At 42.4% G+C, this 72,089-nt stretch overlaps 1 protein-coding gene across 2 annotated transcripts; it reads left to right on the forward strand.

The window, feature by feature from the left end:
- Positions 1–6,013: 6,013 nt before the first annotated feature.
- Positions 6,014–28,271, forward strand: SPAG8 (Sperm-associated antigen 8; the record flags this gene model as incomplete). 2 transcript variants are annotated; one of them, XM_012945846.3, is made up of 6 exons in its annotated part: positions 6,014–6,073; positions 6,115–6,154; positions 6,196–6,310; positions 16,458–16,520; positions 26,423–26,530; positions 28,053–28,271. In XM_012945846.3, the coding sequence occupies exons 1-6, from the start codon at positions 6,046–6,048 to the stop codon at positions 28,269–28,271; spliced, it is 573 nt and encodes a 190-aa protein (XP_012801300.3). In that variant the 5' UTR covers positions 6,014–6,045. The 2 variants fall into 2 exon arrangements, with proteins under 2 accessions (XP_012801300.3, XP_051075191.1); XM_051209733.1 differs by lacking the exons at positions 16,458–16,520; positions 28,053–28,271 and having other exon boundaries at positions 26,423–26,736.
- Between the last annotated feature and the right edge of the window lie 43,818 nt (positions 28,272–72,089).

Genomic DNA, 72,089 nt, shown 5'->3' on the forward strand with positions numbered 1-72,089 from the left:
TAGATTTTCAAGATTAATACATTTGCCAAATGAGTTTTGGGGATCTTCCATCCCCGACAGAAATGAATGAATCATCGAATAAATTAAGCAGTTAATAGTAAGGCTAGTAGAGTGGAGAAATGCGTAGGCAGTAAACAATGCTCAAGTATACATATTCATACAAGTGTAACAGTAATAAAGGTACAGTGATATAGATAAGCTGCTATTGTACGAATGACTCTGTCCGTTAAATAATTTAACAAAAAAGGCTTGACCAAACCGAATATGAACAAACTCAATTTGGCGTGAGCTACCATACGATCACTGAGTAACAAGGTGGACTATCTTGAATTCCTACTAAGTCAAAACAGTTATCGCATTTGTGGTGCCATCACATGATTAGTATCACTGAATGATTTTAATATCAACCATCAGGATCGGTGAAGCAATAAAAAGAAATGTGACGGCAGTGTAGCTACGTTTGTAAACGTGAGCTGGTATCGATCTATTTTTGCATGTTTGAAGTCGTCAAATGACTTTATCGATTGTTTAACTCTAAGATTTCGTCCAAAACATCTGAATAAATACAAACATGTTTATGTCACCAATATCTACGTGACTCCAGACTGCACATCATCTGCGCTGTTTGTTTTCACTGACGAATTCACTGAATTCGATTTTACTGCCTTTGGAGGTTCACTTTCAACTGTATGTGGTGATTTTAATTCATGTAACTGTAGCTTCCTTACATCACTTGGTCACCAAAACCTAATAAATTTTTCTACTCGTTTGAATGCTCACGTAGACTTTGTTTTCATTAATGATGTGGGTACATATGCGACTCGTAAAAGTGCTCCATTGTCTAGCTCGGACCACTAAATAATTCGTGTTCTGCCTAATGTATAAAGAAATCATGAAAAGAATACACTCTTGCGTCAGACGAAGAAAGTCAAATATAGAAATTACACAGACGAAAATATTCAAAATCTGAAAAACATGTTTCGTGCAACTGACTGGGAATTATTTACAGATAACTCACTGGAAAACACCTCTGATCTTATCACTTGTTACCTTGAATTCTGTTTTGACATTTGTCATCCCATTGAAACCATCTCCTTAAGTTTTGGTCGACTTACATCTCCACAACTAAAATAATAATAATATATTTCTGCATGTGCAGGTACACACCGTTTTTACAGGCATGATCTATAAATTACAACATTTGTTGGTTCGCAAAATGCTTCCCAACTTATTAAGTTTATAGTTGTTATAAAGTGAAATCGTAGAGCGCTTGCTGTAAACTATGACCTTGAGAGGACGTGTACGTCAAGTTTGCTCCAAACGTCAGAAGTTTCATAACTGTGCTCTCAGAGCAAGATTCTGAAAAAGAAAAAAAGAGAAACAGAAGAGCAGCAAGGCACTTGGATATGAACGCCAAAGGTTGCTTAACATTGTGTAGTAGAACGGACAGAGGTAGAATAAATTAGGATAAATTCATATTATGTCTTGTTAGAGTGAAGTGAAGTCAGAGGCTCCATATTAGAGAATGTACTAATAAAGAACAATGAGTTGTGATGTTTAACAAGTTGGAGTAAGCTCACATGAAGGAAGGGAAGTCAAGGTTGGTACAAGGGAAGCGGTTTATTAGAAGAATGTGTATATAGAGGGTGAAGTGCTAAGAATACTAGTGACTATATCTTTTATTGTCTTTTTTGTCCACCCGATGTCAGCCACGCAATCCTAGTGTAAAAGTCCGAGTTAGCATGTTATAGGTTGTCTTAGTAGAATAGCTAATCCAGCATAATATTGGAAACATGAGTCTGAGTGGTGAGCGTAGGAAGACAATCTATATCTCAGATTGACCGTCTTATTCTCAGTTATAAATGACTACGGAGGGTAAAAGAAGGAATGTACAAGGAGAAAACTGTATAAAAGTTCGTATGCTAAATGGTCCAGTAAACGTAGAGATTAGACGTCTCACCTCAGTGTATACTCAGAAACTTATGTCTTGTAAAGTCTCTCTCAGTATGTGGAAACTTTCAAGAACTCACATTAGGAGCGATAACCAGCTGAATGTTTGTGAATTAAACATGTCTTTTGTACTTCTGCCATCTGATATCATGCTCCCAATATCCACATGTTTAAAGAATAGTTGTGTTCCTCGTTTTACTGAAACTGATGTCCGAAAATGTTGATGGTCACTTAATTCATCCCAACGTTTGGGACCTGATGGTATCCCAAAACTCCTTTTTAAAAAATATGCTGACCCTGTATGTTATTCATGCACGACTATTTTTAGCAGATTCCTCTCAACTAATCTCATATAGAAAACGTAGAGAAAGATAAAGATAGTCCCTATACCTAAGAAAGTATCCAGTGACAAGAATATGAAATTTAGACCCATAGCAATAACTTAACCTTTCCCCAAAACAATGAAAAAAACTATTGATACCTCCACTTCAACGTGCAATAAAAGAGCACAATTATCCGTATCAATTTGCCCACAGGTGCAAAAGAAGCACTACAGAGGTCGTTTCTGTTCTGCATTTTAATATAGTGCTCAGCTTAGAAAAGGGCAAGAAGTATGTTCAATGTGCTTTTCTGGACTATACTTCTGCTTTTGATTCTATGCCAAGATAATTTTTACTTAACAAGTTAATCAACGTCAACACTGACAGATGGAAAACTAATTGGCTATGTTACCATCTTTCTGAAAGAGAACATTACCCTGTGTTTGGAAGAAAGTGTTCAACGTCTCTACTGTCTCATGAAAGTGTGTCAGAAGGAGCTGTTCTCTCGCATCTTTTTTTCTACATAATCTGCCATTTTCTACAAAAAACACTTTTGTCAAATATGCGATCAATCTCACTGTATGTATGACGATTTCTGCCTCTTTATATCCCACAGAGATGAATGAGTTTTCGCCTTGTATTGAGTGGTTGTTTGTTGTTAGTTGTCTCATAACTAATCCGTCTTAATGTCAAGCTGTTAACTTTAGCCTGGACAGCATCTAAATACCATTTCGGGGTCACATGATGATTGTGCTATTGTAAACTCTTTGATGAACTCGGTGTCGAAGGTCAATTATATTAATGTTATCTTTTCTTCTGATCTCCCTTGGTCTTCTTATGTTTCGCTGTTATCAAAAAAAGTTGTCCGTTTGAATTACTACATAAAGAGGCTACAGGCCTTTCAGAATACTCGACATTTGCTCTTACAACTTGTAAATTCCCACATATTACCTATTATTCTTTACTGTTCCCCATTATTATTTCCCGGGCTTCTGAGAAAAGACTTCACTGTATTGTGGAGAGTGATGAAGGTGGGTATCATTACCAGTGTTTGATTTGATAATTTCGAATAAATTGAGCATTGGGCATATTGTTACAAATATATTATTTATTTGTTGTGATGAAGGCAGTTAACAAGGTAAGTGGTGAATCTTTTGAGGTCATTATTATCACGGTTATGGATAGACATTTAAAGTCTTGCAAACTTCTGGCAGATGTTTACTAACAATCCCCTCCATTCATATCTTTCTCCTCGTATATCCCCTGGCGGAACGAGGCGTCAAAACACTAAAATCCATGCACACAAGCAAAAGCATAAAAATTCTGTAATACTTTACGTAGCGAATTCACTCTGTGACGAACAGATTGTTATAGTTGACCTAGTCAAAAACCTGCATTCTTAATTATGTTCCCAATTACAAAAGTTATACAGATTCAGACATTTTCCATCTTTTCCATTTCTTTTTTGTTGTTTTTTCGAAAGAAAATTGTTGAAACACCTCGTGTTGAGAATTCTATATTGTACCACAGTAAAATATTTAATCAAGCTGTTAACAATAATGAAAAATAGCAATCACAAATACATAGTTGACCGGTTAACTGTTTACATAAAACTTTATGTTAACTATATCGAGAATGATATTTCTTGTGGTAAATATGCAACATTCTGAGTGAGAATTGACGAAAAATTGTGTCAAAATAACAGCTGCATGCATGTTTATAATTCACAGAATATATATCGTCCCTGATTAGTAACTTTCGATGAAACCAGATGATTATAAAGATGGTCTGAACCAAGAATGCTACAGCGTGCTAAAATGAAGTTAGGTATATAAATGATTGTTTGTGCTATCGTGATGATTAAACTGATTGTTTCATCAAAAATTCAGATAAACCAACTCGTTAGAAAAAATGAGGATAGTCGCCATTGGTTTTGTAACAGGTGTTGGACTAAATGTAGAAAAATGTAGTGGGAAATGTTGGACCCAGAAATAAGACCGCTTCGGTGTATCTGCCCAAGTATTAAGGTTTCGGTCATGCCTTACCGAGCTCGATAATACAAAAAAACGATAAGAGTTAATAACGTCTTTATAATAACGCGAAAAACATTCAGGATGATGTAGAAGATATTCAGGAGTGTGACTATAAGAAGGAATATAAATAAATTAAAAGTGGTGGTGCCTGGATTGTACTCTTTCCAGCTGGTACAAACGCCTGATAAAACTCAACGGTCACATAAGAAAAATATTCCTATCAGTTAAGTAACAAAATCCTATCCAGAGAAGAAGGGTAGGTCAATTCAATTTGCCCAAAACATGATAAATTAACTAGAGAACATTGGTTGTAACACGTAATCCCACGCTCCACTGTGACTGCGCGAAGATATAAATAAAGGCCTATTCAATACTAGTCTGGTTTCTTCTACCAATAGCACGAGGGTTACCTACAGGCACGAAATGGTTATATAAATATACAATCAGTCACCAGTGAATAATATCAAACATCCCTAAAACCATATGGGGGACGTGCTGCAAAGTCAGTCTCACAAAACAGAGGCTAATAGTTTACAAAGTATCAACTAAAATTATGATGGTCCAATATGATGAGTGCATTTAAACAGTCCTTAGGAAAACAGAGCTTAAGCGGTTGCTGAAAGATTCAACAACACCTAGGATATAGTCACGATGTGAAATTCGTAAACAACATGTTAATAACTGCATTCAATCTCAAGAATGGGAATCGACATACAAGATACAGATAGCGAGAAGAAAAAAGTGCACTGTAGGGGCTGGTACTATGTCGATCCCCCATAGGTTATCCTAGCTTCCAGACAGACCAATTTATCCATTCTACTTAAGTCACATTTTGATGTTGTTAATTACTCACTTATTAACCCTGACTGTTTTTATATGAGCATGTGTGTGGGCATTTCCTATCTTAATCATTACATGCTCGTAACTTATTTTCGTGTGACTATAAATATCGATTAACGCCTGATTAAATGGAGTTGGCTTACATGACTTCTTCATCGCTCGTAATTTGGCTCCGCTCTTTTTCCTTCGCTTTCTTCGCTTCTCTGATCATTTGTTTGGACCAACGATTGCATGAAATATATGCATTCGAAATCCGTTCTCTTGTTTGACTTATTTAATTCCGTCACTCACTAACTTAAGTTAGGTCGATAATTATATACGGGGATTGATGACATCTATATTTCTATAGCAATCAGTCATACGATCTAAATGGAGTCAGACTTAGGGCGCCACAACACACTACTGAAATACAAAGGACTAGTTGCAAGAAAACACAGATATGGGAGATTTCCTCCATATATGCATGTGATAATACAAAGACAGATCTTACAAGGACTTTATTTTCTCTCATTAATTATTAGTTACTACGGGACAGCTAATTGCATTCCGTCCCTCCCACTAGTATTGTTTGTATATCACACCAATTCACCAACAACTTTATTCTGCTCGTCTCATGCACCTAGGTACGTACAAAGAGCCATCAGTGATTTACTGCTAGTAGGCTTGAAAGCTTATTAACCGAAGTTTTCTTCTGTCCTGCTACAACCACTTGAATAATTTGAGTTTCTAATCTTTTCTTCGATCGGGACTTACGTATGTTAGTATTTGTAATTCACAGTGTATGTTTGTTCGACGGCTCATTAGGTAGAATTTAATTCATGTTATTTATGATCCTTTGGATCATCATTATATTTTATTTACGGTTGCTATGACATCAGTAGTTACCAGGGGGTGGTTTAAACATGACGCTTAACACACAGGATGAATATAGTGAGGATTTTTTTTACATTTGTGATGTATATTTTATCCAGGGATTAGAAAAGAAGATATTGAATTGTACAAAAAAATAAGGTATTGTGGATTTATTGTTGCTTCAAGAATATGGAACATAGGAGGGAAGTTGAACAAGAATTCATGGCAAAATATGAGCCTGTGGATTATAGATCAGTGACCAAAATTGATTTTCATAAAGACGTAGTCCGGTTACCTCCAAGGCCCGAACCAATGGTAGGTCTGTTCAAACTGAGCCAGAAATCACTTATTTTAAGCATTTATAATCCTTTAATTAAATTATAAACATTTAATTAAGTGTATTTATACCTATGACCTGTAAAACATCTAAGGGATATGTAGAAAGTTTCAAGCCTTATCATTCTACACAATGAGATATCTCATTGTATGTTTAACAAACCTTTCAAATAAAGGGTATTCTCTTGTTAAGTTACATATATGTATTCAGTCTTCAGTAATAAGGATAGTAGGTTGGTGAACCTGTATTAATCCTGACACATTGCTTTCCAGTGAAGGTCCAACTTCTCCTTGAAAGTATTCACTGATGGGGCTGATACCACTTGTTCGGGTAAGGCGTTCCAATCATTGACTACTCGATGAGAAAAACAGGACCCCACTTTAAGTTTATTAGATCGTGGTTTATGAACCTTCTTGCTATGACCTCGGAGATTATTAGTGCTGGAGGGAGCAAAAAGATAAGACATATTAACACCCAAATCATAATTAAAGATACGAAATGCCAGTATAAGGTCACTTCGTGTCCTACGATACGACAAGGAGAAAAGATTTAGGCGTTTTAAACGCTCATCGTAAGGGAGTCTAGAAAGACCCTTCACTAATTTCGTTCCCACACGCTGGACACACACACAAGGGAATTAGTATCCTTTACCAGACACGGGCTAGCGGCTTGGATACAGTACTCTAAATGTGGTCTAACATATATGGGATATAAAATTCGAAACGTTTCCTCGTCAAAAGATTTGAACGCTCGGCGAAGTGACCATAACGCTCGAAAACCTTTGACAGCGGCTGCTTTGCAATGCGTAGTTGTTTTTAAATCATGACTTAATACTACTCCTAAGTCTTTATGCTCTTGAACGCATGGAAGAGGTTTACCCTCAATAGAATAACGGTAACTATTACCGTGACTGATGTGCATTAGTACACTCTTCCTAGCATTGATTTCTAAGCCCCACTCTCGAGCCCATCTAACTAAATCGTCTAAGTTAGCTTGAAGATCCACATGATCAGCCGCACTTTTTATTGTTCTCCAGATTTTTTACATCATCCGCCAACAATAATATCGACGACCTAAGTAACAGCGGTAACTCATTAACGTAGAGAAGGAAGAGCAGAGGGCCTAAGATGGTGCCTTGGGGTACACCACTTTTGACCGGCATCCAATCGGATAGCGTTCCGTTGACCCTCACTCTCTGTCTGCGGTCGCATAAGAAATTTCCTATCCACGCATGTACAGTACCTATTATTCCGAAGCTCGTGAGCTTCTGCATAAGACCTACGTGTGAAACCTTGTCAAACGCTTTGCTAAAATCTATGAATATCACATCGACAGACAGACCGTTATCTAGGGCTGCTGTCCAATCCTCCCTCGCAATAAGCAAGTTAGTCAAGCATGAGCGCTTGTTACGAAATCCGTGTTGCTCAAGAGCTAACAGATTGTGTGAATCTATGTGGCTTAGCAACGTAACCTGAATTATCTTTCAAGTAACTTAACGACTATGCTAGTTAGATTGACAGGCCGGTAGTTAGATACTATCTGTCGCTGATCGCCCTTAAATATGGGACTAACTATAGCGTCCTTCCAATCTCTAGGGAGTTGAGCGAATGAGAGGGACATGTTGAAGAGTGTCGCGAGCGATTTTGAAATAATGTCCGCAAGAGATGACAGCAACCGTGGATGTAACCCGTCAGGGCCCGGTATCTTACCAGGTTTGAGGTTAGTTATCAACGGAAGGACAGTTTCTTCAGTCACCTGTGCAGATTCAATAGTTGGTATCTCGGTGTGAGTTGGACAAGTATTTGTTATAATAAACGTAGAGAAGACTTCGCTAAAATAGTCTGAAAAAGTCTCAGCTTTTGCTCGATCTGATTCAGCTAGTAATTCTGAATTTTCGTGTAACAGTAACGGGGGTATACCATCACTACGTTTCGTCCGCCGTATAACATACGAAAACAATCGTTTCGAACGAGTACGGCTGTCATATACTAACTGTCGTTCGTAAGTGGTACGGGATTTGGCTATGGTTTTCTTACAGATATTACGGTATTTTTGGTACTCACGCTTAGATGGTTCATGACCTGTCAACAAGAATAAGTCCCAGAAATGTTTCCTACGCTTTAACAGCTTCCGGATTTCCTTATTAATCCATGGAGGGCAATTTGATGGCTTACTTGCTGACCATGGGATAAACGGCGACGTTACGGACTCGAATGTAGCCTTAAACTTATTCCATTCATCTTCGATCAATCCATCCGCGTCGGCCGACCAATCAGTCGAGATAGTACAGTTTCTGATCGCCAGAATATTGGCTCGCCAGATATTGGGGCGGGGTGGAGCAGATACGAATTGTATACCATGTCAGTCAGTCAGTCAGCTACAACGTAGGACCAGGCACATATGTGCATCGGTCCAGGTTGCCATACCGCATCGGCACAACAAGATGAACACCGGATTCATAGCAGTGGTTAGGTCAAAGGTAGAAGAAAGAATTGGTTTGTAGAAAGAAAGATATGAAGCGATTTTAATCTCTTAGTTTAAGGGAAGACAGGGAGTGTATACACCGACGCCATTGTGATCGATTCTGAGCCATGTCACCTACAGTCTCCAACCACTGGTTACGACAGTCACGCGGACCCCAACCAGCTAATCTGCATCTACCAACATGGTTCAGACTAGAAGTTAGTGACTTCAAGCACTGGTGCCCCTAACACTCTTCCAACCATCCCGAACGCCGGTTAGCATTCCACGTCGTGGTAATCGGTGTTCGGGCATACGTAACACGTGGCCCAACCATCTCAGTCGATGAAGATTCACAACCTCATCGACTGATTTACCATCCTTCCCTAATACCCTGCGTCGAACCTCACTATTACTTACCCGGTGATCCCAGAAGACGCCAACAATATTTCTAAGGCATCTGTGGTCAAATGCTAGTAGCTTACGAGTGTCTTCTACTCTTAATGGCCATGTTTCGCTGCCGTAAAGTAAAACAGAACGGACTGCTGCGCAGTATACTTGTCCTTTTATTGATAGACGGATATCTCGCCTTCGCCATAGGTGACGTAAGTTGGCAAAAGCCAAACGAGCTTTTCGTATCCGTGCTGAGATTTCGTCAGACACCAACCCATTAGGGCTGATCAGACTTCCAAGATAAGTGAAGTTGTCAACACCTTCGACTACTTCACTCCCTATCCTTAGTTCAGGTGTTGACGCAGACCAGTCCTGAAGCAACAACTTGCATTTAGAGGGAGAGAAGCGCATTCCAAACATTCTGGCATTGTTGCTCAGTGCTACTAAAAGACTCTGCATTCTATCAGCGTCTTCACCAAACAGGACTATATCATCTGCGTATTCTAAGTCGGTAAGCGGACCTCCTGGAAGGAGATCAATACCCGAGAATTCAGTAGACGAGTGTTATTTCCATCAATAGGTCTATGGTGAAGTTAAACAAAAATGGGGAAAGTGGACAGCCTTGACGGACACCACTTGAGGTTGCAAAAGTAGATGACAGTTCGCCATAAGCTCTGACTCGACTAGTAGTGTTCGAGTAAAGAGCCTTTACAAGGTTTATGTACTTCTGTGGTACGCCTTTCAATGACAGACACTGCCACAGAATCTCGCGGTCTACCGAGTCAAATGCTGCTTTTAAGTCGAGAAAAACCACCATTGTCGGACGTCGATAGTATACCATGTGTCCTAAACTTAAAGTGAATTACAACGTGATCACTGTTCACTAGTGGGGTAAGGTGCTGAATATTAAAGACATCCTCACAGTGGTGGGTACGGGCGAGGTCCAGCAGTGACGGATCATGTTGCAAATCAATATGTGTCGGTTTTGTGATACATTGTACAAGTGCACACTGAATAACGGTAGATAAAAGGTCGCTATTGAAACCACTACCTGGAGGTGTAAGCTGTATTCGGCTGATATGCGGTGCGTTGAAGTCCCCAATGATGAGACAACATTCTGCCATACTCCAAGAACAGATGTGTCTTAGGATAAAGTCGTCAGCAAGACAAGACGGACTAGGGTATCTTCCCCCTTATAGTCACTAACCCATTTCTAGATTTAATTCTACAACATGCAACCTCACATGTGCCACTGATATGAGCCTCTGATATGGTTGATTGTATACGAAAGTGATCTCTAACGTATAATATTATACCTCCCCCTTTGAGACTTGAAACTCTATCACTTCTAATACAGATATAGCCTGCAATGAACGGAGAACAGTCTATATCTACTGTGAACCAAGTTTCTGTAACAACGATTATATCGGGACGTAATTCTTCCACCATCAGACTTGGCTCGGACGTTTTATTTCTAAGACTACGAGCGTTCGTGTAGCATACACTCAAGGTGTTTTGGCGATCAATCGTTCTACCCATACAGGCCACGGAAGCATTGGCTTCCAAGACCTGACTACCCGAAAACCCTTAATGGTAAGGTTAGTTTCGCCATTTAATTTGCGAGTCCTCAACTCCGTAAGAGCATTCTTCCACTTGATTCGATCCTCAAGCGGTCAATCTGGTCGAATACGGATATTTGAGGCACGAGTTTTTAGTGCGGTTTTCAATAATATGTCTCTTTCTTCAAAACTCCCGAGAACCAGCTTCAGGATTCTTCTTGGTTGGGTCTCGCCTCCAACTCATTTACCAAGCCGTATTACTTTTGTAATATGTACCCCTGAAACCTCTCCAGGTAGCACATTTCTTACCACAGGCTCCACTAACTGCAGGTCATGTGCATGTCTTCTAGCAGGGTCGTTGTCTTTCGACTCCTCTAGATTCCAAGTAATTAAACTAGGGAGGGGTTTAGCTTCTTTTGAAACTGTGTTCACAGCTTTCGACCGTGACGTTAGATCCTGTATTTTAACTACTGGTATCTTACGATTAGTTTTTGTTGTAACAGAGTCCTAGGAGTGACTCACAACAATGTTAGACGAAGCTTTACTATGGGAATTTGGCGGAGTGGTCTGAGAGTCCACCAAGGACTTATCAAGTAAACGGCCATTAGTTTTAGCTGTCTTTCCTACTCTTCTACGTTTCCGTGTCATCCATTTTCCATCAGTCGTAGCATCCACATTAGAACCACTCGGGACAATAACTGTTTTATCTGGGTCACCGGTTGCTGCTGTAGCAACATGGCCACCAATATCTAATGAGGTATCACTCATTGACTGTTTCGGGGTAGACGGTTTAATAGCGGGTTGCACAGGTAGATGTTTGGCTTGCGCCATGACAGCACTCACGACACTAACGCAATCTTCGTCATCAGTACCAATGTTGCCAGTACAGCCCTCATCAACCTTCTTATTAGCCAACACCAGGAGACTAATTGCTTTCTGGATAAGCAATGTTTTGCTCGAGCAACAAAACATACAAAGCCAATGAGAGTTGGGCTTTGAGCACCTTTTATATGCAGTGGGGCTTAATCGGGTGCACATCATATGGAACCACTTATTACACTCATCACATTGCATCCCTTCCTCCACGGGAAATAAGCAATATGGTTGTCCACATTTGTGAGTAGATCTAGCCATCTTGAAAATCAACTAGAACTGTGACAAAAACAGGATATGTAAAAGGATTCTCAAACCTTAACTAAATAAATCAAGTAAAAGTCGACCAAGTATGCTTCGATGCAATAAATACACAAAAGCAAAATTTAAACACTCAATAAAATATCACTTTAACAGGGGTAGATGCAATTAAAGTGTAAACAGTAGTTTTGATGCGTAATTTACGATCAAAACAGTTAATTAACTCAACGCGAAACAATACCACTGTCCTTTTAAATAGAGCGCAACTGCGATAGACTAAACCAATCAGCAGTTCTTGTACATTGCATTTCAAGCGGCAACTAACTAACCCACACGTCCCACTCTCATGCGATACACTGTCAATAATGGCAAATGGAATAGCATTCCTAATGAATAGAGGTACTCCCCCTCCTTTACGCTTTTGTATTCTGTCGGCCCTTACTAACGTAAAACCCTCGAAATCAAGTTCCATACTATCTATAACCTGTGACACCCAGGTTTCTGTAACTGAGATTATGTCTGGCTTTGCAGAGTCAATCTGTACACCTAGTTCCGATCGCTTATTAAGCAAGCTTCGGACATTAGTGTAACAGATCTGAAGCCTATTTAAGTGGCTTCGTGATTCACTCAGAGTGGCTTCGGCATCATTCTCTGTCGAAACCTTACAACCCGAAAATTTACAATTTTCAGGTCCTTTTCGCCAGCGTCTAACCTAAGTTGTAGTTCCTTTTCGGCTTCCCGTCTTTTTACACGGTCTGCCAATGATAAGTCCTTACAGATAAAAATCCCTGAACCCTTTAATTTATGTCCATTCTGTAAAATTAAGTCGCGTTCATTCGAAGATTTGAATACTACTTTAAGCAGTCTGGATTGATTTGGTTTCAAGTTCGCTAGACTCTCTAGTCTGTACACCTTTAGCAAGGTGACCCCGGTGATATTTTGAGGCATGAGTTGATTAAGCAACTGTTTAATCAGCACAATGTTATGCTCAAAACGAGATTTTGGTTCAGAACTCTCACTCTTCTTGATTCTATGAAAAATAACTGACTTGTCGCTGTGATCAGCTTCGATTTTTTGACTACTTTTACGAGGGCAGGAGTCCCTTTTATATCGTTGTGTTGTTTCTTCCTTACAACCTGTACCCATTGGTCAACGGTGCTAGGAGAAGCAACAACAGTTGTGTCAAACCTACTGTTGGATTCTGGAGGGTTGTCGACGACCTGGGAGGTCAGGTTATGTTTCCCGCTAGAAACCGATCGAGCCTAGCGATTGCGGCTTCTAGGCGTTTTCTGCTAGATGCCATTTGGAAGACGGGGAACAAAAGAACCTACTTTCCTTGAGCTCTTGTTTAAGGCAGGCCCCTTTGGAGACTGTTTTTTCTTCTTTGATCGGTGTTAGTCGCCTATTTTCGAACCCACCTGAGTTTGCTTCATATCGGTTCGCACCATAATCGTTATTAAAGATATGAAATGTCAATATAAGTTCGCTTTAGCTTCCTATGGTACTATAAGGGAGAATGGTTCGGGAGTTTTTAGCGCCCATCGTAAAGAAGTTTCGAGCAATCCTTCACCATCTTTGCACCAACATTATTATTATTATTATTGTTATTATTATTATTATTATTACTATTACTATTATTATTATTATTATTATTATTATTATTATTATTATTATTATTATTATTATTATTATTAGAAGCTTTATTCAACATTATATTTTTGGTACAACATAGAATTCTCAGCATAAACTATTTCAACAAGTTTCCTTTTCTTATACCTTGATCGATTGTGACGATAAATTTTGAATGATGACCAGTTAGATGTTAGAAGTTCGGTAATCCACATTTGATTACTGTTCATTTGTTTCAATGCATATTGCCAGCAACCATGATGTCGCTGATTGTACCATTTTGTATCCCGTATAGCGAAAGGTTGTAAACTTTTCATAAACGCGTCTAAATAGGTTGTGCGCACAATAGACATAGTGATGTGCTAAAACAAACAACAAAACAGATAACTTGATGAAATATCTAGATCGGAGGAACAGGTAGCCCAGATATTCAAGCAGGCTGCCGAACACCCTCGAGTGTGTTAGTATTCTTAACAAGACATGAACCGCCTGCTTGAATACAGTAATCTAGGTCTGGTCTCACGTAATTGAAACACAAAATTTGAAACGTGTCTTCGCCAAAACACTTGGATAACTGATAAAGCGACCATGACGCTCAAATGACATTTTTTCATCAAACTGGTATGGTAGAAATTTTCAATGAACTACCCTATTAGTTCGGCACATATAGTAAAGCAGCGCTGCCTATAGTGAGGTTTGTCTCCTGGATTGAAAATTAAGGGTGCCACAAGTATTTAGAGTTTGACAACGCCTTAACCAGTAACACTTTTCATAATCGAAATTTGTCAACCCAGTCAAATCAGAAGTCCAGAAGCGATGAGGTTCTAAGAAATATTTGATAAGCTGTCCATCTATCGAGAAGTGGTCAATCTAAGCTGGCTAGTGCTTGTAGGAACTATGAAGCACGGTATACCCATTCGTGATCTGGCGCGAGTGCATGACCGAGTGCACACAGGTGAGTCCATTAAAACTAATGCGGTCATTATCAAATGTCGAAGACTTACAGAGTTATTGATTTTACCGCTACAAAATAAAATCCGTCTCTTTATATCATGCAACTCTACCGATGACAGTAACATTTTACAGTCATCTAAGCTTTACTCAGCTTATCACAAACTGACTTTCTTATGTTCATAGACACTAATTGTATTTGGAGTGAGACAATATTTCTGACAAAACTTCTGAATCAGAATGTTTCTGGCGTCACTGGAAACTCTTAAAGGACTGCTCAAGGAAATGTTTCAATTTCCTCTACTTTAGGTAAATTTCACTCGTCAAGACTTCTTTTATGGAAGCATTAAAATAATCTTTCACACAAGGTTATATATTGCCTTTATCACAGTGAGGTTGCATAACATTTCCTTTTCTAAAATGGCAGCGATTGAACTGCGTTTAAAAATTAAGTGAAAGAATGAAGTTTCAAGCTGAAATCTGACATTAGTATGAAATATAGATAATAAATTGATTTGCATTTTATTAAGTGTGAGATATGAGCGTTGCTAGTCATATATAAGTAAACAGCCTGAGTTACGTCCACATCTAAGTTACCTGGACCAAGTCGACTAAATGTTTACATCGAAAGTTGTAAATTCGCATCTTTTCATAGCGTAATTTATCACTTGATTGATTAACTCACGAAACTTAAATTAAGGTGGAACTCTAGTCAAAAAGAATATTTTATACAGAATAAGACAGTCAACAAGTATATCCATAAGTTCAAAAAATGCAAAATAAAATTTGTTTGCTGGTTTGGGGCTTAATTGTTCCATGTGTTGTTATGACAGATGCCATACATTCGTAATATTTCTAACATTTGGGGTATAAAAATGAGTATTCAGAAACAAGAAGTCAAATATACCTATCCTGGATGATTCTTCAAGATACACAGCTTGGTTTCATAAAAAACCTAATGTTACTACGCAATAAATCTAAGTTGAATAAAAAATTTAGTATAAAATTATTCCCAATCTTCATCGATATATCCTCTGTACCGACAGGCTAAAATATTATAGGTGATCAACTTATAAGTCACTCCGAAAGTTTTAATATATTTACTTTTTGGGACTTAATTTAGGTTTACACATCTCTTACGTAACTAGCAAACTTTAATTTCAAGTTATCTCAGAAGATTCTTTGCTAATGAGACCATACAGAGTGTTACGAATCCACGTAACCAGTAACTTTAACTACTGAGTCCTAGACATATGGATAATTCAGAATCCTATTTCTAGGTTTATGGAATTAACTGAATTGGTGTTGTGAGATCTCTTTTGATTTGTAGCCTCAGGATTTTATTTACATATTTTGACACTTTTCTTAAGGGCTATTATCTCAGGGAAGAATACTTCAGATCATGAAATCACTGAAGGTCAGAGTGGTTTTTACTGATTTTCTTTCGGGTGAGGAGTAGAATACATCTGAAACAATTTTAGTTACTTTTTAGCTACTTATCATGTTTCAGTAGTATAAATTATTTTTGATTAGAATGTAGAAGCAACCACGTTTCGTAGCGGTGGTTTCCAATTCGATTTTGTAATTCTTTACAAAATTTGCGAAGTGCCCCTAATCAACCCTTCATTATAAACCTTCCTAGGGATGAATTTTAAGCGCCTACTGTTTCACTTTCGAAACAATTTTTTAGAGTCGATGTTGATGAAACTTCTTGATCTCAAGGATCTACTCGAATAAGTTTGTTTTCTGTTCATCAAAATCATCTTAAAGAGTCAGAATACTCTAAATAAAGATTCAAGTGCAGATTTAGTGGTTCACTCTACTTTTACTATAAATTGTGACAATTTGATGAATGCTTTAAATACTTAGAAAGATTTTATCAGATGAACACTATTAACAATCTAATTTCTCGATATGACTGTGAATAATAATAATAATGTTTATCCCCTTTTATCTCCACATTGTCCACCTTCAATTTCTCTGAATCTCACATTTTTAGCTTCATGAAATGGTTAAAGAACAACCGGTTACATTTTGGACAGAACACAGGGATAAAATGCATGTAAATTTAACTGGTATTTTGTAGCAATTTGTCATAATTTACTCTATGAAATTACTTAATAACTTTATTAAATCCCAATGAATTAGCACCAATAAAAATTTTACTTAGTTTGGTTTAAATGTATCTCCTCTCCTTTCTAACTAATTAACTATTGTATTTATAAAGAATATCAAGAGACCTTTGATGATGATCGTTAAATATTAAGCATATCACATATAACACTCAGCTATTTCATTAAAAACAAATAAGTGAAAGTTAAAGCAGGATATACAGAGAAGGATAAAAATGAAAAGCACTCTTTATGTGCCTGAATGCTATCATTGATGCACCCCAGAGTGTTTTATGGAAATCCTGAATATAGAAGATAACTATGTAATATAGTTGGAGACTTCATAGTCTGATGTCTTATTTTGACTTAGTTGTTATAGGGCTTACTTATGTATACCTGTACGTTATTTTACGACAATGATAAATGTTAAATGATTAAATTTTATACAGAACCGTTAACGGAACGTATGTTTTGCTGTTTCTCTTTATTTCGAATATGATACTTAAGATTATTGTCCATACCACATATAGAGTTCACTCATTCAAATTATGAAGTTAGTTTTAATAAGTCGTTTTGTTATATTATTTCAAATCTATAGTCCTGGTTTCATTCACCTAAATGAACGTGGGAAAACATTTAAATGACTCAATAAAAAGATTTTATTTCATGTATTGCACATATTTTTTATGATCTTTCGTCTTTATTTTTAATCAGTGTTCTTCCCAGTTACATTCTTCCCATCATTGCCAAGTTTAGTTTACAGTTATATGAAATGTAGATGTGTCGGTTCTTAGTTTTGCATACACTATCTTTCATCGACCTTAAATTAAGATCGTTACTTTCACTATAGCGACCAATCAAAATTAATTCACTCAGTTTCGTTTCCTCAAAGCGTATGAGTACAAAAGTTTATAAAAGAAATTACGTTCACAAATCACTTATTGCTTCATATAATAATCAACCTAAGTACTGAATAATTGGTTGCAGTTTATCAATTTAACCAATTTCAGTTTTGAAGCAATATACGGAATTAGAATTTGGATCACTGTAGAAGCATAAAATTTGCTTGTTAAATATATGATATAATGAGACAATATTATTTACTGAATAGCATTTATGACAAAATATTCTATTTATTGTCATTTTCATGAAATCATTCCGGAAAGAAATTTTGTTTTGATTGGCTTAATGTTCAGTAACTCGTAGAGATTTGTCAACAATGGTATTAGTAATATGTACTAAACTACAATTATTTATGAACTGATTTTTTGAATCTGTTGTCTGTTTTACTATGAAATTAATCCAAAACTATCATCAAAGAAATCGAGACATTTGACTAACTCTGTATGATATACAGTGTAAATATCAGAATTTATTGACATTTATTACTTTCTAGAATGAAAGTAACATTAGCAATGTGTGACACGCTGAAATAAACTTAATAATCAATTGCTGCACGTTGGAGACATTTATTTACAATTTTTCGCTTATCAATCTCGAAGTGGACAGGTTGTTTTCTGTGTTTCCAAGTGTACATTGGTGCTTGGAAACAAGTTTAAACTCTAGATTCTGTATAGACAGATTTAATTATGACTTTGAAATAAAAGGAAATTACAGGAACTCATGGGAACTTAATATATCATGTTGGATTTCAGAGATTCCAGACTCCCTAAACATCCCACATTGATAATGTCTGTACACCCTGTAGGTCATTGATAGAAAATTCAGTATAAGTAAAAATGGAACAATATATTTGGTTGAATACAACAGCCAACGATGGCCCAATCGGTAAGCCATTAAGATCGGGCGTAAAAAAAATGAACAATGGTTTATCAAAAATAATGTGAGTGCTTAACTGTGCACTTTCGGCTAAATTCATTAATTGAAACTCAACTTCTCAGATGCTCGAGCTCACGAGGATACAAGCTATCATACCTATAATCTTCAGGTTATGCATCGAGTACAATATATTTGATCCACATCTAAAACTTCAGGCAATACGTAATCCACTGTTAGTATCGGTCTCACTTCCACAGTTACTCTCAGATCAATATATAAAAAATACAGTGTTCTCTGAAAAATGAGTTTCGTGAAGACGACTGCCGAAAATCTGTAGTAAAAAAAGGTGATAATTTAACTCCAAATGGCTAACGAAAACTAATAAAAGTTCAATGTTGACCACCACGTTGAAAAGTACTATTTATCATATAACAGTCCACAGTGTCTAATGTTAAACATTTTTCTGATAAACTCTAGTTGTTAATCTTTTCTACAATGTATTTTCTGTAATTTTCGATGTAATTTACAATACAATAGATTAGTTCTGTATATTATTACATGAATTGAGTACATTTGATATTTTTATTTCAGAATAATGAAATACTTTTAATTAGATTTAGTATATCACTTTTCCTATTGTTTTAGTTCAGCTTATTCCTGAATAGTTTCTTTTTTTCACCTATTGTATTAGTTGACATCAATTAAAAGATATTTTCTGACTACCAGTAAATCATAAATGTCAGTATATTTCACAGCGTACAATTTTCATTACTGATTATTCATTCATAATGCAAATATCAATACCAATTAGCTGAGTTAATTAATCAGAGAATGAAATACTTGAAATTGATTTCATCGACACGAATATTATTAATCTTGTTCTAAATATCAGACATTATTATATTGCTATTTGTTCCTATGTATTTATATCATATTACCGCTAGTTAGTTAATGTGTGAAGGACACTTTTTTTTCCATTAAGTAATTTTACTCCAAATTGAATTGTTTCAATTCTATATGTGGATTTAATTTTCTCAACTACAAATCATCCTTATTTTAAACCCAACTTCAAATCTGGTGATTAATTTCTGAAGATTAATGAAAATTTCAGTGTTAAAATATTCATTTCGAACATTTTTTTCAAGCTTTTATAAGCTTGCTTATGAATTTTTTCCTCAACAATAAGAGTGATGACATGCTAACATTCAGCGCAATATAATATTCAAATCCAAGCACCATTGGAAAGTAAGTTATTAGGAGTTAAATTAAATAGCAAAAAATTTAACTTTCTTACAGAAATAAATGTTATAAATCTTTGATATGTAACAGAATGTGAGACTATTTCTCAGAGATCAGAAAGCCTTTTTAGTCGAGAAAAGAGAGTATAAGGAAAGTGTAACTGTGAGAAAAAACGCCACTGTATATACGCTTACAATTTAGAGGCAATGCACTCAGCGAAATGCTAATATTGAAGTCACACAGAGCAATCTAAAGAACTTTTGATGCAGATAAACTACGATTATTGTTTTCTACTCATCCGATGATCACTCTTGGATCGAAAGATAAATTACCTAGACTAGCCACATCTTTCCGTATCCACCAATTCAACTGCTCTTGTGGAGCAAGTTTTATTGACAGGTGTTCTAGAAATTTGTATTTTCGGGCTCCCGAGCATCTCTTAGTGTGGTCAACTAAAGGTATAGTTCAAAATGTTAACAGCCCGATTTAAGCTCATTTAGTACAAACGGACCATACAGCCAACATGAAACAATCATTCACAAGGTGGTGTGTGCTACTTATATTGACATAAGTAGTATATGGTGTTAGTCGTGAACAGAATGTCTGGTAGCAGAGAGACAAGAGGATCGAATAGTATTGAATGGAAACAAAATGCAATTTGTATGAAAATGCAAGAACAATGAAGTCTGAGTCATTATGAGACAATTGATGGACATTTTGCAAATTACTTATTTACTATTTGATTGTTAGAATTTATTAACAAGTCCTGTAATTTTATGTCAAATACATCCGATCATCCCCATTCGTGTTCTGTTCACTACAACAATAATATATCGTATTAACAGCAAGTTACCTGAATCCGTCAGACTAATAATCCTACAGAAGCCTGAAGCGATAGCTATTCAGATCAAAAAGCTGGAGCTTTATATCCATACGGAAAATGTTCAACTGCTCCTTTTAATTTGACCCACTTCTGGCCTAATTAGTTAATAGTCATTTTTATGATATGGTGATGCAATTGTTAGGCCTTTACCTCGTTAATTACCACGTGACAAGATCGCCAATCACAACACCGACCTATATGGCTTTGGCTTTGTGCCAAACCAATGACGTATTAACCAGCACGAGCAGCTTAGAGTCAACTCTGAGTCCTTATTAGTTCTTCTTGCCTGGTCTTGACCGTTCAGTCCAGAACACAATATAAGCCTCCACTGCGTGAATGGTATATTTCAGGCACACTTGGCTTATACACAAACAGACCAGACCTCATCACACCATGAAGTGCAACATATTAGTTATACAACATCATGCCAAAAATGGCTTTGAGTATGGAATACTGTAACTATTAAATTGGGAATATGTTAAGAATGGTAAGTCGTATAGCACTGGTCAGTAGATCAAAATAATACCTGATGAAAATATGTGTAATAATAGTCTATAAGTGATTCTAAGCAGTTAACACTCATTTATTCTTCGTTAGGATAAAACAGTAATTTGACTAATGTTCATTTTCATAACTTAAACTTATCTTATTCACACATATCAATGTTATTATTACTATCATAACATTTGCAAACGCTTTAAGAAATTTATTCAGCATCCACCCCTACTTACTAATTCGTACGCAATTCATACTCTTCTACATATTACGTCATTTCCGATGTGCAATTACATTATTATCTCTCTCATCACAACATTAACAATTTGATTGAAATCATGAATCAATTGAAGCTAGACCATCATGGAAAACCTGGAAGCATTGGACGACCGTTTCGTCCTAGTATGGCGCTCCTCAGCAGTGCACGTCCACGATCCCGCACCCCGCGAGATTCGTGCCTGGCGCGAGACTGTTAAGTCCTGGGGGATGCAGGATCGTGGATGCGCACTGCTGAGGAGTCTCATACTAGGACGAAACGGCCGTCCAGTGCTTCCAGGTTTTCCATGATGGTCTAGCTCAATTGACTCATGATTTCATTAAAAAACTTAACAATTTCCGCAACCCTTAAACTGATAATTAACGATTTGGTTTGATTTTATAATACGAATAATCTTTGATTCACATATTATAATTTTAAATGATGTACTTTGTTTTAAACCTGGTCAACATTTTGGATGATTAATTTAGTTATATAATTGTAGAACATGATGAGAAATTATTGAAATAAATTTTCTTTGTTCATATTAATTGTATTTTAATATAATAGGAATTTTTCAGCTATTTAACAATTGTCTTGAGAATTTTTAGAACAATATATATATAAGCGAACAGTATTGTTTTCGATTAGATCCTCATCAGTTATTACTCTAATATACAATGATATTTATATGCATATATATATATATATATATATATATATATATATATATATAATATGCATGCTCGGTTCTATCACACTTGATCGATAGCGGTCATGTAGTGGACAGAAACAAGTCATTTAAAGTTATTTATCGTATTCCCACTAGTTTCCCTTATGGTGTTCAATCTCGTCTCTTACACATAGCAAAAGCTATAGGAATTCGAGCCAACAAGCCAAGTCTTTGTGTTCAGAAGATATCTGTAACATCCTTATCTCTCCCTTGGCCTTACTAAATGAATTTATTTATTATTTTTCAAACGTTTTCTTCGTTTATTATTTTTCTTCACCCCTCCTACCATTTTATTTTATTTTCTCTCAAATATACGTTTAACGGTTCAATTATCTGAACACTTCATCTTATAATTTGATAAATGTTCTCTCACTGTCTATATTCTTCTAATCATTGACCTATTTCCGATTATGTAATGAGTTGTCGTGGAGTTAAGTTTGGTTCTAAAAGAAGATAAACAGTTGTGATCAATTGAGTACAGTTGAAAAGCATTACCACTGATTGTAATGGTTTTCGCTTCTATGAACCATTAACATCGAGTTCTCTAAGACTATTTAAAATTGGTTCCCTAATCCCGACTCAGCATTTCGAAAAGATCAGACTTATGCGTCCTATTTTATAACATTCAAGCTTTAAAACTCATTCGATTATATATATAATACTAAATGTAAGGAATAAAACGCTGTTGTCTACGGATATGCCATAGTAAGTTTTCCTTGTTATCATTGATTCATAAACTACCTTGATTGGTTTAATAATTTCGTATATGCATATAAATATTGCTGTATATTAGAATAAAGCCTGATGAAAATCTAATTTAAAACAATATTGTTCGCTTATATCTATGTTGTTCTAAATTTACAATATGGGAATATTTCAAATTTAGAATTTTTAACAAAATTGAAATAAGAATGAAATTCAAATCATACTTGTCGCCTAATTTTTGTCAAACTATTCGTTTTAATATTGACGAATATTTGTTATAAATAAAATTTAGATTTTAAAATTTCTTTTAAGATATACTTGATCATCTGGATAATTCTATTGATAGGATCAAATAATTTATTGGCTTATGTTTTTTTTGCAATGACTTTACGGAAAAATATATGTAGGTTTAGCTAAACAATTTTATTACTAATGCAGAGGTTCGGCATCGTGTGTTCGGGCACAGAGACGATAATGCATTTGGTGTCACCATCTTGAAACACCGACTTCGGTGGCTTGGACATGTTCTACGAATGTCGTCCCAGAGAATTCCACGTCGTGCATTATTTGCCGACTCTAGGACTGCTTTTGTGGCGCATATGTATTTGGTGCCCTCTTGTACCAATATTTAAATGTCCAAATAAATAAATAATAAATAAATGTTTGATTGGCCAAAATGATGAGAGAACATAAATTTATCTAAATTTAAAATAATTTATTTTACTAAGGCAGTTGTTTATTGAAAAGCTTATCTATCACCAGTGATTTTACTTACTTGGTATATTCAAACAAAGTAGAATCTAAATATATTTAGGTTGTTTAATAGTTGCTTGTTATTAAGTCTTTGTTCTATGTGATATATTAAAGTAATATATTTCGAACAATCTAGTTGATCTTTTATTTTTACATATAAATGTTCTTAACAAGTATATCATGTGTGATCAGATTGTTCGAAATGTATTGCGCTAATACATCATCACAATAGTTCTGATAATCTTTGTCTTCTTATTGCATGATCGAAATCTTTGTTCATCGATTTAGCCTTTGTTATACGCAACTGAAATTAGATGAAATACTGTCACCAGAATTAGGATCACAAAATCAATCTTTGAGTTTATCTAACTATCTTGAAGTTATTATAAGCAAGAAATTTTATGAAAAATCTTATGTTTCTAAATAAAATTCTATCATTTTAGTACTATTTCTGTTAAACAATATTAAAATAAAACAAATTGAACTGAAAATAGAAAATTCAACAAAATAAGAAATTAAACATGTTTACTGATAACTTTAAGAAATAATTCTTGATTAAAATTATTAAAATGCCAATAAACGGAATCCTCAACAACTCCGTCAGTTGAAAGACAGAATATCGAAAGTACAATTAACTCCCCTCACCTAAAAAAAGTCAACTGATGTTGTACTTCTTCCCAGAATCCCATTTGATTCCTGTACATTTGCTAACTTACATAATGATGGAAAAGTGTTGTTAGATTGAACTCCAGAAACTCCGTAAATGAACTTCAATTTTCTATACTTCTTGTTAGACAGTCTATATACGGTATATCAATTAAGACCTTGCGGCTAGAATGCAATGAAAAGTAAGACTATGTGATGATTTTACATAACGTATATGTCTTCTATGGTTTTTAATAAGCTTTTATTACTTGTAACCAAACCATTTTTTTCATAAAACATCATTCATTCGAAATATCTTATCGGTTCAAAAATACTCTTATAAACCGTTTCTCATAGCTTTTACAATAAATGTATGTAGACTAACTAAAATATCGAGGAGCAGCATCATGAGATTTTACGACTCACGACCTCAGAGAAAATATAAGTGATTGAATCTGCACTACAGCGACCGATTTTAATCTCTATCACTTAACGTCTCCAATCATTGGTTACAATAATCGCATAAAACCTAACGAGGTAGTTTGTACTTATTAACGTGGTTCAATCCAACTATTACTGACTTCATAATCTGATACCAAGTATTTATATGACTTCCCCTAGCTTTTTTTCAGTCTACTCATACGCCATCACACATCATGCATCAAGGTAGGTGATGTTTGGACATATGTAATGCATGACCTAACTACCTCAGTTGATAAAAAATTAACTACCCCATCAAGCAATCTATCATTTCTTTTTTATCAACTTCGATAGTGCATTTTACGACTGAATATAGAAATAAATATCAATCATATGATTATGAATTAATCGACATTACATTATGAATATGTAGTGCTATTTATAACAGTAAAATAATAGTAAGTAAACCATAAAACAGACAATAAAAATATTGTTCCATTATAAACTGATTACATAATTATGAGAATCGGAAATGAAAAAAAGAATCTAAACAGGAATTCTTAATGTCTTGTTAAATTATCCTATAAAATGATCCAAGATTTTTAAAAAAAGATACAGTACAAAACTTTTAACGGATGCATAATTTAAGTTTGTTTGTTTTTTATACAAATTTTTGTAGCATTCACTGTATATAAAAGTTAAAGTCATACATAACCATAAAATATAATAGATGAGTTTCAATAGGATAATTATTTTCTATATTTCCATTATATTGAATTAATTTTCAATATCAATTAAATATACAAAAAAATAGAGTTTCATTTTGAAAATGAATTCAAGTATAATAATGAATTTAAGTAAGTTGGTTTATTGATTTTTTTTCTCATTTTTTGTAACTTCACATATTAGTTGTTAAGTCGAAAAATAAAATCGATTTCACCATCGAGATAATCATCATGTTTGATCTCTTTTTCTTTTCTTTTTTTCTTTTCTATTTTTTGATAAATGTTAATTTGTAAAATCAACAAATAACATTTATGCAAAAATACAATAAATAAACGAAATACTTGTATATCAAATATACATATTTTTTGAAAATTGTTATTGTCATTGTTGACAAAAACAAATATCTTGTATACCAATATGATTTGTTCTACAAATAGATAATTTCCATGGTGATAAATTATTTAAATAAAGAGTAGAGAGCAAATAAGTGATATATATATATATATAGTATGAATATTCCCTTTTAACATGAGAATTTTTGAAAAGAGTATACAGCTGGTTATTCCTAGGAACTAGTCATGTCAAAAACTTCACATTTAATTCTCAGTTTAATTCCCGAGTGCGGAATCGTAGGTGCACATTGCCGAAGAGTACTGTGCTAGGACGAAAAATTCTTTCAGTGCTTTCAGGTTTTCAGTGATGGTCTAATTTAGATCGTTTTGCGATTTCAGTGAAATTCAACAATTTTTACAACCCCATACTGAAAAATATTATGATCAAGTTTAATTTATGATTGTGTAATGTAGATTTAGTACGTATCAATTCAATTTGGTTTAGATTGAAACCGATGTAGGTTGTGGCTGGATGTAATCAATATGAAATCCTGGACTTGGGTTTCGTGTTGTTTTACACTCGTTAGCAAGGTTTACTTATAGTTGTACCTGGTTACTATCAGGTAATCAAACTATTTGAAACTGATAAAACTTATTTCACAGACAAAATTTTATAGTAGCGCTTATTGACATGATTCTAAAATAAATTTCTTTGTCTTCTTTTTTTGAAGTATGTAGTGATTTTGTTTAGAAAGACAATAAGGTTTAAAGGTTAAATCACCCATCTCACACTCTACAACATCCCCAAAACATATTTATATATATCCTTATGTATAATCGAATTGTCTTGTGATTTTAACCGTTTCTCCTATAAAATCCTACTTTAGGGTAATACTCATTACAGTACAAATCGTACCACTCCGTTTGGACGTAATGCTGCTTTTACAACACCGATTGATCAATATTTGAATAGTCGGATGCCATGTGAAATGCAAGTATATTCACGTTAAAAAAATAATAACAAGAAGTTAAATGAGGCAGTTGCCTCTATTTATTTATACCATTTATTTATAACTATGCATCATTTTACCATAATAAAGCAAAATAATCATACTGCTCTAATTTTTCGGAGTAATTCATTGTATTGTATGCTAAGATTGGTATATATGAAAAGAATATGTGAGATCGTAATGAAAAAAGCTATCATTTAACTATTCAGTTTACTTTAACACTAAAACCGACTAAGGGGCCTATAAGAGAATATTTGATGGGCCTCGGAAACAACGGGACGTTTGTTCAACATTCAATTACCAGATACAACTAAACAAATGAAATTATATGAAAAATATAGAGTTTACCACTAAATTCAGGTTAAAAGTTTGTAAATGATGAGTTATTTTTGATTTAAAACTCATAAACAGAAGAACAACTGTCAGTCTGAACACGAAACTGGAATTAAAAGAAAAGCTAGGATATGGTGAAGGGTAAACGATAAAAACATTCGCATTCATATTCAAAATAGCGGGATAATTTGAAAGCATAAAAAACAAAAGAAATAACTCGGATGACAGGTATCGAGCTAAAACCCCTTATCTACTATGATCAACAAAAAACCGGGTGATAAAAGCAAAAATCAGAAAAGATGCTTAGCAACCCAGTGTTCAACTCCGATTTAATCAAATGATTATGCTTACGAAATGTAGGTCCCGGCTGCCCTCGTATATAACTATCAACTTAGTTCACGTAATTAAATAACGGAATAAAATAAACTAAATGCGAGAATAAATCTTGGATACGTGTATTTCATACACTTCATAAACCAGATAGACAATGAGAGAAACGAATCCAGGAAGCAGACGACAGAAGACAAGTGTGCCAACTCAAATGAATTAAGGGTGAAAATATTATATCTAGATAAAAATAAGACCAAGATGTGATGAATAGATAGAGCGACACACACAGAAACGCACATAAAAAGTTAGACTGATTGACGAGTAAACGACAAGGTTAAAATATGGCCAAAGGCGAATAACTTAGCAGATACTCAAGCAATCGTAAAAATAAGAGCACGAAAAAGTACCAGAGAAAACACGGAGCGAAATAAGGAAAAGGAGGAGATCGTTGAAAATTAAGACAAAACATAGATAAAAAGTAATGAACAGGGGGAAAAGAATGAAAGGAGAAACGGAAAACTTAACCTATGTACTTTAGCATATTAGAAGAGTGAACAATAGTAAAGTACAATAGCAAAACTTCCGGAACAAGGTCATCGTTCAGTAAACGATAAGCCCATTTTAGATCCCCATGTATCCCATATTAAAATAACGGAAATAATTTGAAATATCTTAGTCTGTCTTCATAAGATAAGCCAGAAAGATTGTTCACCACTATAGTCCCTCGTAGTAAAACTAATTCCAGCATATCTGCCTCATACGTGAAATAAGGACTCGCTGCTTTTAAATATGGTCTGACGAAAGTCGGATATAAAAATCTAAATATTTCGTCATCAAAATATAGAAAAGACAAACGCATAGCCCATTATATTATATAGCTTTTGCAGCAACACTAACGTTAGTACAACAATCGAGATCACAGTTCAATACGACTCAAAAACATATAAAGGACATGACATTTAAAAAACAAAACAAAATAAACAATGTTGGAAATCAAAGAAGAAATAAAATTGTATTTAAAACTACTGATCATGAGACTGAACACTTAAAAGAAATACCATAAATATTTTAGAAGCAATCACAACACAATTAAAATGCTCATATCAGCATCCAACTATGTGAAAACTCATCACAAATGATTCCCAGTTGACATTCATTCACACATTCATTCATTCATTCATTCATTCATCCATCAATGTTTGACGGATCCTGCATGTATTTTATTGTCGAGCAGTGAGAGGTGCACGTAATCTGTATGATGCTGGAAACCACACAATCGTACTCCGAGACACAACTGATCAAGTGAATCTCTCACCATATCAATGATCCAACAACTGACAAGCAGTCTGGACTTCGTGTGTGCGTGTGGCTATACAGAATCAGGTTGTCTGATCAGTGATGAGTATGTCAGTAGATTGTATAGTTTTGCTTAAATTGAAGAAAGTTTTCACGACTGGATCATTCGAAGGTGGTGACTCCTTCTGAAGAAGTCGTCAAGACTAGTGTCGTCGAGACTAGCGTGGCCACCGATGTCGGTTGATGTGGACGGTTCGACAGCCTCGTGGCGGATGTGACACTGGTGGTCGAGTGATCGGTGAGTGCTGTGAATCTCAGGGAATCGAGTGTAACGCGAAGGATGCAGTTAGACTTGTGTGTCTTCTTAAGTATTGTTTGGTTGTTCGTCACAGTTATTAATTTGTATTTGGATGTGGGCAGTTTTGTGGTGGGTGGTATGTAGGTTCGGTGAAGAGGTGTGAATGAGCGAGAATGGTGTGAGTTGGTGGTTGTGTTGTTGGGTGTTGATGAGGCGGTGCTGAGTGTTAGATGGAGCGAGATGTTGACGCGAATCCGGGTTCGGTGGTGTAGTGGTTATCATGTCTGCTTTACACGCAGAAGGTCCCCGGTTCGAACCCGGGCCGAACCAGGACTTTGACAAATAACACCTGTCCACGCAAATCACGAACTACACTCCTCACATTGGAGACGTATCATACTCACCGACACTGCCAACAGTGTCTTTTTAACAAGCTGACGCCGTCAGAGACATCCACGTCGGCCGTGCTCACCACGAGTACGACGATGTGTGGTTGGCGTCCGACTGTCGACACGATGACTGGTAGTTCTGTGATCACCCGTATCAAGTGGCCACGTCGATGCAATCTTTCGAGTGAAGTCGGATAGACCAGTTCCCTGATTGAACAGTCCACGTCACCTACTGTCACACTTTGATATCCAACTGTGAGGAGCACTGGACGCCATTAAACAAGTGAGACGATTCATCAATTCCCGTGCCTCACTCACCATGAACTACAGACAAGGAGCTGACACTTTGTCGGACAAACACATCGAGAGGAACACGGAAGCGCTGAATAATTGAACAAATATCCGATTCACGTAATGACGGACTGATTGTACAAGTGTGGTTGTGTGATCTGTTTAGTCTTCGACTATCAGACTCAATGTGCAGAGTAGACAGTGTGATGAGTTGGTGAGGCTGAAGTCGAGTGTAGGAAGGATGGACTGCTGATATGAGTGTCGATTTCTGTGACAACCCATCACAAATGATTCCCAGTTGACATTCATTCACACATTCATTCATTCATTCATTCATCCATCAATGTTTGACGGATCCTGCATGTATTTTATTGTCGAGCAGTGAGAGGTGCACGTAATCTGTATGATGCTGGAAACCACACAATCGTACTCCGAGACACAACTGATCAAGTGAATCTCTCACCATATCAATGATCCAACAACTGACAAGCAGTCTGGACTTCGTGTGTGCGTGTGGCTATGCAGAATCAGGTTGTCTGATCAGTGATGAGTATGTCAGTAGATTGTATAGTTTTGCTTAAATTGAAGAAAGTTTTCACGACTGGATCATTCGAAGGTGGTGACTCCTTCTGAAGAAGTCGTCAAGACTAGTGTCGTCGAGACTAGTGTGGTCACCGATGTCGGTTGATGTGGACGGTTCGACAGCCTCGTGGCGGATGTGACACTGGTGGTCGAGTGATCGGTGAGTGCTGTGAATCTCAGGGAATCGAGTGTAACGCGAAGGATGCAGTTAGACTTGTGTGTCTTCTTAAGTATTGTTTGGTTGTTCGTCACAGTTATTAATTTGTATTTGGATGTGGGCAGTTTTGTGGTGGGTGGTATGTAGGTTCGGTGAAGAGGTGTGAATGAGCGAGAATGGTGTGAGTTGGTGGTTGTGTTGTTGGGTGTTGATGAGGCGGTGCTGAGTGTTAGATGGAGCGAGATGTTGACGCGAATTTGGGTTCGGTGGTGTAGTGGTTATCATGTCTGCTTTACACGCAGAAGGTCCCCGGTTCGAACCCGGGCCGAACCAGGACTTTGACAAATAACACCTGTCCACGCAAATCACGAACTACACTCCTCACATTGGAGACGTATCATACTCACCGACACTGCCAACAGTGTCTTTTTAACAAGCTGACGCCGTCAGAGACATCCACGTCGGCCGTGCTCACCACGAGTACGACGATGTGTGGTTGGCGTCCGACTGTCGACACGATGACTGGTAGTTCTGTGATCACCCGTATCAAGTGGCCACGTCGATGCAATCTTTCGAGTGAAGTCGGATAGACCAGTTCCCTGATTGAACAGTCCACGTCACCTACTGTCACACTTTGATATCCAACTGTGAGGAGCACTGGACGCCATTAAACAAGTGAGACGATTCATCAATTCCCGTGCCTCACTCACCATGAACTACAGACAAGGAGCTGACACTTTGTCGGACAAACACATCGAGAGGAACACGGAAGCGCTGAATAATTGAACAAATATCCGATTCACGTAATGACGGACTGATTGTACAAGTGTGGTTGTGTGATCTGTTTAGTCTTCGACTATCAGACTCAATGTGCAGAGTAGACAGTGTGATGAGTTGGTGAGGCTGAAGTCGAGTGTAGGAAGGATGGACTGCTGATATGAGTGTCGATTTCTGTGACAACCCATCACAAATGATTCCCAGTTGACATTCATTCACACATTCATTCATTCATTCATTCATTCATCCATCAATGTTTGACGGATCCTGCATGTATTTTATTGTCGAGCAGTGAGAGGTGCACGTAATCTGTATGATGCTGGAAACCACACAATCGTACTCCGAGACACAACTGATCAAGTGAATCTCTCACCATATCAATGATCCAACAACTGACAAGCAGTCTGGACTTCGTGTGTGCGTGTGGCTATGCAGAATCAGGTTGTCTGATCAGTGATGAGTATGTCAGTAGATTGTATAGTTTTGCTTAAATTGAAGAAAGTTTTCACGACTGGATCATTCGAAGGTGGTGACTCCTTCTGAAGAAGTCGTCAAGACTAGTGTCGTCGAGACTAGTGTGGTCACCGATGTCGGTTGATGTGGACGGTTCGACAGCCTCGTGGCGGATGTGACACTGGTGGTCGAGTGATCGGTGAGTGCTGTGAATCTCAGGGAATCGAGTGTAACGCGAAGGATGCAGTTAGACTTGTGTGTCTTCTTAAGTATTGTTTGGTTGTTCGTCACAGTTATTAATTTGTATTTGGATGTGGGCAGTTTTGTGGTGGGTGGTATGTAGGTTCGGTGAAGAGGTGTGAATGAGCGAGAATGGTGTGAGTTGGTGGTTGTGTTGTTGGGTGTTGATGAGGCGGTGCTGAGTGTTAGATGGAGCGAGATGTTGACGCGAATTCGGGTTCGGTGGTGTAGTGGTTATCATGTCTGCTTTACACGCAGAAGGTCCCCGGTTCGAACCCGGGCCGAACCAGGACTTTGACAAATAACACCTGTCCACGCAAATCACGAACTACACTCCTCACATTGGAGACGTATCATACTCACCGACACTGCCAACAGTGTCTTTTTAACAAGCTGACGCCGTCAGAGACATCCACGTCGGCCGTGCTCACCACGAGTACGACGATGTGTGGTTGGCGTCCGACTGTCGACACGATGACTGGTAGTTCTGTGATCACCCGTATCAAGTGGCCACGTCGATGCAATCTTTCGAGTGAAGTCGGATAGACCAGTTCCCTGATTGAACAGTCCACGTCACCTACTGTCACACTTTGATATCCAACTGTGAGGAGCACTGGACGCCATTAAACAAGTGAGACGATTCATCAATTCCCGTGCCTCACTCACCATGAACTACAGACAAGGAGCTGACACTTTGTCGGACAAACACATCGAGAGGAACACGGAAGCGCTGAATAATTGAACAAATATCCGATTCACGTAATGACGGACTGATTGTACAAGTGTGGTTGTGTGATCTGTTTAGTCTTCGACTATCAGACTCAATGTGCAGAGTAGACAGTGTGATGAGTTGGTGAGGCTGAAGTCGAGTGTAGGAAGGATGGACTGCTGATATGAGTGTCGATTTCTGTGACAACCCATCACAAATGATTCCCAGTTGACATTCATTCACACATTCATTCATTCATTCATTCATTCATCCATCAATGTTTGACGGATCCTGCATGTATTTTATTGTCGAGCAGTGAGAGGTGCACGTAATCTGTATGATGCTGGAAACCACACAATCGTACTCCGAGACACAACTGATCAAGTGAATCTCTCACCATATCAATGATCCAACAACTGACAAGCAGTCTGGACTTCGTGTGTGCGTGTGGCTATGCAGAATCAGGTTGTCTGATCAGTGATGAGTATGTCAGTAGATTGTATAGTTTTGCTTAAATTGAAGAAAGTTTTCACGACTGGATCATTCGAAGGTGGTGACTCCTTCTGAAGAAGTCGTCAAGACTAGTGTCGTCGAGACTAGTGTGGTCACCGATGTCGGTTGATGTGGACGGTTCGACAGCCTCGTGGCGGATGTGACACTGGTGGTCGAGTGATCGGTGAGTGCTGTGAATCTCAGGGAATCGAGTGTAACGCGAAGGATGCAGTTAGACTTGTGTGTCTTCTTAAGTATTGTTTGGTTGTTCGTCACAGTTATTAATTTGTATTTGGATGTGGGCAGTTTTGTGGTGGGTGGTATGTAGGTTCGGTGAAGAGGTGTGAATGAGCGAGAATGGTGTGAGTTGGTGGTTGTGTTGTTGGGTGTTGATGAGGCGGTGCTGAGTGTTAGATGGAGCGAGATGTTGACGCGAATTCGGGTTCGGTGGTGTAGTGGTTATCATGTCTGCTTTACACGCAGAAGGTCCCCGGTTCGAACCCGGGCCGAACCAGGACTTTGACAAATAACACCTGTCCACGCAAATCACGAACTACACTCCTCACATTGGAGACGTATCATACTCACCGACACTGCCAACAGTGTCTTTTTAACAAGCTGACGCCGTCAGAGACATCCACGTCGGCCGTGCTCACCACGAGTACGACGATGTGTGGTTGGCGTCCGACTGTCGACACGATGACTGGTAGTTCTGTGATCACCCGTATCAAGTGGCCACGTCGATGCAATCTTTCGAGTGAAGTCGGATAGACCAGTTCCCTGATTGAACAGTCCACGTCACCTACTGTCACACTTTGATATCCAACTGTGAGGAGCACTGGACGCCATTAAACAAGTGAGACGATTCATCAATTCCCGTGCCTCACTCACCATGAACTACAGACAAGGAGCTGACACTTTGTCGGACAAACACATCGAGAGGAACACGGAAGCGCTGAATAATTGAACAAATATCCGATTCACGTAATGACGGACTGATTGTACAAGTGTGGTTGTGTGATCTGTTTAGTCTTCGACTATCAGACTCAATGTGCAGAGTAGACAGTGTGATGAGTTGGTGAGGCTGAAGTCGAGTGTAGGAAGGATGGACTGCTGATATGAGTGTCGATTTCTGTGACAACCCATCACAAATGATTCCCAGTTGACATTCATTCACACATTCATTCATTCATTCATTCATCCATCAATGTTTGACGGATCCTGCATGTATTTTATTGTCGAGCAGTGAGAGGTGCACGTAATCTGTATGATGCTGGAAACCACACAATCGTACTCCGAGACACAACTGATCAAGTGAATCTCTCACCATATCAATGATCCAACAACTGACAAGCAGTCTGGACTTCGTGTGTGCGTGTGGCTATGCAGAATCAGGTTGTCTGATCAGTGATGAGTATGTCAGTAGATTGCATAGTTTTGCTTAAATTGAAGAAAGTTTTCACGACTGGATCATTCGAAGGTGGTGACTCCTTCTGAAGAAGTCGTCAAGACTAGTGTCGTCGAGACTAGTGTGGTCACCGATGTCGGTTGATGTGGACGGTTCGACAGCCTCGTGGCGGATGTGACACTGGTGGTCGAGTGATCGGTGAGTGCTGTGAATCTCAGGGAATCGAGTGTAACGCGAAGGATGCAGTTAGACTTGTGTGTCTTCTTAAGTATTGTTTGGTTGTTCGTCACAGTTATTAATTTGTATTTGGATGTGGGCAGTTTTGTGGTGGGTGGTATGTAGGTTCGGTGAAGAGGTGTGAATGAGCGAGAATGGTGTGAGTTGGTGGTTGTGTTGTTGGGTGTTGATGAGGCGGTGCTGAGTGTTAGATGGAGCGAGATGTTGACGCGAATTCGGGTTCGGTGGTGTAGTGGTTATCATGTCTGCTTTACACGCAGAAGGTCTCAGGTTCGAACCCGGGCCGAACCAGGACTTTGACAAATAACACCTGTCCACGCAAATCACGAACTACACTCCTCACATTGGAGACGTATCATACTCACCGACACTGCCAACAGTGTCTTTTTAACAAGCTGACGCCGTCAGAGACATCCACGTCGGCCGTGCTCACCACGAGTACGACGATGTGTGGTTGGCGTCCGACTGTCGACACGATGACTGGTAGTTCTGTGATCACCCGTATCAAGTGGCCACGTCGATGCAATCTTTCGAGTGAAGTCGGATAGACCAGTTCCCTGATTGAACAGTCCACGTCACCTACTGTCACACTTTGATATCCAACTGTGAGGAGCACTGGACGCCATTAAACAAGTGAGACGATTCATCAATTCCCGTGCCTCACTCACCATGAACTACAGACAAGGAGCTGACACTTTGTCGGACAAACACATCGAGAGGAACACGGAAGCGCTGAATAATTGAACAAATATCCGATTCACGTAATGACGGACTGATTGTACAAGTGTGGTTGTGTGATCTGTTTAGTCTTCGACTATCAGACTCAATGTGCAGAGTAGACAGTGTGATGAGTTGGTGAGGCTGAAGTCGAGTGTAGGAAGGATGGACTGCTGATATGAGTGTCGATTTCTGTGACAACCCATCACAAATGATTCCCAGTTGACATTCATTCACACATTCATTCATTCATTCATTCATTCATCCATCAATGTTTGACGGATCCTGCATGTATTTTATTGTCGAGCAGTGAGAGGTGCACGTAATCTGTATGATGCTGGAAACCACACAATCGTACTCCGAGACACAACTGATCAAGTGAATCTCTCACCATATCAATGATCCAACAACTGACAAGCAGTCTGGACTTCGTGTGTGCGTGTGGCTATGCAGAATCAGGTTGTCTGATCAGTGATGAGTATGTCAGTAGATTGTATAGTTTTGCTTAAATTGAAGAAAGTTTTCACGACTGGATCATTCGAAGGTGGTGACTCCTTCTGAAGAAGTCGTCAAGACTAGTGTCGTCGAGACTAGTGTGGTCACCGATGTCGGTTGATGTGGACGGTTCGACAGCCTCGTGGCGGATGTGACACTGGTGGTCGAGTGATCGGTGAGTGCTGTGAATCTCAGGGAATCGAGTGTAACGCGAAGGATGCAGTTAGACTTGTGTGTCTTCCTAAGTATTGTTTGGTTGTTCGTCACAGTTATTAATTTGTATTTGGATGTGGGCAGTTTTGTGGTGGGTGGTATGTAGGTTCGGTGAAGAGGTGTGAATGAGCGAGAATGGTGTGAGTTGGTGGTTGTGTTGTTGGGTGTTGATGAGGCGGTGCTGAGTGTTAGATGGAGCGAGATGTTGACGCGAATTCGGGTTCGGTGGTGTAGTGGTTATCATGTCTGCTTTACACGCAGAAGGTCTCAGGTTCGAACCCGGGCCGAACCAGGACTTTGACAAATAACACCTGTCCACGCAAATCACGAACTACACTCCTCACATTGGAGACGTATCATACTCACCGACACTGCCAACAGTGTCTTTTTAACAAGCTGACGCCGTCAGAGACATCCACGTCGGCCGTGCTCACCACGAGTACGACGATGTGTGGTTGGCGTCCGACTGTCGACACGATGACTGGTAGTTCTGTGATCACCCGTATCAAGTGGCCACGTCGATGCAATCTTTCGAGTGAAGTCGGATAGACCAGTTCCCTGATTGAACAGTCCACGTCACCTACTGTCACACTTTGATATCCAACTGTGAGGAGCACTGGACGCCATTAAACAAGTGAGACGATTCATCAATTCCCGTGCCTCACTCACCATGAACTACAGACAAGGAGCTGACACTTTGTCGGACAAACACATCGAGAGGAACACGGAAGCGCTGAATAATTGAACAAATATCCGATTCACGTAATGACGGACTGATTGTACAAGTGTGGTTGTGTGATCTGTTTAGTCTTCGACTATCAGACTCAATGTGCAGAGTAGACAGTGTGATGAGTTGGTGAGGCTGAAGTCGAGTGTAGGAAGGATGGACTGCTGATATGAGTGTCGATTTCTGTGACAACCCATCACAAATGATTCTCAGTTGACATTCATTCACACATTCATTCATTCATTCATTCATTCATCCATCAATGTTTGACGGATCCTGCATGTATTTTATTGTCGAGCAGTGAGAGGTGCACGTAATCTGTATGATGCTGGAAACCACACAATCGTACTCCGAGACACAACTGATCAAGTGAATCTCTCACCATATCAATGATCCAACAACTGACAAGCAGTCTGGACTTCGTGTGTGCGTGTGGCTATGCAGAATCAGGTTGTCTGATCAGTGATGAGTATGTCAGTAGATTGTATAGTTTTGCTTAAATTGAAGAAAGTTTTCACGACTGGATCATTCGAAGGTGGTGACTCCTTCTGAAGAAGTCGTCAAGACTAGTGTCGTCGAGACTAGTGTGGTCACCGATGTCGGTTGATGTGGACGGTTCGACAGCCTCGTGGCGGATGTGACACTGGTGGTCGAGTGATCGGTGAGTGCTGTGAATCTCAGGGAATCGAGTGTAACGCGAAGGATGCAGTTAGACTTGTGTGTCTTCCTAAGTATTGTTTGGTTGTTCGTCACAGTTATTAATTTGTATTTGGATGTGGGCAGTTTTGTGGTGGGTGGTATGTAGGTTCGGTGAAGAGGTGTGAATGAGCGAGAATGGTGTGAGTTGGTGGTTGTGTTGTTGGGTGTTGATGAGGCGGTGCTGAGTGTTAGATGGAGCGAGATGTTGACGCGAATTCGGGTTCGGTGGTGTAGTGGTTATCATGTCTGCTTTACACGCAGAAGGTCCCGGTTCGAACCCGGGCCGAACCAGGACTTTGACAAATAACACCTGTCCACGCAAATCACGAACTACACTCCTCACATTGGAGACGTATCATACTCACCGACACTGCCAACAGTGTCTTTTTAACAAGCTGACGCCGTCAGAGACATCCACGTCGGCCGTGCTCACCACGAGTACGACGATGTGTGGTTGGCGTCCGACTGTCGACACGATGACTGGTAGTTCTGTGATCACCCGTATCAAGTGGCCACGTCGATGCAATCTTTCGAGTGAAGTCGGATAGACCAGTTCCCTGATTGAACAGTCCACGTCACCTACTGTCACACTTTGATATCCAACTGTGAGGAGCACTGGACGCCATTAAACAAGTGAGACGATTCATCAATTCCCGTGCCTCACTCACCATGAACTACAGACAAGGAGCTGACACTTTGTCGGACAAACACATCGAGAGGAACACGGAAGCGCTGAATAATTGAACAAATATCCGATTCACGTAATGACGGACTGATTGTACAAGTGTGGTTGTGTGATCTGTTTAGTCTTCGACTATCAGACTCAATGTGCAGAGTAGACAGTGTGATGAGTTGGTGAGGCTGAAGTCGAGTGTAGGAAGGATGGACTGCTGATATGAGTGTCGATTTCTGTGACAACCCATCACAAATGATTCTCAGTTGACATTCATTCACACATTCATTCATTCATTCATTCATTCATCCATCAATGTTTGACGGATCCTGCATGTATTTTATTGTCGAGCAGTGAGAGGTGCACGTAATCTGTATGATGCTGGAAACCACACAATCGTACTCCGAGACACAACTGATCAAGTGAATCTCTCACCATATCAATGATCCAACAACTGACAAGCAGTCTGGACTTCGTGTGTGCGTGTGGCTATGCAGAATCAGGTTGTCTGATCAGTGATGAGTATGTCAGTAGATTGTATAGTTTTGCTTAAATTGAAGAAAGTTTTCACGACTGGATCATTCGAAGGTGGTGACTCCTTCTGAAGAAGTCGTCAAGACTAGTGTCGTCGAGACTAGTGTGGTCACCGATGTCGGTTGATGTGGACGGTTCGACAGCCTCGTGGCGGATGTGACACTGGTGGTCGAGTGATCGGTGAGTGCTGTGAATCTCAGGGAATCGAGTGTAACGCGAAGGATGCAGTTAGACTTGTGTGTCTTCCTAAGTATTGTTTGGTTGTTCGTCACAGTTATTAATTTGTATTTGGATGTGGGCAGTTTTGTGGTGGGTGGTATGTAGGTTCGGTGAAGAGGTGTGAATGAGCGAGAATGGTGTGAGTTGGTGGTTGTGTTGTTGGGTGTTGATGAGGCGGTGCTGAGTGTTAGATGGAGCGAGATGTTGACGCGAATTCGGGTTCGGTGGTGTAGTGGTTATCATGTCTGCTTTACACGCAGAAGGTCCCCGGTTCGAACCCGGGCCGAACCAGGACTTTGACAAATAACACCTGTCCACGCAAATCACGAACTACACTCCTCACATTGGAGACGTATCATACTCACCGACACTGCCAACAGTGTCTTTTTAACAAGCTGACGCCGTCAGAGACATCCACGTCGGCCGTGCTCACCACGAGTACGACGATGTGTGGTTGGCGTCCGACTGTCGACACGATGACTGGTAGTTCTGTGATCACCCGTATCAAGTGGCCACGTCGATGCAATCTTTCGAGTGAAGTCGGATAGACCAGTTCCCTGATTGAACAGTCCACGTCACCTACTGTCACACTTTGATATCCAACTGTGAGGAGCACTGGACGCCATTAAACAAGTGAGACGATTCATCAATTCCCGTGCCTCACTCACCATGAACTACAGACAAGGAGCTGACACTTTGTCGGACAAACACATCGAGAGGAACACGGAAGCGCTGAATAATTGAACAAATATCCGATTCACGTAATGACGGACTGATTGTACAAGTGTGGTTGTGTGATCTGTTTAGTCTTCGACTATCAGACTCAATGTGCAGAGTAGACAGTGTGATGAGTTGGTGAGGCTGAAGTCGAGTGTAGGAAGGATGGACTGCTGATATGAGTGTCGATTTCTGTGACAACCCATCACAAATGATTCCCAGTTGACATTCATTCACACATTCATTCATTCATTCATTCATTCATCCATCAATGTTTGACGGATCCTGCATGTATTTTATTGTCGAGCAGTGAGAGGTGCACGTAATCTGTATGATGCTGGAAACCACACAATCGTACTCCGAGACACAACTGATCAAGTGAATCTCTCACCATATCAATGATCCAACAACTGACAAGCAGTCTGGACTTCGTGTGTGCGTGTGGCTATGCAGAATCAGGTTGTCTGATCAGTGATGAGTATGTCAGTAGATTGTATAGTTTTGCTTAAATTGAAGAAAGTTTTCACGACTGGATCATTCGAAGGTGGTGACTCCTTCTGAAGAAGTCGTCAAGACTAGTGTCGTCGAGACTAGTGTGGTCACCGATGTCGGTTGATGTGGACGGTTCGACAGCCTCGTGGCGGATGTGACACTGGTGGTCGAGTGATCGGTGAGTGCTGTGAATCTCAGGGAATCGAGTGTAACGCGAAGGATGCAGTTAGACTTGTGTGTCTTCCTAAGTATTGTTTGGTTGTTCGTCACAGTTATTAATTTGTATTTGGATGTGGGCAGTTTTGTGGTGGGTGGTATGTAGGTTCGGTGAAGAGGTGTGAATGAGCGAGAATGGTGTGAGTTGGTGGTTGTGTTGTTGGGTGTTGATGAGGCGGTGCTGAGTGTTAGATGGAGCGAGATGTTGACGCGAATTCGGGTTCGGTGGTGTAGTGGTTATCATGTCTGCTTTACACGCAGAAGGTCCCCGGTTCGAACCCGGGCCGAACCAGGACTTTGACAAATAACACCTGTCCACGCAAATCACGAACTACACTCCTCACATTGGAGACGTATCATACTCACCGACACTGCCAACAGTGTCTTTTTAACAAGCTGACGCCGTCAGAGACATCCACGTCGGCCGTGCTCACCACGAGTACGACGATGTGTGGTTGGCGTCCGACTGTCGACACGATGACTGGTAGTTCTGTGATCACCCGTATCAAGTGGCCACGTCGATGCAATCTTTCGAGTGAAGTCGGATAGACCAGTTCCCTGATTGAACAGTCCACGTCACCTACTGTCACACTTTGATATCCAACTGTGAGGAGCACTGGACGCCATTAAACAAGTGAGACGATTCATCAATTCCCGTGCCTCACTCACCATGAACTACAGACAAGGAGCTGACACTTTGTCGGACAAACACATCGAGAGGAACACGGAAGCGCTGAATAATTGAACAAATATCCGATTCACGTAATGACGGACTGATTGTACAAGTGTGGTTGTGTGATCTGTTTAGTCTTCGACTATCAGACTCAATGTGCAGAGTAGACAGTGTGATGAGTTGGTGAGGCTGAAGTCGAGTGTAGGAAGGATGGACTGCTGATATGAGTGTCGATTTCTGTGACAACCCATCACAAATGATTCTCAGTTGACATTCATTCACACATTCATTCATTCATTCATTCATTCATCCATCAATGTTTGACGGATCCTGCATGTATTTTATTGTCGAGCAGTGAGAGGTGCACGTAATCTGTATGATGCTGGAAACCACACAATCGTACTCCGAGACACAACTGATCAAGTGAATCTCCCACCATATCAATGATCCAACAACTGACAAGCAGTCTGGACTTCGTGTGTGCGTGTGGCTATGCAGAATCAGGTTGTCTGATCAGTGATGAGTATGTCAGTAGATTGTATAGTTTTGCTTAAATTGAAGAAAGTTTTCACGACTGGATCATTCGAAGGTGGTGACTCCTTCTGAAGAAGTCGTCAAGACTAGTGTCGTCGAGACTAGTGTGGTCACCGATGTCGGTTGATGTGGACGGTTCGACAGCCTCGTGGCGGATGTGACACTGGTGGTCGAGTGATCGGTGAGTGCTGTGAATCTCAGGGAATCGAGTGTAACGCGAAGGATGCAGTTAGACTTGTGTGTCTTCCTAAGTATTGTTTGGTTGTTCGTCACAGTTATTAATTTGTATTTGGATGTGGGCAGTTTTGTGGTGGGTGGTATGTAGGTTCGGTGAAGAGGTGTGAATGAGCGAGAATGGTGTGAGTTGGTGGTTGTGTTGTTGGGTGTTGATGAGGCGGTGCTGAGTGTTAGATGGAGCGAGATGTTGACGCGAATTCGGGTTCGGTGGTGTAGTGGTTATCATGTCTGCTTTACACGCAGAAGGTCCCCGGTTCGAACCCGGGCCGAACCAGGACTTTGACAAATAACACCTGTCCACGCAAATCACGAACTACACTCCTCACATTGGAGACGTATCATACTCACCGACACTGCCAACAGTGTCTTTTTAACAAGCTGACGCCGTCAGAGACATCCACGTCGGCCGTGCTCACCACGAGTACGACGATGTGTGGTTGGCGTCCGACTGTCGACACGATGACTGGTAGTTCTGTGATCACCCGTATCAAGTGGCCACGTCGATGCAATCTTTCGAGTGAAGTCGGATAGACCAGTTCCCTGATTGAACAGTCCACGTCACCTACTGTCACACTTTGATATCCAACTGTGAGGAGCACTGGACGCCATTAAACAAGTGAGACGATTCATCAATTCCCGTGCCTCACTCACCATGAACTACAGACAAGGAGCTGACACTTTGTCGGACAAACACATCGAGAGGAACACGGAAGCGCTGAATAATTGAACAAATATCCGATTCACGTAATGACGGACTGATTGTACAAGTGTGGTTGTGTGATCTGTTTAGTCTTCGACTATCAGACTCAATGTGCAGAGTAGACAGTGTGATGAGTTGGTGAGGCTGAAGTCGAGTGTAGGAAGGATGGACTGCTGATATGAGTGTCGATTTCTGTGACAACCCATCACAAATGATTCCCAGTTGACATTCATTCACACATTCATTCATTCATTCATTCATTCCATCAATGTTTGACGGATCCTGCATGTATTTTATTGTCGAGCAGTGAGAGGTGCACGTAATCTGTATGATGCTGGAAACCACACAATCGTACTCCGAGACACAACTGATCAAGTGAATCTCCCACCATATCAATGATCCAACAACTGACAAGCAGTCTAGACTTCGTGTGTGCGTGTGGCTATGCAGAATCAGGTTGTCTGATCAGTGATGAGTATGTCAGTAGATTGTATAGTTTTGCTTAAATTGAAGAAAGTTTTCACGACTGGATCATTCGAAGGTGGTGACTCCTTCTGAAGAAGTCGTCAAGACTAGTGTCGTCGAGACTAGTGTGGTCACCGATGTCGGTTGATGTGGACGGTTCGACAGCCTCGTGGCGGATGTGACACTGGTGGTCGAGTGATCGGTGAGTGCTGTGAATCTCAGGGAATCGAGTGTAACGCGAAGGATGCAGTTAGACTTGTGTGTCTTCCTAAGTATTGTTTGGTTGTTCGTCACAGTTATTAATTTGTATTTGGATGTGGGCAGTTTTGTGGTGGGTGGTATGTAGGTTCGGTGAAGAGGTGTGAATGAGCGAGAATGGTGTGAGTTGGTGGTTGTGTTGTTGGGTGTTGATGAGGCGGTGCTGAGTGTTAGATGGAGCGAGATGTTGACGCGAATTCGGGTTCGGTGGTGTAGTGGTTATCATGTCTGCTTTACACGCAGAAGGTCCCCGGTTCGAACCCGGGCCGAACCAGGACTTTGACAAATAACACCTGTCCACGCAAATCACGAACTACACTCCTCACATTGGAGACGTATCATACTCACCGACACTGCCAACAGTGTCTTTTTAACAAGCTGACGCCGTCAGAGACATCCACGTCGGCCGTGCTCACCACGAGTACGACGATGTGTGGTTGGCGTCCGACTGTCGACACGATGACTGGTAGTTCTGTGATCACCCGTATCAAGTGGCCACGTCGATGCAATCTTTCGAGTGAAGTCGGATAGACCAGTTCCCTGATTGAACAGTCCACGTCACCTACTGTCACACTTTGATATCCAACTGTGAGGAGCACTGGACGCCATTAAACAAGTGAGACGATTCATCAATTCCCGTGCCTCACTCACCATGAACTACAGACAAGGAGCTGACACTTTGTCGGACAAACACATCGAGAGGAACACGGAAGCGCTGAATAATTGAACAAATATCCGATTCACGTAATGACGGACTGATTGTACAAGTGTGGTTGTGTGATCTGTTTAGTCTTCGACTATCAGACTCAATGTGCAGAGTAGACAGTGTGATGAGTTGGTGAGGCTGAAGTCGAGTGTAGGAAGGATGGACTGCTGATATGAGTGTCGATTTCTGTGACAACCCATCACAAATGATTCTCAGTTGACATTCATTCACACATTCATTCATTCATTCATTCATTCATTCATCCATCAATGTTTGACGGATCCTGCATGTATTTTATTGTCGAGCAGTGAGAGGTGCACGTAATCTGTATGATGCTGGAAACCACACAATCGTACTCCGAGACACAACTGATCAAGTGAATCTCCCACCATATCAATGATCCAACAACTGACAAGCAGTCTGGACTTCGTGTGTGCGTGTGGCTATGCAGAATCAGGTTGTCTGATCAGTGATGAGTATGTCAGTAGATTGTATAGTTTTGCTTAAATTGAAGAAAGTTTTCACGACTGGATCATTCGAAGGTGGTGACTCCTTCTGAAGAAGTCGTCAAGACTAGTGTCGTCGAGACTAGTGTGGTCACCGATGTCGGTTGATGTGGACGGTTCGACAGCCTCGTGGCGGATGTGACACTGGTGGTCGAGTGATCGGTGAGTGCTGTGAATCTCAGGGAATCGAGTGTAACGCGAAGGATGCAGTTAGACTTGTGTGTCTTCCTAAGTATTGTTTGGTTGTTCGTCACAGTTATTAATTTGTATTTGGATGTGGGCAGTTTTGTGGTGGGTGGTATGTAGGTTCGGTGAAGAGGTGTGAATGAGCGAGAATGGTGTGAGTTGGTGGTTGTGTTGTTGGGTGTTGATGAGGCGGTGCTGAGTGTTAGATGGAGCGAGATGTTGACGCGAATTCGGGTTCGGTGGTGTAGTGGTTATCATGTCTGCTTTACACGCAGAAGGTCCCCGGTTCGAACCCGGGCCGAACCAGGACTTTGACAAATAACACCTGTCCACGCAAATCACGAACTACACTCCTCACATTGGAGACGTATCATACTCACCGACACTGCCAACAGTGTCTTTTTAACAAGCTGACGCCGTCAGAGACATCCACGTCGGCCGTGCTCACCACGAGTACGACGATGTGTGGTTGGCGTCCGACTGTCGACACGATGACTGGTAGTTCTGTGATCACCCGTATCAAGTGGCCACGTCGATGCAATCTTTCGAGTGAAGTCGGATAGACCAGTTCCCTGATTGAACAGTCCACGTCACCTACTGTCACACTTTGATATCCAACTGTGAGGAGCACTGGACGCCATTAAACAAGTGAGACGATTCATCAATTCCCGTGCCTCACTCACCATGAACTACAGACAAGGAGCTGACACTTTGTCGGACAAACACATCGAGAGGAACACGGAAGCGCTGAATAATTGAACAAATATCCGATTCACGTAATGACGGACTGATTGTACAAGTGTGGTTGTGTGATCTGTTTAGTCTTCGACTATCAGACTCAATGTGCAGAGTAGACAGTGTGATGAGTTGGTGAGGCTGAAGTCGAGTGTAGGAAGGATGGACTGCTGATATGAGTGTCGATTTCTGTGACAACCCATCACAAATGATTCTCAGTTGACATTCATTCACACATTCATTCATTCATTCATTCATTCATTCATCCATCAATGTTTGACGGATCCTGCATGTATTTTATTGTCGAGCAGTGAGAGGTGCACGTAATCTGTATGATGCTGGAAACCACACAATCGTACTCCGAGACACAACTGATCAAGTGAATCTCCCACCATATCAATGATCCAACAACTGACAAGCAGTCTGGACTTCGTGTGTGCGTGTGGCTATGCAGAATCAGGTTGTCTGATCAGTGATGAGTATGTCAGTAGATTGTATAGTTTTGCTTAAATTGAAGAAAGTTTTCACGACTGGATCATTCGAAGGTGGTGACTCCTTCTGAAGAAGTCGTCAAGACTAGTGTCGTCGAGACTAGTGTGGTCACCGATGTCGGTTGATGTGGACGGTTCGACAGCCTCGTGGCGGATGTGACACTGGTGGTCGAGTGATCGGTGAGTGCTGTGAATCTCAGGGAATCGAGTGTAACGCGAAGGATGCAGTTAGACTTGTGTGTCTTCCTAAGTATTGTTTGGTTGTTCGTCACAGTTATTAATTTGTATTTGGATGTGGGCAGTTTTGTGGTGGGTGGTATGTAGGTTCGGTGAAGAGGTGTGAATGAGCGAGAATGGTGTGAGTTGGTGGTTGTGTTGTTGGGTGTTGATGAGGCGGTGCTGAGTGTTAGATGGAGCGAGATGTTGACGCGAATTCGGGTTCGGTGGTGTAGTGGTTATCATGTCTGCTTTACACGCAGAAGGTCCCCGGTTCGAACCCGGGCCGAACCAGGACTTTGACAAATAACACCTGTCCACGCAAATCACGAACTACACTCCTCACATTGGAGACGTATCATACTCACCGACACTGCCAACAGTGTCTTTTTAACAAGCTGACGCCGTCAGAGACATCCACGTCGGCCGTGCTCACCACGAGTACGACGATGTGTGGTTGGCGTCCGACTGTCGACACGATGACTGGTAGTTCTGTGATCACCCGTATCAAGTGGCCACGTCGATGCAATCTTTCGAGTGAAGTCGGATAGACCAGTTCCCTGATTGAACAGTCCACGTCACCTACTGTCACACTTTGATATCCAACTGTGAGGAGCACTGGACGCCATTAAACAAGTGAGACGATTCATCAATTCCCGTGCCTCACTCACCATGAACTACAGACAAGGAGCTGACACTTTGTCGGACAAACACATCGAGAGGAACACGGAAGCGCTGAATAATTGAACAAATATCCGATTCACGTAATGACGGACTGATTGTACAAGTGTGGTTGTGTGATCTGTTTAGTCTTCGACTATCAGACTCAATGTGCAGAGTAGACAGTGTGATGAGTTGGTGAGGCTGAAGTCGAGTGTAGGAAGGATGGACTGCTGATATGAGTGTCGATTTCTGTGACAACCCATCACAAATGATTCTCAGTTGACATTCATTCACACATTCATTCATTCATTCATTCATTCATTCATCCATCAATGTTTGACGGATCCTGCATGTATTTTATTGTCGAGCAGTGAGAGGTGCACGTAATCTGTATGATGCTGGAAACCACACAATCGTACTCCGAGACACAACTGATCAAGTGAATCTCCCACCATATCAATGATCCAACAACTGACAAGCAGTCTAGACTTCGTGTGTGCGTGTGGCTATGCAGAATCAGGTTGTCTGATCAGTGATGAGTATGTCAGTAGATTGTATAGTTTTGCTTAAATTGAAGAAAGTTTTCACGACTGGATCATTCGAAGGTGGTGACTCCTTCTGAAGAAGTCGTCAAGACTAGTGTCGTCGAGACTAGTGTGGTCACCGATGTCGGTTGATGTGGACGGTTCGACAGCCTCGTGGCGGATGTGACACTGGTGGTCGAGTGATCGGTGAGTGCTGTGAATCTCAGGGAATCGAGTGTAACGCGAAGGATGCAGTTAGACTTGTGTGTCTTCCTAAGTATTGTTTGGTTGTTCGTCACAGTTATTAATTTGTATTTGGATGTGGGCAGTTTTGTGGTGGGTGGTATGTAGGTTCGGTGAAGAGGTGTGAATGAGCGAGAATGGTGTGAGTTGGTGGTTGTGTTGTTGGGTGTTGATGAGGCGGTGCTGAGTGTTAGATGGAGCGAGATGTTGACGCGAATTCGGGTTCGGTGGTGTAGTGGTTATCATGTCTGCTTTACACGCAGAAGGTCCCCGGTTCGAACCCGGGCCGAACCAGGATTTTGACAAATAACACCTGTCCACGCAAATCACGAACTACACTCCTCACATTGGAGACGTATCATACTCACCGACACTGCCAACAGTGTCTTTTTAACAAGCTGACGCCGTCAGAGACATCCACGTCGGCCGTGCTCACCACGAGTACGACGATGTGTGGTTGGCGTCCGACTGTCGACACGATGACTGGTAGTTCTGTGATCACCCGTATCAAGTGGCCACGTCGATGCAATCTTTCGAGTGAAGTCGGATAGACCAGTTCCCTGATTGAACAGTCCACGTCACCTACTGTCACACTTTGATATCCAACTGTGAGGAGCACTGGACGCCATTAAACAAGTGAGACGATTCATCAATTCCCGTGCCTCACTCACCATGAACTACAGACAAGGAGCTGACACTTTGTCGGACAAACACATCGAGAGGAACACGGAAGCGCTGAATAATTGAACAAATATCCGATTCACGTAATGACGGACTGATTGTACAAGTGTGGTTGTGTGATCTGTTTAGTCTTCGACTATCAGACTCAATGTGCAGAGTAGACAGTGTGATGAGTTGGTGAGGCTGAAGTCGAGTGTAGGAAGGATGGACTGCTGATATGAGTGTCGATTTCTGTGACAACCCATCACAAATGATTCTCAGTTGACATTCATTCACACATTCATTCATTCATTCATTCATTCATTCATCCATCAATGTTTGACGGATCCTGCATGTATTTTATTGTCGAGCAGTGAGAGGTGCACGTAATCTGTATGATGCTGGAAACCACACAATCGTACTCCGAGACACAACTGATCAAGTGAATCTCTCACCATATCAATGATCCAACAACTGACAAGCAGTCTGGACTTCGTGTGTGCGTGTGGCTATGCAGAATCAGGTTGTCTGATCAGTGATGAGTATGTCAGTAGATTGTATAGTTTTGCTTAAATTGAAGAAAGTTTTCACGACTGGATCATTCGAAGGTGGTGACTCCTTCTGAAGAAGTCGTCAAGACTAGTGTCGTCGAGACTAGTGTGGTCACCGATGTCGGTTGATGTGGACGGTTCGACAGCCTCGTGGCGGATGTGACACTGGTGGTCGAGTGATCGGTGAGTGCTGTGAATCTCAGGGAATCGAGTGTAACGCGAAGGATGCAGTTAGACTTGTGTGTCTTCCTAAGTATTGTTTGGTTGTTCGTCACAGTTATTAATTTGTATTTGGATGTGGGCAGTTTTGTGGTGGGTGGTATGTAGGTTCGGTGAAGAGGTGTGAATGAGCGAGAATGGTGTGAGTTGGTGGTTGTGTTGTTGGGTGTTGATGAGGCGGTGCTGAGTGTTAGATGGAGCGAGATGTTGACGCGAATTCGGGTTCGGTGGTGTAGTGGTTATCATGTCTGCTTTACACGCAGAAGGTCCCCGGTTCGAACCCGGGCCGAACCAGGACTTTGACAAATAACACCTGTCCACGCAAATCACGAACTACACTCCTCACATTGGAGACGTATCATACTCACCGACACTGCCAACAGTGTCTTTTTAACAAGCTGACGCCGTCAGAGACATCCACGTCGGCCGTGCTCACCACGAGTACGACGATGTGTGGTTGGCGTCCGACTGTCGACACGATGACTGGTAGTTCTGTGATCACCCGTATCAAGTGGCCACGTCGATGCAATCTTTCGAGTGAAGTCGGATAGACCAGTTCCCTGATTGAACAGTCCACGTCACCTACTGTCACACTTTGATATCCAACTGTGAGGAGCACTGGACGCCATTAAACAAGTGAGACGATTCATCAATTCCCGTGCCTCACTCACCATGAACTACAGACAAGGAGCTGACACTTTGTCGGACAAACACATCGAGAGGAACACGGAAGCGCTGAATAATTGAACAAATATCCGATTCACGTAATGACGGACTGATTGTACAAGTGTGGTTGTGTGATCTGTTTAGTCTTCGACTATCAGACTCAATGTGCAGAGTAGACAGTGTGATGAGTTGGTGAGGCTGAAGTCGAGTGTAGGAAGGATGGACTGCTGATATGAGTGTCGATTTCTGTGACAACCCATCACAAATGATTCTCAGTTGACATTCATTCACACATTCATTCATTCATTCATTCATTCATTCATCCATCAATGTTTGACGGATCCTGCATGTATTTTATTGTCGAGCAGTGAGAGGTGCACGTAATCTGTATGATGCTGGAAACCACACAATCGTACTCCGAGACACAACTGATCAAGTGAATCTCTCACCATATCAATGATCCAACAACTGACAAGCAGTCTAGACTTCGTGTGTGCGTGTGGCTATGCAGAATCAGGTTGTCTGATCAGTGATGAGTATGTCAGTAGATTGTATAGTTTTGCTTAAATTGAAGAAAGTTTTCACGACTGGATCATTCGAAGGTGGTGACTCCTTCTGAAGAAGTCGTCAAGACTAGTGTCGTCGAGACTAGTGTGGTCACCGATGTCGGTTGATGTGGACGGTTCGACAGCCTCGTGGCGGATGTGACACTGGTGGTCGAGTGATCGGTGAGTGCTGTGAATCTCAGGGAATCGAGTGTAACGCGAAGGATGCAGTTAGACTTGTGTGTCTTCCTAAGTATTGTTTGGTTGTTCGTCACAGTTATTAATTTGTATTTGGATGTGGGCAGTTTTGTGGTGGGTGGTATGTAGGTTCGGTGAAGAGGTGTGAATGAGCGAGAATGGTGTGAGTTGGTGGTTGTGTTGTTGGGTGTTGATGAGGCGGTGCTGAGTGTTAGATGGAGCGAGATGTTGACGCGAATTCGGGTTCGGTGGTGTAGTGGTTATCATGTCTGCTTTACACGCAGAAGGTCCCCGGTTCGAACCCGGGCCGAACCAGGACTTTGACAAATAACACCTGTCCACGCAAATCACGAACTACACTCCTCACATTGGAGACGTATCATACTCACCGACACTGCCAACAGTGTCTTTTTAACAAGCTGACGCCGTCAGAGACATCCACGTCGGCCGTGCTCACCACGAGTACGACGATGTGTGGTTGGCGTCCGACTGTCGACACGATGACTGGTAGTTCTGTGATCACCCGTATCAAGTGGCCACGTCGATGCAATCTTTCGAGTGAAGTCGGATAGACCAGTTCCCTGATTGAACAGTCCACGTCACCTACTGTCACACTTTGATATCCAACTGTGAGGAGCACTGGACGCCATTAAACAAGTGAGACGATTCATCAATTCCCGTGCCTCACTCACCATGAACTACAGACAAGGAGCTGACACTTTGTCGGACAAACACATCGAGAGGAACACGGAAGCGCTGAATAATTGAACAAATATCCGATTCACGTAATGACGGACTGATTGTACAAGTGTGGTTGTGTGATCTGTTTAGTCTTCGACTATCAGACTCAATGTGCAGAGTAGACAGTGTGATGAGTTGGTGAGGCTGAAGTCGAGTGTAGGAAGGATGGACTGCTGATATGAGTGTCGATTTCTGTGACAACCCATCACAAATGATTCTCAGTTGACATTCATTCACACATTCATTCATTCATTCATTCATTCATTCATCCATCAATGTTTGACGGATCCTGCATGTATTTTATTGTCGAGCAGTGAGAGGTGCACGTAATCTGTATGATGCTGGAAACCACACAATCGTACTCCGAGACACAACTGATCAAGTGAATCTCCCACCATATCAATGATCCAACAACTGACAAGCAGTCTGGACTTCGTGTGTGCGTGTGGCTATGCAGAATCAGGTTGTCTGATCAGTGATGAGTATGTCAGTAGATTGTATAGTTTTGCTTAAATTGAAGAAAGTTTTCACGACTGGATCATTCGAAGGTGGTGACTCCTTCTGAAGAAGTCGTCAAGACTAGTGTCGTCGAGACTAGTGTGGTCACCGATGTCGGTTGATGTGGACGGTTCGACAGCCTCGTGGCGGATGTGACACTGGTGGTCGAGTGATCGGTGAGTGCTGTGAATCTCAGGGAATCGAGTGTAACGCGAAGGATGCAGTTAGACTTGTGTGTCTTCCTAAGTATTGTTTGGTTGTTCGTCACAGTTATTAATTTGTATTTGGATGTGGGCAGTTTTGTGGTGGGTGGTATGTAGGTTCGGTGAAGAGGTGTGAATGAGCGAGAATGGTGTGAGTTGGTGGTTGTGTTGTTGGGTGTTGATGAGGCGGTGCTGAGTGTTAGATGGAGCGAGATGTTGACGCGAATTCGGGTTCGGTGGTGTAGTGGTTATCATGTCTGCTTTACACGCAGAAGGTCCCCGGTTCGAACCCGGGCCGAACCAGGACTTTGACAAATAACACCTGTCCACGCAAATCACGAACTACACTCCTCACATTGGAGACGTATCATACTCACCGACACTGCCAACAGTGTCTTTTTAACAAGCTGACGCCGTCAGAGACATCCACGTCGGCCGTGCTCACCACGAGTACGACGATGTGTGGTTGGCGTCCGACTGTCGACACGATGACTGGTAGTTCTGTGATCACCCGTATCAAGTGGCCACGTCGATGCAATCTTTCGAGTGAAGTCGGATAGACCAGTTCCCTGATTGAACAGTCCACGTCACCTACTGTCACACTTTGATATCCAACTGTGAGGAGCACTGGACGCCATTAAACAAGTGAGACGATTCATCAATTCCCGTGCCTCACTCACCATGAACTACAGACAAGGAGCTGACACTTTGTCGGACAAACACATCGAGAGGAACACGGAAGCGCTGAATAATTGAACAAATATCCGATTCACGTAATGACGGACTGATTGTACAAGTGTGGTTGTGTGATCTGTTTAGTCTTCGACTATCAGACTCAATGTGCAGAGTAGACAGTGTGATGAGTTGGTGAGGCTGAAGTCGAGTGTAGGAAGGATGGACTGCTGATATGAGTGTCGATTTCTGTGACAACCCATCACAAATGATTCTCAGTTGACATTCATTCACACATTCATTCATTCATTCATTCATTCATCCATCAATGTTTGACGGATCCTGCATGTATTTTATTGTCGAGCAGTGAGAGGTGCACGTAATCTGTATGATGCTGGAAACCACACAATCGTACTCCGAGACACAACTGATCAAGTGAATCTCCCACCATATCAATGATCCAACAACTGACAAGCAGTCTGGACTTCGTGTGTGCGTGTGGCTATGCAGAATCAGGTTGTCTGATCAGTGATGAGTATGTCAGTAGATTGTATAGTTTTGCTTAAATTGAAGAAAGTTTTCACGACTGGATCATTCGAAGGTGGTGACTCCTTCTGAAGAAGTCGTCAAGACTAGTGTCGTCGAGACTAGTGTGGTCACCGATGTCGGTTGATGTGGACGGTTCGACAGCCTCGTGGCGGATGTGACACTGGTGGTCGAGTGATCGGTGAGTGCTGTGAATCTCAGGGAATCGAGTGTAACGCGAAGGATGCAGTTAGACTTGTGTGTCTTCCTAAGTATTGTTTGGTTGTTCGTCACAGTTATTAATTTGTATTTGGATGTGGGCAGTTTTGTGGTGGGTGGTATGTAGGTTCGGTGAAGAGGTGTGAATGAGCGAGAATGGTGTGAGTTGGTGGTTGTGTTGTTGGGTGTTGATGAGGCGGTGCTGAGTGTTAGATGGAGCGAGATGTTGACGCGAATTCGGGTTCGGTGGTGTAGTGGTTATCATGTCTGCTTTACACGCAGAAGGTCCCCGGTTCGAACCCGGGCCGAACCAGGATTTTGACAAATAACACCTGTCCACGCAAATCACGAACTACACTCCTCACATTGGAGACGTATCATACTCACCGACACTGCCAACAGTGTCTTTTTAACAAGCTGACGCCGTCAGAGACATCCACGTCGGCCGTGCTCACCACGAGTACGACGATGTGTGGTTGGCGTCCGACTGTCGACACGATGACTGGTAGTTCTGTGATCACCCGTATCAAGTGGCCACGTCGATGCAATCTTTCGAGTGAAGTCGGATAGACCAGTTCCCTGATTGAACAGTCCACGTCACCTACTGTCACACTTTGATATCCAACTGTGAGGAGCACTGGACGCCATTAAACAAGTGAGACGATTCATCAATTCCCGTGCCTCACTCACCATGAACTACAGACAAGGAGCTGACACTTTGTCGGACAAACACATCGAGAGGAACACGGAAGCGCTGAATAATTGAACAAATATCCGATTCACGTAATGACGGACTGATTGTACAAGTGTGGTTGTGTGATCTGTTTAGTCTTCGACTATCAGACTCAATGTGCAGAGTAGACAGTGTGATGAGTTGGTGAGGCTGAAGTCGAGTGTAGGAAGGATGGACTGCTGATATGAGTGTCGATTTCTGTGACAACCCATCACAAATGATTCTCAGTTGACATTCATTCACACATTCATTCATTCATTCATTCATTCATTCATCCATCAATGTTTGACGGATCCTGCATGTATTTTATTGTCGAGCAGTGAGAGGTGCACGTAATCTGTATGATGCTGGAAACCACACAATCGTACTCCGAGACACAACTGATCAAGTGAATCTCCCACCATATCAATGATCCAACAACTGACAAGCAGTCTAGACTTCGTGTGTGCGTGTGGCTATGCAGAATCAGGTTGTCTGATCAGTGATGAGTATGTCAGTAGATTGTATAGTTTTGCTTAAATTGAAGAAAGTTTTCACGACTGGATCATTCGAAGGTGGTGACTCCTTCTGAAGAAGTCGTCAAGACTAGTGTCGTCGAGACTAGTGTGGTCACCGATGTCGGTTGATGTGGACGGTTCGACAGCCTCGTGGCGGATGTGACACTGGTGGTCGAGTGATCGGTGAGTGCTGTGAATCTCAGGGAATCGAGTGTAACGCGAAGGATGCAGTTAGACTTGTGTGTCTTCCTAAGTATTGTTTGGTTGTTCGTCACAGTTATTAATTTGTATTTGGATGTGGGCAGTTTTGTGGTGGGTGGTATGTAGGTTCGGTGAAGAGGTGTGAATGAGCGAGAATGGTGTGAGTTGGTGGTTGTGTTGTTGGGTGTTGATGAGGCGGTGCTGAGTGTTAGATGGAGCGAGATGTTGACGCGAATTCGGGTTCGGTGGTGTAGTGGTTATCATGTCTGCTTTACACGCAGAAGGTCCCCGGTTCGAACCCGGGCCGAACCAGGACTTTGACAAATAACACCTGTCCACGCAAATCACGAACTACACTCCTCACATTGGAGACGTATCATACTCACCGACACTGCCAACAGTGTCTTTTTAACAAGCTGACGCCGTCAGAGACATCCACGTCGGCCGTGCTCACCACGAGTACGACGATGTGTGGTTGGCGTCCGACTGTCGACACGATGACTGGTAGTTCTGTGATCACCCGTATCAAGTGGCCACGTCGATGCAATCTTTCGAGTGAAGTCGGATAGACCAGTTCCCTGATTGAACAGTCCACGTCACCTACTGTCACACTTTGATATCCAACTGTGAGGAGCACTGGACGCCATTAAACAAGTGAGACGATTCATCAATTCCCGTGCCTCACTCACCATGAACTACAGACAAGGAGCTGACACTTTGTCGGACAAACACATCGAGAGGAACACGGAAGCGCTGAATAATTGAACAAATATCCGATTCACGTAATGACGGACTGATTGTACAAGTGTGGTTGTGTGATCTGTTTAGTCTTCGACTATCAGACTCAATGTGCAGAGTAGACAGTGTGATGAGTTGGTGAGGCTGAAGTCGAGTGTAGGAAGGATGGACTGCTGATATGAGTGTCGATTTCTGTGACAACCCATCACAAATGATTCTCAGTTGACATTCATTCACACATTCATTCATTCATTCATTCATTCATTCATCCATCAATGTTTGACGGATCCTGCATGTATTTTATTGTCGAGCAGTGAGAGGTGCACGTAATCTGTATGATGCTGGAAACCACACAATCGTACTCCGAGACACAACTGATCAAGTGAATCTCCCACCATATCAATGATCCAACAACTGACAAGCAGTCTGGACTTCGTGTGTGCGTGTGGCTATGCAGAATCAGGTTGTCTGATCAGTGATGAGTATGTCAGTAGATTGTATAGTTTTGCTTAAATTGAAGAAAGTTTTCACGACTGGATCATTCGAAGGTGGTGACTCCTTCTGAAGAAGTCGTCAAGACTAGTGTCGTCGAGACTAGTGTGGTCACCGATGTCGGTTGATGTGGACGGTTCGACAGCCTCGTGGCGGATGTGACACTGGTGGTCGAGTGATCGGTGAGTGCTGTGAATCTCAGGGAATCGAGTGTAACGCGAAGGATGCAGTTAGACTTGTGTGTCTTCCTAAGTATTGTTTGGTTGTTCGTCACAGTTATTAATTTGTATTTGGATGTGGGCAGTTTTGTGGTGGGTGGTATGTAGGTTCGGTGAAGAGGTGTGAATGAGCGAGAATGGTGTGAGTTGGTGGTTGTGTTGTTGGGTGTTGATGAGGCGGTGCTGAGTGTTAGATGGAGCGAGATGTTGACGCGAATTCGGGTTCGGTGGTGTAGTGGTTATCATGTCTGCTTTACACGCAGAAGGTCCCCGGTTCGAACCCGGGCCGAACCAGGATTTTGACAAATAACACCTGTCCACGCAAATCACGAACTACACTCCTCACATTGGAGACGTATCATACTCACCGACACTGCCAACAGTGTCTTTTTAACAAGCTGACGCCGTCAGAGACATCCACGTCGGCCGTGCTCACCACGAGTACGACGATGTGTGGTTGGCGTCCGACTGTCGACACGATGACTGGTAGTTCTGTGATCACCCGTATCAAGTGGCCACGTCGATGCAATCTTTCGAGTGAAGTCGGATAGACCAGTTCCCTGATTGAACAGTCCACGTCACCTACTGTCACACTTTGATATCCAACTGTGAGGAGCACTGGACGCCATTAAACAAGTGAGACGATTCATCAATTCCCGTGCCTCACTCACCATGAACTACAGACAAGGAGCTGACACTTTGTCGGACAAACACATCGAGAGGAACACGGAAGCGCTGAATAATTGAACAAATATCCGATTCACGTAATGACGGACTGATTGTACAAGTGTGGTTGTGTGATCTGTTTAGTCTTCGACTATCAGACTCAATGTGCAGAGTAGACAGTGTGATGAGTTGGTGAGGCTGAAGTCGAGTGTAGGAAGGATGGACTGCTGATATGAGTGTCGATTTCTGTGACAACCCATCACAAATGATTCTCAGTTGACATTCATTCACACATTCATTCATTCATTCATCCATCAATGTTTGACGGATCCTGCATGTATTTTATTGTCGAGCAGTGAGAGGTGCACGTAATCTGTATGATGCTGGAAACCACACAATCGTACTCCGAGACACAACTGATCAAGTGAATCTCCCACCATATCAATGATCCAACAACTGACAAGCAGTCTGGACTTCGTGTGTGCGTGTGGCTATGCAGAATCAGGTTGTCTGATCAGTGATGAGTATGTCAGTAGATTGTATAGTTTTGCTTAAATTGAAGAAAGTTTTCACGACTGGATCATTCGAAGGTGGTGACTCCTTCTGAAGAAGTCGTCAAGACTAGTGTCGTCGAGACTAGTGTGGTCACCGATGTCGGTTGATGTGGACGGTTCGACAGCCTCGTGGCGGATGTGACACTGGTGGTCGAGTGATCGGTGAGTGCTGTGAATCTCAGGGAATCGAGTGTAACGCGAAGGATGCAGTTAGACTTGTGTGTCTTCCTAAGTATTGTTTGGTTGTTCGTCACAGTTATTAATTTGTATTTGGATGTGGGCAGTTTTGTGGTGGGTGGTATGTAGGTTCGGTGAAGAGGTGTGAATGAGCGAGAATGGTGTGAGTTGGTGGTTGTGTTGTTGGGTGTTGATGAGGCGGTGCTGAGTGTTAGATGGAGCGAGATGTTGACGCGAATTCGGGTTCGGTGGTGTAGTGGTTATCATGTCTGCTTTACACGCAGAAGGTCCCCGGTTCGAACCCGGGCCGAACCAGGATTTTGACAAATAACACCTGTCCACGCAAATCACGAACTACACTCCTCACATTGGAGACGTATCATACTCACCGACACTGCCAACAGTGTCTTTTTAACAAGCTGACGCCGTCAGAGACATCCACGTCGGCCGTGCTCACCACGAGTACGACGATGTGTGGTTGGCGTCCGACTGTCGACACGATGACTGGTAGTTCTGTGATCACCCGTATCAAGTGGCCACGTCGATGCAATCTTTCGAGTGAAGTCGGATAGACCAGTTCCCTGATTGAACAGTCCACGTCACCTACTGTCACACTTTGATATCCAACTGTGAGGAGCACTGGACGCCATTAAACAAGTGAGACGATTCATCAATTCCCGTGCCTCACTCACCATGAACTACAGACAAGGAGCTGACACTTTGTCGGACAAACACATCGAGAGGAACACGGAAGCGCTGAATAATTGAACAAATATCCGATTCACGTAATGACGGACTGATTGTACAAGTGTGGTTGTGTGATCTGTTTAGTCTTCGACTATCAGACTCAATGTGCAGAGTAGACAGTGTGATGAGTTGGTGAGGCTGAAGTCGAGTGTAGGAAGGATGGACTGCTGATATGAGTGTCGATTTCTGTGACAACCCATCACAAATGATTCTCAGTTGACATTCATTCACATTCATTCATTCATTCATTCATTCATTCATCCATCAATGTTTGACGGATCCTGCATGTATTTTATTGTCGAGCAGTGAGAGGTGCACGTAATCTGTATGATGCTGGAAACCACACAATCGTACTCCGAGACACAACTGATCAAGTGAATCTCCCACCATATCAATGATCCAACAACTGACAAGCAGTCTGGACTTCGTGTGTGCGTGTGGCTATGCAGAATCAGGTTGTCTGATCAGTGATGAGTATGTCAGTAGATTGTATAGTTTTGCTTAAATTGAAGAAAGTTTTCACGACTGGATCATTCGAAGGTGGTGACTCCTTCTGAAGAAGTCGTCAAGACTAGTGTCGTCGAGACTAGTGTGGTCACCGATGTCGGTTGATGTGGACGGTTCGACAGCCTCGTGGCGGATGTGACACTGGTGGTCGAGTGATCGGTGAGTGCTGTGAATCTCAGGGAATCGAGTGTAACGCGAAGGATGCAGTTAGACTTGTGTGTCTTCCTAAGTATTGTTTGGTTGTTCGTCACAGTTATTAATTTGTATTTGGATGTGGGCAGTTTTGTGGTGGGTGGTATGTAGGTTCGGTGAAGAGGTGTGAATGAGCGAGAATGGTGTGAGTTGGTGGTTGTGTTGTTGGGTGTTGATGAGGCGGTGCTGAGTGTTAGATGGAGCGAGATGTTGACGCGAATTCGGGTTCGGTGGTGTAGTGGTTATCATGTCTGCTTTACACGCAGAAGGTCCCCGGTTCGAACCCGGGCCGAACCAGGATTTTGACAAATAACACCTGTCCACGCAAATCACGAACTACACTCCTCACATTGGAGACGTATCATACTCACCGACACTGCCAACAGTGTCTTTTTAACAAGCTGACGCCGTCAGAGACATCCACGTCGGCCGTGCTCACCACGAGTACGACGATGTGTGGTTGGCGTCCGACTGTCGACACGATGACTGGTAGTTCTGTGATCACCCGTATCAAGTGGCCACGTCGATGCAATCTTTCGAGTGAAGTCGGATAGACCAGTTCCCTGATTGAACAGTCCACGTCACCTACTGTCACACTTTGATATCCAACTGTGAGGAGCACTGGACGCCATTAAACAAGTGAGACGATTCATCAATTCCCGTGCCTCACTCACCATGAACTACAGACAAGGAGCTGACACTTTGTCGGACAAACACATCGAGAGGAACACGGAAGCGCTGAATAATTGAACAAATATCCGATTCACGTAATGACGGACTGATTGTACAAGTGTGGTTGTGTGATCTGTTTAGTCTTCGACTATCAGACTCAATGTGCAGAGTAGACAGTGTGATGAGTTGGTGAGGCTGAAGTCGAGTGTAGGAAGGATGGACTGCTGATATGAGTGTCGATTTCTGTGACAACCCATCACAAATGATTCTCAGTTGACATTCATTCACACATTCATTCATTCATTCATTCATTCATTCATCCATCAATGTTTGACGGATCCTGCATGTATTTTATTGTCGAGCAGTGAGAGGTGCACGTAATCTGTATGATGCTGGAAACCACACAATCGTACTCCGAGACACAACTGATCAAGTGAATCTCCCACCATATCAATGATCCAACAACTGACAAGCAGTCTGGACTTCGTGTGTGCGTGTGGCTATGCAGAATCAGGTTGTCTGATCAGTGATGAGTATGTCAGTAGATTGTATAGTTTTGCTTAAATTGAAGAAAGTTTTCACGACTGGATCATTCGAAGGTGGTGACTCCTTCTGAAGAAGTCGTCAAGACTAGTGTCGTCGAGACTAGTGTGGTCACCGATGTCGGTTGATGTGGACGGTTCGACAGCCTCGTGGCGGATGTGACACTGGTGGTCGAGTGATCGGTGAGTGCTGTGAATCTCAGGGAATCGAGTGTAACGCGAAGGATGCAGTTAGACTTGTGTGTCTTCCTAAGTATTGTTTGGTTGTTCGTCACAGTTATTAATTTGTATTTGGATGTGGGCAGTTTTGTGGTGGGTGGTATGTAGGTTCGGTGAAGAGGTGTGAATGAGCGAGAATGGTGTGAGTTGGTGGTTGTGTTGTTGGGTGTTGATGAGGCGGTGCTGAGTGTTAGATGGAGCGAGATGTTGACGCGAATTCGGGTTCGGTGGTGTAGTGGTTATCATGTCTGCTTTACACGCAGAAGGTCCCCGGTTCGAACCCGGGCCGAACCAGGATTTTGACAAATAACCCCTGTCCACGCAAATCACGAACTACACTCCTCACATTGGAGACGTATCATACTCACCGACACTGCCAACAGTGTCTTTTTAACAAGCTGACGCCGTCAGAGACATCCACGTCGGCCGTGCTCACCACGAGTACGACGATGTGTGGTTGGCGTCCGACTGTCGACACGATGACTGGTAGTTCTGTGATCACCCGTATCAAGTGGCCACGTCGATGCAATCTTTCGAGTGAAGTCGGATAGACCAGTTCCCTGATTGAACAGTCCACGTCACCTACTGTCACACTTTGATATCCAACTGTGAGGAGCACTGGACGCCATTAAACAAGTGAGACGATTCATCAATTCCCGTGCCTCACTCACCATGAACTACAGACAAGGAGCTGACACTTTGTCGGACAAACACATCGAGAGGAACACGGAAGCGCTGAATAATTGAACAAATATCCGATTCACGTAATGACGGACTGATTGTACAAGTGTGGTTGTGTGATCTGTTTAGTCTTCGACTATCAGACTCAATGTGCAGAGTAGACAGTGTGATGAGTTGGTGAGGCTGAAGTCGAGTGTAGGAAGGATGGACTGCTGATATGAGTGTCGATTTCTGTGACAACCCATCACAAATGATTCTCAGTTGACATTCATTCACACATTCATTCATTCATTCATTCATTCATTCATCCATCAATGTTTGACGGATCCTGCATGTATTTTATTGTCGAGCAGTGAGAGGTGCACGTAATCTGTATGATGCTGGAAACCACACAATCGTACTCCGAGACACAACTGATCAAGTGAATCTCCCACCATATCAATGATCCAACAACTGACAAGCAGTCTGGACTTCGTGTGTGCGTGTGGCTATGCAGAATCAGGTTGTCTGATCAGTGATGAGTATGTCAGTAGATTGTATAGTTTTGCTTAAATTGAAGAAAGTTTTCACGACTGGATCATTCGAAGGTGGTGACTCCTTCTGAAGAAGTCGTCAAGACTAGTGTCGTCGAGACTAGTGTGGTCACCGATGTCGGTTGATGTGGACGGTTCGACAGCCTCGTGGCGGATGTGACACTGGTGGTCGAGTGATCGGTGAGTGCTGTGAATCTCAGGGAATCGAGTGTAACGCGAAGGATGCAGTTAGACTTGTGTGTCTTCCTAAGTATTGTTTGGTTGTTCGTCACAGTTATTAATTTGTATTTGGATGTGGGCAGTTTTGTGGTGGGTGGTATGTAGGTTCGGTGAAGAGGTGTGAATGAGCGAGAATGGTGTGAGTTGGTGGTTGTGTTGTTGGGTGTTGATGAGGCGGTGCTGAGTGTTAGATGGAGCGAGATGTTGACGCGAATTCGGGTTCGGTGGTGTAGTGGTTATCATGTCTGCTTTACACGCAGAAGGTCTCCGGTTCGAACCCGGGCCGAACCAGGATTTTGACAAATAACACCTGTCCACGCAAATCACGAACTACACTCCTCACATTGGAGACGTATCATACTCACCGACACTGCCAACAGTGTCTTTTTAACAAGCTGACGCCGTCAGAGACATCCACGTCGGCCGTGCTCACCACGAGTACGACGATGTGTGGTTGGCGTCCGACTGTCGACACGATGACTGGTAGTTCTGTGATCACCCGTATCAAGTGGCCACGTCGATGCAATCTTTCGAGTGAAGTCGGATAGACCAGTTCCCTGATTGAACAGTCCACGTCACCTACTGTCACACTTTGATATCCAACTGTGAGGAGCACTGGACGCCATTAAACAAGTGAGACGATTCATCAATTCCCGTGCCTCACTCACCATGAACTACAGACAAGGAGCTGACACTTTGTCGGACAAACACATCGAGAGGAACACGGAAGCGCTGAATAATTGAACAAATATCCGATTCACGTAATGACGGACTGATTGTACAAGTGTGGTTGTGTGATCTGTTTAGTCTTCGACTATCAGACTCAATGTGCAGAGTAGACAGTGTGATGAGTTGGTGAGGCTGAAGTCGAGTGTAGGAAGGATGGACTGCTGATATGAGTGTCGATTTCTGTGACAACCCATCACAAATGATTCTCAGTTGACATTCATTCACACATTCATTCATTCATTCATTCATTCATCCATCAATGTTTGACGGATCCTGCATGTATTTTATTGTCGAGCAGTGAGAGGTGCACGTAATCTGTATGATGCTGGAAACCACACAATCGTACTCCGAGACACAACTGATCAAGTGAATCTCCCACCATATCAATGATCCAACAACTGACAAGCAGTCTGGACTTCGTGTGTGCGTGTGGCTATGCAGAATCAGGTTGTCTGATCAGTGATGAGTATGTCAGTAGATTGTATAGTTTTGCTTAAATTGAAGAAAGTTTTCACGACTGGATCATTCGAAGGTGGTGACTCCTTCTGAAGAAGTCGTCAAGACTAGTGTCGTCGAGACTAGTGTGGTCACCGATGTCGGTTGATGTGGACGGTTCGACAGCCTCGTGGCGGATGTGACACTGGTGGTCGAGTGATCGGTGAGTGCTGTGAATCTCAGGGAATCGAGTGTAACGCGAAGGATGCAGTTAGACTTGTGTGTCTTCCTAAGTATTGTTTGGTTGTTCGTCACAGTTATTAATTTGTATTTGGATGTGGGCAGTTTTGTGGTGGGTGGTATGTAGGTTCGGTGAAGAGGTGTGAATGAGCGAGAATGGTGTGAGTTGGTGGTTGTGTTGTTGGGTGTTGATGAGGCGGTGCTGAGTGTTAGATGGAGCGAGATGTTGACGCGAATTCGGGTTCGGTGGTGTAGTGGTTATCATGTCTGCTTTACACGCAGAAGGTCCCCGGTTCGAACCCGGGCCGAACCAGGATTTTGACAAATAACACCTGTCCACGCAAATCACGAACTACACTCCTCACATTGGAGACGTATCATACTCACCGACACTGCCAACAGTGTCTTTTTAACAAGCTGACGCCGTCAGAGACATCCACGTCGGCCGTGCTCACCACGAGTACGACGATGTGTGGTTGGCGTCCGACTGTCGACACGATGACTGGTAGTTCTGTGATCACCCGTATCAAGTGGCCACGTCGATGCAATCTTTCGAGTGAAGTCGGATAGACCAGTTCCCTGATTGAACAGTCCACGTCACCTACTGTCACACTTTGATATCCAACTGTGAGGAGCACTGGACGCCATTAAACAAGTGAGACGATTCATCAATTCCCGTGCCTCACTCACCATGAACTACAGACAAGGAGCTGACACTTTGTCGGACAAACACATCGAGAGGAACACGGAAGCGCTGAATAATTGAACAAATATCCGATTCACGTAATGACGGACTGATTGTACAAGTGTGGTTGTGTGATCTGTTTAGTCTTCGACTATCAGACTCAATGTGCAGAGTAGACAGTGTGATGAGTTGGTGAGGCTGAAGTCGAGTGTAGGAAGGATGGACTGCTGATATGAGTGTCGATTTCTGTGACAACCCATCACAAATGATTCTCAGTTGACATTCATTCACACATTCATTCATTCATTCATTCATTCATCCATCAATGTTTGACGGATCCTGCATGTATTTTATTGTCGAGCAGTGAGAGGTGCACGTAATCTGTATGATGCTGGAAACCACACAATCGTACTCCGAGACACAACTGATCAAGTGAATCTCCCACCATATCAATGATCCAACAACTGACAAGCAGTCTGGACTTCGTGTGTGCGTGTGGCTATGCAGAATCAGGTTGTCTGATCAGTGATGAGTATGTCAGTAGATTGTATAGTTTTGCTTAAATTGAAGAAAGTTTTCACGACTGGATCATTCGAAGGTGGTGACTCCTTCTGAAGAAGTCGTCAAGACTAGTGTCGTCGAGACTAGTGTGGTCACCGATGTCGGTTGATGTGGACGGTTCGACAGCCTCGTGGCGGATGTGACACTGGTGGTCGAGTGATCGGTGAGTGCTGTGAATCTCAGGGAATCGAGTGTAACGCGAAGGATGCAGTTAGACTTGTGTGTCTTCCTAAGTATTGTTTGGTTGTTCGTCACAGTTATTAATTTGTATTTGGATGTGGGCAGTTTTGTGGTGGGTGGTATGTAGGTTCGGTGAAGAGGTGTGAATGAGCGAGAATGGTGTGAGTTGGTGGTTGTGTTGTTGGGTGTTGATGAGGCGGTGCTGAGTGTTAGATGGAGCGAGATGTTGACGCGAATTCGGGTTCGGTGGTGTAGTGGTTATCATGTCTGCTTTACACGCAGAAGGTCCCCGGTTCGAACCCGGGCCGAACCAGGATTTTGACAAATAACACCTGTCCACGCAAATCACGAACTACACTCCTCACATTGGAGACGTATCATACTCACCGACACTGCCAACAGTGTCTTTTTAACAAGCTGACGCCGTCAGAGACATCCACGTCGGCCGTGCTCACCACGAGTACGACGATGTGTGGTTGGCGTCCGACTGTCGACACGATGACTGGTAGTTCTGTGATCACCCGTATCAAGTGGCCACGTCGATGCAATCTTTCGAGTGAAGTCGGATAGACCAGTTCCCTGATTGAACAGTCCACGTCACCTACTGTCACACTTTGATATCCAACTGTGAGGAGCACTGGACGCCATTAAACAAGTGAGACGATTCATCAATTCCCGTGCCTCACTCACCATGAACTACAGACAAGGAGCTGACACTTTGTCGGACAAACACATCGAGAGGAACACGGAAGCGCTGAATAATTGAACAAATATCCGATTCACGTAATGACGGACTGATTGTACAAGTGTGGTTGTGTGATCTGTTTAGTCTTCGACTATCAGACTCAATGTGCAGAGTAGACAGTGTGATGAGTTGGTGAGGCTGAAGTCGAGTGTAGGAAGGATGGACTGCTGATATGAGTGTCGATTTCTGTGACAACCCATCACAAATGATTCTCAGTTGACATTCATTCACACATTCATTCATTCATTCATTCATTCATCCATCAATGTTTGACGGATCCTGCATGTATTTTATTGTCGAGCAGTGAGAGGTGCACGTAATCTGTATGATGCTGGAAACCACACAATCGTACTCCGAGACACAACTGATCAAGTGAATCTCCCACCATATCAATGATCCAACAACTGACAAGCAGTCTGGACTTCGTGTGTGCGTGTGGCTATGCAGAATCAGGTTGTCTGATCAGTGATGAGTATGTCAGTAGATTGTATAGTTTTGCTTAAATTGAAGAAAGTTTTCACGACTGGATCATTCGAAGGTGGTGACTCCTTCTGAAGAAGTCGTCAAGACTAGTGTCGTCGAGACTAGTGTGGTCACCGATGTCGGTTGATGTGGACGGTTCGACAGCCTCGTGGCGGATGTGACACTGGTGGTCGAGTGATCGGTGAGTGCTGTGAATCTCAGGGAATCGAGTGTAACGCGAAGGATGCAGTTAGACTTGTGTGTCTTCCTAAGTATTGTTTGGTTGTTCGTCACAGTTATTAATTTGTATTTGGATGTGGGCAGTTTTGTGGTGGGTGGTATGTAGGTTCGGTGAAGAGGTGTGAATGAGCGAGAATGGTGTGAGTTGGTGGTTGTGTTGTTGGGTGTTGATGAGGCGGTGCTGAGTGTTAGATGGAGCGAGATGTTGACGCGAATTCGGGTTCGGTGGTGTAGTGGTTATCATGTCTGCTTTACACGCAGAAGGTCCCCGGTTCGAACCCGGGCCGAACCAGGATTTTGACAAATAACACCTGTCCACGCAAATCACGAACTACACTCCTCACATTGGAGACGTATCATACTCACCGACACTGCCAACAGTGTCTTTTTAACAAGCTGACGCCGTCAGAGACATCCACGTCGGCCGTGCTCACCACGAGTACGACGATGTGTGGTTGGCGTCCGACTGTCGACACGATGACTGGTAGTTCTGTGATCACCCGTATCAAGTGGCCACGTCGATGCAATCTTTCGAGTGAAGTCGGATAGACCAGTTCCCTGATTGAACAGTCCACGTCACCTACTGTCACACTTTGATATCCAACTGTGAGGAGCACTGGACGCCATTAAACAAGTGAGACGATTCATCAATTCCCGTGCCTCACTCACCATGAACTACAGACAAGGAGCTGACACTTTGTCGGACAAACACATCGAGAGGAACACGGAAGCGCTGAATAATTGAACAAATATCCGATTCACGTAATGACGGACTGATTGTACAAGTGTGGTTGTGTGATCTGTTTAGTCTTCGACTATCAGACTCAATGTGCAGAGTAGACAGTGTGATGAGTTGGTGAGGCTGAAGTCGAGTGTAGGAAGGATGGACTGCTGATATGAGTGTCGATTTCTGTGACAACCCATCACAAATGATTCTCAGTTGACATTCATTCACACATTCATTCATTCATTCATTCATTCATTCATCCATCAATGTTTGACGGATCCTGCATGTATTTTATTGTCGAGCAGTGAGAGGTGCACGTAATCTGTATGATGCTGGAAACCACACAATCGTACTCCGAGACACAACTGATCAAGTGAATCTCCCACCATATCAATGATCCAACAACTGACAAGCAGTCTGGACTTCGTGTGTGCGTGTGGCTATGCAGAATCAGGTTGTCTGATCAGTGATGAGTATGTCAGTAGATTGTATAGTTTTGCTTAAATTGAAGAAAGTTTTCACGACTGGATCATTCGAAGGTGGTGACTCCTTCTGAAGAAGTCGTCAAGACTAGTGTCGTCGAGACTAGTGTGGTCACCGATGTCGGTTGATGTGGACGGTTCGACAGCCTCGTGGCGGATGTGACACTGGTGGTCGAGTGATCGGTGAGTGCTGTGAATCTCAGGGAATCGAGTGTAACGCGAAGGATGCAGTTAGACTTGTGTGTCTTCCTAAGTATTGTTTGGTTGTTCGTCACAGTTATTAATTTGTATTTGGATGTGGGCAGTTTTGTGGTGGGTGGTATGTAGGTTCGGTGAAGAGGTGTGAATGAGCGAGAATGGTGTGAGTTGGTGGTTGTGTTGTTGGGTGTTGATGAGGCGGTGCTGAGTGTTAGATGGAGCGAGATGTTGACGCGAATTCGGGTTCGGTGGTGTAGTGGTTATCATGTCTGCTTTACACGCAGAAGGTCCCCGGTTCGAACCCGGGCCGAACCAGGATTTTGACAAATAACACCTGTCCACGCAAATCACGAACTACACTCCTCACATTGGAGACGTATCATACTCACCGACACTGCCAACAGTGTCTTTTTAACAAGCTGACGCCGTCAGAGACATCCACGTCGGCCGTGCTCACCACGAGTACGACGATGTGTGGTTGGCGTCCGACTGTCGACACGATGACTGGTAGTTCTGTGATCACCCGTATCAAGTGGCCACGTCGATGCAATCTTTCGAGTGAAGTCGGATAGACCAGTTCCCTGATTGAACAGTCCACGTCACCTACTGTCACACTTTGATATCCAACTGTGAGGAGCACTGGACGCCATTAAACAAGTGAGACGATTCATCAATTCCCGTGCCTCACTCACCATGAACTACAGACAAGGAGCTGACACTTTGTCGGACAAACACATCGAGAGGAACACGGAAGCGCTGAATAATTGAACAAATATCCGATTCACGTAATGACGGACTGATTGTACAAGTGTGGTTGTGTGATCTGTTTAGTCTTCGACTATCAGACTCAATGTGCAGAGTAGACAGTGTGATGAGTTGGTGAGGCTGAAGTCGAGTGTAGGAAGGATGGACTGCTGATATGAGTGTCGATTTCTGTGACAACCCATCACAAATGATTCTCAGTTGACATTCATTCACACATTCATTCATTCATTCATTCATTCATCCATCAATGTTTGACGGATCCTGCATGTATTTTATTGTCGAGCAGTGAGAGGTGCACGTAATCTGTATGATGCTGGAAACCACACAATCGTACTCCGAGACACAACTGATCAAGTGAATCTCCCACCATATCAATGATCCAACAACTGACAAGCAGTCTGGACTTCGTGTGTGCGTGTGGCTATGCAGAATCAGGTTGTCTGATCAGTGATGAGTATGTCAGTAGATTGTATAGTTTTGCTTAAATTGAAGAAAGTTTTCACGACTGGATCATTCGAAGGTGGTGACTCCTTCTGAAGAAGTCGTCAAGACTAGTGTCGTCGAGACTAGTGTGGTCACCGATGTCGGTTGATGTGGACGGTTCGACAGCCTCGTGGCGGATGTGACACTGGTGGTCGAGTGATCGGTGAGTGCTGTGAATCTCAGGGAATCGAGTGTAACGCGAAGGATGCAGTTAGACTTGTGTGTCTTCCTAAGTATTGTTTGGTTGTTCGTCACAGTTATTAATTTGTATTTGGATGTGGGCAGTTTTGTGGTGGGTGGTATGTAGGTTCGGTGAAGAGGTGTGAATGAGCGAGAATGGTGTGAGTTGGTGGTTGTGTTGTTGGGTGTTGATGAGGCGGTGCTGAGTGTTAGATGGAGCGAGATGTTGACGCGAATTCGGGTTCGGTGGTGTAGTGGTTATCATGTCTGCTTTACACGCAGAAGGTCCCCGGTTCGAACCCGGGCCGAACCAGGATTTTGACAAATAACACCTGTCCACGCAAATCACGAACTACACTCCTCACATTGGAGACGTATCATACTCACCGACACTGCCAACAGTGTCTTTTTAACAAGCTGACGCCGTCAGAGACATCCACGTCGGCCGTGCTCACCACGAGTACGACGATGTGTGGTTGGCGTCCGACTGTCGACACGATGACTGGTAGTTCTGTGATCACCCGTATCAAGTGGCCACGTCGATGCAATCTTTCGAGTGAAGTCGGATAGACCAGTTCCCTGATTGAACAGTCCACGTCACCTACTGTCACACTTTGATATCCAACTGTGAGGAGCACTGGACGCCATTAAACAAGTGAGACGATTCATCAATTCCCGTGCCTCACTCACCATGAACTACAGACAAGGAGCTGACACTTTGTCGGACAAACACATCGAGAGGAACACGGAAGCGCTGAATAATTGAACAAATATCCGATTCACGTAATGACGGACTGATTGTACAAGTGTGGTTGTGTGATCTGTTTAGTCTTCGACTATCAGACTCAATGTGCAGAGTAGACAGTGTGATGAGTTGGTGAGGCTGAAGTCGAGTGTAGGAAGGATGGACTGCTGATATGAGTGTCGATTTCTGTGACAACCCATCACAAATGATTCTCAGTTGACATTCATTCACACATTCATTCATTCATTCATTCATTCATTCATCCATCAATGTTTGACGGATCCTGCATGTATTTTATTGTCGAGCAGTGAGAGGTGCACGTAATCTGTATGATGCTGGAAACCACACAATCGTACTCCGAGACACAACTGATCAAGTGAATCTCCCACCATATCAATGATCCAACAACTGACAAGCAGTCTGGACTTCGTGTGTGCGTGTGGCTATGCAGAATCAGGTTGTCTGATCAGTGATGAGTATGTCAGTAGATTGTATAGTTTTGCTTAAATTGAAGAAAGTTTTCACGACTGGATCATTCGAAGGTGGTGACTCCTTCTGAAGAAGTCGTCAAGACTAGTGTCGTCGAGACTAGTGTGGTCACCGATGTCGGTTGATGTGGACGGTTCGACAGCCTCGTGGCGGATGTGACACTGGTGGTCGAGTGATCGGTGAGTGCTGTGAATCTCAGGGAATCGAGTGTAACGCGAAGGATGCAGTTAGACTTGTGTGTCTTCCTAAGTATTGTTTGGTTGTTCGTCACAGTTATTAATTTGTATTTGGATGTGGGCAGTTTTGTGGTGGGTGGTATGTAGGTTCGGTGAAGAGGTGTGAATGAGCGAGAATGGTGTGAGTTGGTGGTTGTGTTGTTGGGTGTTGATGAGGCGGTGCTGAGTGTTAGATGGAGCGAGATGTTGACGCGAATTCGGGTTCGGTGGTGTAGTGGTTATCATGTCTGCTTTACACGCAGAAGGTCTCCGGTTCGAACCCGGGCCGAACCAGGATTTTGACAAATAACACCTGTCCACGCAAATCACGAACTACACTCCTCACATTGGAGACGTATCATACTCACCGACACTGCCAACAGTGTCTTTTTAACAAGCTGACGCCGTCAGAGACATCCACGTCGGCCGTGCTCACCACGAGTACGACGATGTGTGGTTGGCGTCCGACTGTCGACACGATGACTGGTAGTTCTGTGATCACCCGTATCAAGTGGCCACGTCGATGCAATCTTTCGAGTGAAGTCGGATAGACCAGTTCCCTGATTGAACAGTCCACGTCACCTACTGTCACACTTTGATATCCAACTGTGAGGAGCACTGGACGCCATTAAACAAGTGAGACGATTCATCAATTCCCGTGCCTCACTCACCATGAACTACAGACAAGGAGCTGACACTTTGTCGGACAAACACATCGAGAGGAACACGGAAGCGCTGAATAATTGAACAAATATCCGATTCACGTAATGACGGACTGATTGTACAAGTGTGGTTGTGTGATCTGTTTAGTCTTCGACTATCAGACTCAATGTGCAGAGTAGACAGTGTGATGAGTTGGTGAGGCTGAAGTCGAGTGTAGGAAGGATGGACTGCTGATATGAGTGTCGATTTCTGTGACAACCCATCACAAATGATTCTCAGTTGACATTCATTCACACATTCATTCATTCATTCATTCATTCATCCATCAATGTTTGACGGATCCTGCATGTATTTTATTGTCGAGCAGTGAGAGGTGCACGTAATCTGTATGATGCTGGAAACCACACAATCGTACTCCGAGACACAACTGATCAAGTGAATCTCCCACCATATCAATGATCCAACAACTGACAAGCAGTCTAGACTTCGTGTGTGCGTGTGGCTATGCAGAATCAGGTTGTCTGATCAGTGATGAGTATGTCAGTAGATTGTATAGTTTTGCTTAAATTGAAGAAAGTTTTCACGACTGGATCATTCGAAGGTGGTGACTCCTTCTGAAGAAGTCGTCAAGACTAGTGTCGTCGAGACTAGTGTGGTCACCGATGTCGGTTGATGTGGACGGTTCGACAGCCTCGTGGCGGATGTGACACTGGTGGTCGAGTGATCGGTGAGTGCTGTGAATCTCAGGGAATCGAGTGTAACGCGAAGGATGCAGTTAGACTTGTGTGTCTTCCTAAGTATTGTTTGGTTGTTCGTCACAGTTATTAATTTGTATTTGGATGTGGGCAGTTTTGTGGTGGGTGGTATGTAGGTTCGGTGAAGAGGTGTGAATGAGCGAGAATGGTGTGAGTTGGTGGTTGTGTTGTTGGGTGTTGATGAGGCGGTGCTGAGTGTTAGATGGAGCGAGATGTTGACGCGAATTCGGGTTCGGTGGTGTAGTGGTTATCATGTCTGCTTTACACGCAGAAGGTCCCCGGTTCGAACCCGGGCCGAACCAGGATTTTGACAAATAACACCTGTCCACGCAAATCACGAACTACACTCCTCACATTGGAGACGTATCATACTCACCGACACTGCCAACAGTGTCTTTTTAACAAGCTGACGCCGTCAGAGACATCCACGTCGGCCGTGCTCACCACGA

Source organism: Schistosoma haematobium, chromosome 1, assembly GCF_000699445.3.
Source record: "Schistosoma haematobium chromosome 1, whole genome shotgun sequence".
Taxonomy (NCBI): Eukaryota; Metazoa; Platyhelminthes; class Trematoda; order Strigeidida; family Schistosomatidae; genus Schistosoma; species Schistosoma haematobium.